The 72,089-nt window shown below is 34.4% G+C and overlaps 4 protein-coding genes, 1 non-coding gene and 1 pseudogene across 58 annotated transcripts in view; 1 reads left to right on the top strand and 5 right to left on the bottom strand.

Moving 5' to 3' along the window:
* Window positions 1-15,986: 15,986 nt before the first annotated feature.
* Window positions 15,987-20,083, bottom strand: LOC112733741 (nucleolin 2). Of its 50 annotated transcripts, none has more exons than XR_011870015.1 (10): window positions 19,525-20,083; window positions 18,864-18,958; window positions 18,438-18,524; window positions 18,295-18,339; window positions 18,126-18,217; window positions 17,933-18,050; window positions 17,394-17,482; window positions 17,176-17,263; window positions 16,991-17,082; window positions 15,987-16,486 (listed from the first exon to the last, which is right to left on the bottom strand). XR_011870015.1 is itself a non-coding variant. In XM_025782805.3 (9 exons), exons 3-7 carry the CDS (start codon window positions 18,485-18,487, stop codon window positions 17,227-17,229), a joined length of 339 nt encoding a protein of 112 aa, XP_025638590.1. In that variant the 5' UTR covers window positions 18,488-18,524; window positions 18,864-18,958; window positions 19,533-20,049; the 3' UTR covers window positions 15,987-16,486; window positions 16,991-17,082; window positions 17,176-17,226. The 50 variants fall into 50 exon arrangements, 33 of the variants coding, with proteins under 33 accessions (XP_025638590.1, XP_072068728.1, XP_072068729.1 ...); XR_011870009.1 differs by having other exon boundaries at window positions 18,864-19,015; window positions 19,517-20,049; XR_011870007.1 differs by having other exon boundaries at window positions 18,864-19,028; window positions 19,533-20,049.
* A 12,177-nt stretch (window positions 20,084-32,260) lies between these two features.
* Window positions 32,261-36,582, bottom strand: LOC112733738 (sugar carrier protein C-like). The gene is made up of 4 exons (XM_025782787.3): window positions 36,124-36,582; window positions 35,410-36,039; window positions 33,549-35,303; window positions 32,261-32,872 (listed from the first exon to the last, which is right to left on the bottom strand). Exons 1-3 carry the CDS (start codon window positions 36,580-36,582, stop codon window positions 34,842-34,844), a joined length of 1,551 nt encoding a protein of 516 aa, XP_025638572.1. The 3' UTR covers window positions 32,261-32,872; window positions 33,549-34,841.
* Window positions 36,431-40,540, bottom strand: LOC112733739 (NADH dehydrogenase [ubiquinone] iron-sulfur protein 1, mitochondrial-like; annotated as a pseudogene).
* Window positions 40,541-46,217: 5,677 nt separating this feature from the next.
* LOC112735476 (sugar carrier protein C-like) lies at window positions 46,218-47,411 on the top strand. Its single transcript, XM_025785011.2, has 2 exons — window positions 46,218-46,843; window positions 46,950-47,411. Exons 1-2 carry the CDS (start codon window positions 46,271-46,273, stop codon window positions 47,409-47,411), a joined length of 1,035 nt encoding a protein of 344 aa, XP_025640796.2. The 5' UTR covers window positions 46,218-46,270.
* Window positions 47,412-56,654: 9,243 nt separating this feature from the next.
* Window positions 56,655-56,762, bottom strand: LOC112738875 (small nucleolar RNA R71). Its single transcript, XR_003169827.1, has one exon. It is a non-coding gene; the product is annotated as a small nucleolar RNA R71 (small nucleolar RNA).
* A 14,242-nt stretch (window positions 56,763-71,004) lies between these two features.
* Window positions 71,005-72,089, bottom strand: part of LOC114925080 (nucleolin 2-like) — a 4,048-nt gene continuing 2,963 nt past the window's right edge. For 3 of the 5 annotated variants that reach the window (XM_072212621.1, XM_072212624.1, XM_072212625.1), the window contains 2 exons: window positions 72,012-72,089; window positions 71,005-71,516 (listed from right to left, as the gene is read on the bottom strand). The exon at window positions 72,012-72,089 is cut by the window's right edge. The gene's annotated coding sequence lies outside the window, so the exon portion shown is untranslated. Of the gene's footprint in view, window positions 71,612-72,011 lie in introns of all 5 variants that reach the window. The other 2 variants (XM_072212622.1, XM_072212623.1) reach the window with 2 other exon arrangements.

Genomic DNA, 72,089 nt, shown 5'->3' with positions numbered 1-72,089 from the left:
GTGATTCCAGTCTAAAAACTCCAAATTTTCAACAAAAAGAAAACCTTTCTTTTTCAAATCAGGTAAATCAGCAAGAAAAGATGGACATAGAGTGCGATACTGAATAACTCCCTCATAAAAATCGTGGTTCATGGCAGATTTGAAACGATGGGGGTTAAAGTCTGAGTGAGATGTCATGTAGTGTGATTTGTGAGCAAAAGGATCAATGTCTGGTTCTCTAACAGATTTGAAAGGGCGATGAGGGTTACCTCTTTGTGATCGAACAGGGACAGACCTTGACTTAGGTTTAGCTGTCTCAGGAACAGGTTCTTCAACAGCAGGACGCTTCCCCTTGGATGAGCCAGGTTTCGAAGAGCTTGGTTTGGAGGGCGTCGTCTTAGGTGGTGGCGTCGGCTTGGCAGGAGCAGGGTACCTTGGAGTGGTTTTGGTTCGCGCCATGGGAACAGAGCGAGGAGGAGAGGTAGGAGGAGAAGGAGATGGAGTAAAGGTCCGGTCTTGGGAGCGAGTGGAAGGTTTTGAGGGAAGTTTGTAAACTTTTTCACGAGGAGGCCTTTTAGCAATGGTTTTCTTCCTCATTTGGTTAGTTTCAGTCTTTTGAGGGAAGAGAAGCAGTAAAGTGAGTGGGAAGAAACCGAAGAGTGTGAGGAGAAGTTATGGAGGGAAGAGAGGGAGTGTTGGTAACCGTACCCAAAAGTGGATTTCCAAAACCATGTAACTGCATCACCATTTGAAAAGACTTGAAAAGACATGACCTCATAAAAGAAAGATTTGATTTGATTTTAAAAAAACAAGGAAATTTTTAATTTTAAATTTTTGAAATCCTTAAAATTAAAATAAATCAAACTGAAAATCTTTTTGGACAAAAATATTAAAAGAACCCTTAAACAAAATTAAACACACAGGCCAAAAAAAATTTTAGCAAAGAATTGTAACATTTATATTTGGGCCTTGAGGTGATATGGATTTAATGAAACACATTTGGACCATTCTTGATCTGAATTTTGAAATTGGCCCAGATTGAGTTTCACTTGAAACAAGCCCAAAACACGCTGACTTGAGGGAAACGTTCATCACCTGTCCAGAATTGTCTCATGCCTGTTTATGAGACAAAAGGCTCCAGCAAATACATCAGCATTTTTCAAACAAAGAATCATAACTTAGAATTCCTAGACTATCCCTAAGCATGCAGAATCTATCCTCAGCTAATGGTTTTGTAAAAATATCTGCTAATTGCTCCTCTGATTTAACAAATTGAATGCAAATATCCCCCTTTTGGACATGTTCTCTTATTGAGTGAAATTTTACTTCAATATGCTTAGTTCTAGAGTGCAAAACTGGATTTTTAGAAATATTAATGGCACTCATATTATCACACATCAAGGGAATATTTTCAGCATTTAATTTGTAATCAGTAAGCTGTGTTTTTAACCATAAAAGCTGAGAACAACAAGAAGAAGCAGCTATATACTCAGGCTCTGCAGTGGAAAGGGCCACTGTTGGTTGCTTCTTACTTGACCATACATTTAAGGACTTCCCAAGGAAGCAACATAAACCAGAAGTGCTCCTTCTATCAACTCTATCACCAGCAAAATCTGCATCACAATAACCAACTGCAGAAAAATCATCAATCTTAGGATACCATAGACCAAAATTGGATGTGCCATGAACATATCTAATGATCCTTTTAACTGCAGAAAGATGTGACTCTTTAGGTTTGGATTGGAACCTAGAACACAATCCAACACTTTGCACAATATCGGGTCTAGAGGAAGTTAAGTACATAAGAGAACCAATCATTCCTCTATACCTAGTCTCATCAACATCTTTCTCAGTTTCTCCCTTATCTAATTTAGAACTAGGATGCATGGGAGTTCCCATGGGTTTGGCATTTTCCATACCAAATTTCTTAACTAATTCCTTGGCATACTTTTCTTGGTGGATGAAATACCTTTTTCAGTTTGTTTAATTTGCAGCCCAAGGAAGAAATTAAGTTCACCCATCATACTCATGTCAAATTCACTTGTCATGAGTTTTCCAAATTCAGAACAAAGGGATTCATTGGCTGATCCAAAAATAATGTCATCAACATATATTTGGACTAGAATAAAAGAATCATTAGAGTTCTTGATAAATAGAGTTGTGTCAGTGGTGTCTCTTTGAAAATTATTTTTCAAAAGAAAAGAGCTAAGTCTCTCATACCAAGCTCTAGGAGCTTGTCTTAAACCATAGAGAGCTTTAGATAATTTGAAAACATGATCAAAATGCTCTTTATTTTCAAAACCAGGAGGCTGCTCCACATACATTTCTCTATCTATCACTCCATTCAAAAATGCACATTTCACATCCATTTGATATAATTTAAAACCACAATGTGCAGCATAAGCTAAGAGAAGTCTTATGGCTTCCATTCGGGCAACAGGGGCAAAGGATTCATCAAAGTCTATTCCTTCTTCTTGGTCATATCCTTGTGCCACTAGCCTTGCCTTGTTTCTTGCAATGCTACCATCTTCTCCTAACTTGTTCCGAAATATCCACTTGGTGCCGGTCACTTTAATTTCTTTCCACTTGGTCTTGGAACCAAAGTCCACACTTGGTTCTTTTCAAACTCAAGAAGCTCATCCTCCATAGCTTTAACCCAAGAGGGGTCACTAAGGGTCTCTTTGACGTTTTGTGGCTCTATTTGTGAAAGAAGGGCAATATTAGATCCTTCATTTGCCTTTCTAGTGGAAGACCGAGTTTGCACTCCATGAGAGACATCTCCAATGACAAATTCCTCAGGATAATTCTTCAAGAATCTCCATTCATGAGGTCTGGTGGATTTGGAGGCAGATTCAGATACCAAGGGATTCTGGGTGCTGCTGGCTTCAGGATTTCCTTCAGATTCATGAGACAAAATGGAATTGTCTCTTGAATTTTCAGCAGTTGCAGTTTCTGGTTCAGTTTGACCAAAATTTCCTTTTTCATTATTTTGAGTGGTTTCATCTTCTTTTTGAGCTTGATTTCCTGCATCACAATCTTCCAAAATGCTTTGTACCAAGTTAGTATCACAGAATGTAACATGTATGGACTCTTCAATAATTCTAGCATCTTGATGATAAACCCTATATGCTTTACTAGTTGTGGAATATCCTACAAACAAACATTCATAAGCCTTTGGATCAAATTTTCCTAAATTTTCTTTGTTATTTAAAACAAAACATTTGCATCCAAAGATGTGCAAGTAATCTAAGTTTGGTGGGTATCCTTTCCAAAGTTCATAAGGGGTTTTCTTCAAAAGTTTTCTTATGATTGTTCTATTCAAAATGTGGCAAGCCGTGTTAACCGCTTCAGCCCAAAGGAATTTTGGAACATTACTTTCACAAAGCATAGCTCTTTTCATCTCTTATATGCTTCTATTTCTTCTTTCCACAACACCATTTTGTTGTGGTGTTCTTGGACAAGAGAAGTTGTGAGATATTACAAATTCCTCACAAAAGGATTCAAACAAATTATTTTCAAATTCAGTTCTATGATCGCTTCTTATAGAAGAGATTTTCAAATCCTTTTCATTTTGAATTTTCTTGCAAAAAGGTTCAAAGGCCGAAAAGGCTTCATTTTTGTGTGCAAGAAATAAAACCCAACCAAACCTAGTATAGTCATCCACAATCACTAAACCATAATGTTTACCACCTAGGCTTTGAGTTCTTGTTGGACCAAATAAATCAATGTGTAGCAACTCAAGTGGTCTTTTAGTAGAGATGTCTTCCTTTGGTTTAAAAGAACTTTTTGTTTGTTTTCCCATTTGGCAAGCATCACAAGTGATGTCTTTGTCAAACTTTATCAAAGGAAGACCTCTTACTAATTCTTTCTTTACAAGTTTGTTTATTTGAAACATACTTGCATGGCCCAATCTCTTGTGCCATAACCACTTTTCAGATTCTTTAGAGTGAAGACAAGCTACATTTTGATCCTTTAGTTCATCAAGAGTAAGTCCATACATATTATTGAAACGCTTGGCAACAAACATCACTTCATTTGTCTTTTCATTAACAACACAACATTCAAGCCTTTTGAAAACAACTAAATATCCTAAATCACACAGCTGACTTATACTCAAAAGACTGTGCTTTAAACCACATACCAAAAGTACATCATCAATGAAAGTAGATTGCTCATTATCTACTTTTCCAACAGCAATGATTTTACCTTTACCATCATCTCCAAAGGTCACAAAACCTCCATCATACTTATTTAGTTTGATGAAGTAGGTTGACCTTCCAGTCATGTGCCTTGAACATCCACTATCCATGTACCACATGTCCTTTTTGTTCTTGGATGCTAGGCAAATCTGCATGATGAGTTTCAAGTAGCCTTAGGTATCCAAATTAATTTGGATCCTTTGAAGTTAATCCATCTTGGTTGCCCAAGTGCATTGAAATCACAAACAACATTGTAGACTTTGTTTCCTACAACTCTCTTTTCAATGAAGCATTGTGCATATGAGTGACCAAATTTCTTGCAATTAACACAATGATTTTCTGGTGTGTGTTGCTGAAACTGATGTGAGTTATATTGCTTGAAATGATTAAAGTTTTGAAATTTTCTGGTTTTTGGAGGAGATGCATTTCTTTTGATAAACTGATTTTTATTAAAGTTATTCCTCTTTGCAAAAGCATTTTCACTAGAATTTTTTTGAACATTTTTACCTTTCGAAAATGAGGTTTTGTTGTAAAAAGGTGGTTTCTTGAAAGCAGCCTCATTTTTCGAAATGTAACCCAAACCTGGCCGGTTTGAACTCGGACCAGTTTTTGGTGAAGGCTCAGCTTCATTTGTGTATTCTTCATCAGATTTTTCTTCACATGTTGAAACATATCCGATACCTGATTTGTTTGGTATGGATTTGGTATTTGATGAAGAGGCCACAAATTTTATAGAGGAAGTGTTAGAAACTATATCTTCCTTGGCTATGTAGCCTAAACCAGATTTTTCAAACAATGGCCTTTGACTTGCAAGTAATTTATCCAAGTTGCTAGAACCTTGAGCAAATTTTGCTAAGTCACCATTCAGCCTTTTGATTATATCATTTAATCTTTCATTTTCAGCAATTAACTCATGAGAAGGATCCACAATGTGCTTTCCTTTTAATTTTTCAAGTTCAGATTTTAGAAATCTGTTTTCTTCAATAATGTCCAAGGCACATTCAGTTTCCTTCACTTTTTCTTTTAAAAAATCATTTTCAGCTCTTAACACATCTCTTTCAGATCTACATTCATTGTATTTGTCAAACAGTTTTGATGTGTTTAAAGTGAGATCATCAATAATAGCATGCAAGTCCTCAATGGTCAAATCATAATAGTTTACCTCATCAAGATTGTTGTTTCCAGCCATGAAGCAGTCTTTGTCATCTCCTTCAGATTCTTCTTCTTCATTTGAGTCATTTTCAAGATCCTCCCAAGCTGCCATGAGTACTCTCTTTCTTTTCTTCTTGCCTTTGTCCTCCTTCTTGAGCTTTGGACAGTTTAACTTGAAATGTCCAGCCTCCTTGCAGTGATGGCACGTCACCTTGCTCAAGTCGATTTTGTGCTCCTTTGAACTTGAACCCTTATATTTGCCCTTGTTCTTCATCATCCTTCTAAATCTCCTAGCAAAAAACAAAAGTTCGTCATCTGAAATACCATCACTAGACTCACTCTCTTTCGGTTCTATTTGTGACTTGAGGGCTATTCCCTTTTTCTTTGAGTCTGTGTTTGTGTGTGTGGCTTCATAGGCAAGGAGTTTTCCTCTCAGCTCATCATAGGTTATGGGACTTATGTTGTTACTCTCGGTTAGGACAGTGGCAGTGTTTTCCCATTCTTTTGTGAGGCTTCTAAGGAGTTTTCTCACCAAGGTTTGTTCTGCATAGTTTGTACCCATAGCATCAAGGTTGTTGATTATGATTGAGAATCTCTCAAACGCTTCATCAATGCTTTCTCCATCCTTCATGCTAAACATCTCGTACTCTTTTCGCAGCATATCAATCCTTGTTTCTTTTACTTGTTTGGTGCCTTCGTGTGTAACCTGGAGTTTTTCCCAGATTTCTTTAGCTGTCTTGCATCTAGACACCTTCCGGTACTCTTCAAAGCTGATAGCACAGTGAAGAAGGTTGATTGCTTTAGCATTTAGCTCTATCTTCTTCTTGACATCTTCATTCCATTCAGCTTCTTCTTTTGGAGTCACCACTCCATCAACACTTGTTTTTGTTGGGATCTTTGGACCGCTCACAACGATCTTCCATATGTTGTAGTCAATGGATTGGATGAAGATCCTTATCCTTTCTTTCCAGTAGGAATAGTTCTTCCCGTTGAAGAAAGGTGGCCGGTTGTTTGACTAGCCTTCAGTGAGGGTGTAGGCAACTGTGGTTGTGCCCAGGTTGTTCGCCATTGGATCTTTGCTCCAAGCGGTTAAGCTTGATTCTTGAGACCTTAGCTCTGATACCAATTGAAGGTTGTGGTAGGCTTAGAGAATGGGGGTTGAATCTATGCCTTCTTTTTAAGTTGCTGTTATTACCCTTTTAAAATGAACTTTCAATTCAGGTTCTGTTTGAACTCAGCAGCGGAAATTTATGAGACAATTTATTTTTGTCTCATGAATATCAGAAAATAGAACTCAGCAGAGAAGAGAAAAGCTAACACCAGCATGTATCCTGGTTTGGTTGCCTTGTGCTATGCAACCTACATCCAGTCTCCTCCACAACTATGGAAGAATTTCACTATAGTTAACAGTATTACATACACCAATTTCACAGGATTGACCCAATCCTTTCACACTCAAGTTCTAACCTAACTTGACATTGGCTATGCTAATACCTAACTATTTCTCTTAGTGCTAACCCAACTAAGAAATGGATACCTCACAGGTACAAGATACAAGACACAGACTTACCTAAAGAAATCTGAAAATAATTCTAGGCTTTTCTCTCAAGTGTTTCACTCAGCCTTTTTCCACTCATGTCTTTTACTTGAGCTTTCTCATAATGCTTTTTCTCACAAGAAATTACAGAAAGATAAACATAGAAAAGTACATTACAATCTGTAAAACATGAAGGAGATTGACTTCATCATCAGCCTCTTTGCTATGTGCAAAACCATATTCGCAAACCTTAGATGCAGTTCTTCAGTATTGGCCGAATGCTTCTTTGAAAGAAAGCATTATCCAAGTAGAGGAACTTCCTAATAGAACACTGTTCTCACACTCTGGTTTTCTCTCCTTGGTTTCTGAGTGAACAGCAAACCTCTTTTTATCTCCTTGCATGTTGCTTGGTTCTTCTTCCAAGGTCAACACCTTGAGCCTTGAGCTTCACCAACCCACTGTCTCACTTTTTTCCATTAATCCTCATAATGGAAACTTTGCTTCTGACTTCCTCATCTTGGCTGAAAGCCATAAAACAGCAACCATAGAAATCTTCCAATGGTCAACTTGATCTGAGCCCTTAAAAACTAACTTGGTCCCCAAGTCTTGTTTAATACTGTAGATATACAGCAGAGAGAAATAGAAATTCTCTTTTCCATATAGCTCAAAATGGAGATACAGAGAGTTGAAGATGAAGAGAAGAAAGTGTGTTGCATGTATGAGAAAATGGGTTACCTTTAACCTAAGCTTGATTTGGTTTGAAATGGTTGATTAGACTTCTGAGTTTCAAGCTTGGACTTTCTCTTTCTTTCTTCTTTCATGACTAGCTTAGGAACTAAGCACTTTTCCTTGCTTCTGTGATTTGACTGAGACAGAGAAGTGTACGTTGCTTTGGTAAAAGCAAGTGAGAGGGAATGAAGGCTTCAATCTTGTATGAGAAGCTTTGTGGGATGGACACGGGCTTGGATCAGTTTTCCATTAAGCAACCCGTTTGGCCCATTGATTCCTTTGGCTTCTTTCTTTGCTTTTCCTTGGGCTTCTAATTTTTGTTTTCAGCCCACCTTCCTTGCTGTTTGCTTTACATTACATTTGGGCTATAAAATTTAATTTTGGCCTGCAACAATTTTATAAATAATTAGTAATATGCAATTAAAATTAATCAACACTAATTATTTATTTTACCCAAAAATAATGTTTGTCATCACTAATTAATTTAGTTAATTTCTTAACTCAACAAGACTTGTTATATATACAAATTTTTTTTTTTGCATATAAGTCTATACAAGTCAGTTTAAATTTAACAAAAATAACTTTTAATTTAAAAAGCGTATAAATACGTGCTTCCTCAACTTTGAATAGAGAAATAGTTTTTTCTCAACGTTTGTATTCCACGTTCTTCCTCCTACTCCTTCTCCTTCTTCTTCTTCTTTGCGTTTTCATCTTCATCGTGGTTCTTTTTATTGTTATTATTGTTGCTGCATTTTTTTCCACCTCCTCTTTCTATTAATTTTGCAACATTATATATTTTTTTCTTCTTTGTTTGATTTTTTCTCTCAAGAAGAATTATAAGAAAATGAAATAAGAAAATGAGGAAGAAGAAGCAGTAGAAGATGAGGAGGAAGAGGAAGAGTTTTGAATTATGCAAAACTTATCAGAATAAAAATACACCCAAATATCTTCGTATTATACCCAAATTTGCTGCAAATACAGAAAAATATTTCTTCTACTGCTGCATTTTCTTATTCTTCTTCTTCTTTTTCTTATTTTTTTTCTTTTAATTAAATGAATGTAAGTCCATCCTCTTCCAAGTAATTTGTAACATTATGTGTTTCTTCTTCTTCTTTGTTTAATTTTTTGTTTTTATTCTTATTAAGAGAGTAAAACAAGAAAAAACTTGAGAAAGTAAAACAAAAAAGAAAAGATGAATAATAAAAAAAACAAGAAGATGGTGATGATAATAGAAAAAAAAAAGAAATGATAGAAGATGAAGAGAAAGAAGAGGAAGAATTTTAAATTATGCATAACTTATCAGATGAACACAAGCAATCAGTCAAAACAGATGAACACTAAAGAAGAATAGCCCTTATTTATAGTTGAATTACTTAGCGAGTAAAGCTTATCCAACTGATTAATTATCTTTGTAGTTGAATTACTTTGCGGATGAAGCTTATCCAAGTGATTACATATCTATCTTCGTATATCCAGTTATCATCAAATCTTTTTTAAATCATATATTTTGATTTTTGAATTTTGAATTTTAAATAATCTATTTTCATCTTCTATTTATCTATTTATATATAATTATAATTATAATTCTTTTGTTGCTTGAGGAATTGTGATTGTGTGCACTTGTTTAATTTTGATAAACACACGTAGGATTATAAAAATAAAATAAAGTCAATCAATAAACTTTAATTTTATTAGAATATATTAGGATCAATTATTTTTTATTATAATTATTTAACATATTTAAATATTTATTATAGGATATTATATCTTTATTATTTCAATTTTTTAATATTTATAAATATTTTTTTATATTGTATTATTCTACACAACTTAAATAGACACAAACTTTTTTTTTTTTTTACTGTTTCTCTTACTTTCTAACAAATTTGATAAAAAGAGATATAAAATAAAATAGGATGTATAATGATGTTAAAACAACTTTTCTTTATCCATTAAATTTTTTTTATTCAGTTTAATTTGATTTTGAAAATAAAAAAACATTAATAAACTCAACTATATATATTCTAATTAAAAAAAGCAAATATTTTTATTTTTGGAAGACAAAAGATTGAAAATAAAAAACATTAATTATTTTAATTTAACCTCTTATTAAAAACATTAGATAATAAGATTTTGTCTTATATTTATAAAAGTAGTCAACATAAAAAATCAAATAGGCTTATCAAATTTATATACATTTGTTTATTTTATTAGAAAATTTTCGAAAAAGAATCGAATCAAACTGATATTGATTTTATTTAAAATATATAGTTGGGTTTTTATTTAAATTAAAGTCAGATAATTAAATCGAATCACAAACACCGCCAATGTAAACTGAGTTTAATTTAATAAATTTGATCTCGTAACAACAAATTTAATGGATAAAAAGAAAAATTGTTTTAAACTTATTATACATCCTACTTTATTTTATATATCTTTTTGTCAGATTAAAATTTATTGGTTGACTTTATTTTATTTTCGTAGTTATATTATATTTATTTATTTATTATATTTTCAAAATATAAATCCAACAAAAATATATAGTTAAAGTCGACTAAATATTCATATGGTCGTCAATATAAGATTGTCATAAAAAAATGTTGATTATTGTTCCGGAGTTTACCTAGAACCAGATGATTGGGCTCGAATGGAAGGCCCAAACGTTGAAAGAAGGTGGCCTCCGACTTATCCTATATCAGTGAGTCACCGTTCGAGTTGTGTGTTTGGAAAGGTGGGGGTGGTACCTGCAAGACACTCCAATGCCTAAGTCAGCAAACGGTTAAGCAGGTTTATGTGTATTGGAATCTAGATGTACCTGAGTGTGTCAGGGTATTTATAGGAGACGGGCCAATAACCACCGCTGAAGTAGTTCCACTTCTGATGGTGGATAACCGTCCATTTATTTTAGGGTTGTTGGGATCTCCCTTCTAGAAGTGGGAGAGAGATTTACGGAGGCAGTTATTCACTTAGATAAGTGTTAAGTGCCTGCTTACGTCGAACCGGACCTCTTGAAGGAGGTCGGATAAATGGTGAAGGCCAATCTGCTGGAATGAGCCTTTTAACTTGATTTGGGCCTGGCTTATGGTTTGGGTCAGGGTATGAACAGTGTCCCTATTCGAGGTCGAACTTTATGAAGTCGGATTCGAGCAATTACATGACCAAGTCGAAGTGCTGAGCAGTTTAGTAGTTTTAAGGTCTGAAGCCAAGGAGGTCGGTCGACTCAACATGATTTGGATAATGTAACATTTTCGTAACGTTACTCCATAATCATTTGCGCACTTTTTCCGTGTGGTATCACTTTATTATAGTGTAGTTGTTACTTTCCTAAGCATTGTCGTTTGGTGACCTGATATTACAAGTCGCTTTCACATTCTGTATGACTTGCTCTCTTTATACGACTTGTTTTTTACCAAGTCTTTTTTTCTAGAACTGATTTGTATAACTCATTCTTTCCGAGTTATTTAAGGCTTGTAAACTCTATATGACTGATTTTAGCACATCTTGCTTAACCAGAGAATATTTGGTGTCATAATTTCGTATAACTCGTTGAGTTCGAGTTGTTTTGCATGACTTGTTTTACTGCAAATCACCTTCCCGAAATTTATAACAAGTCATGCAAAACAACTCGAACTCAACGAGTTATACGAAATTATGACACCAAATATTCTCTGGTTAAGCAAGATGTGCTAAAATCAGTCATACAGAGTTTACAAGCCTTAAATAACTCGGAAAGAATGAGTTATACAAATCACTTCTAGAAAAAAAGACTTGGTCAAAAACAAGTCGTATAAAGAGAGCAAGTCATACAGAATGTGAAAGTGACTTGTAATATCAGGTCACCAAACGACAATGCTTAGGAAAGTAACAACTACACTACAACAAAGTGATACCACACGGAAAAAGTGCGCAAATGATTACGGAGTAACGTTACGAAAATGTTACATTATCCAAATCATGTTGAGTCGACCGACCTCCTTGGCTTCAGACCTTAAAACTACTAAACTGCTCAGCACTTCGACTTGGTCATCTAATTGCTCGAGTCCGACTTCATAAAGTTTGACCTCGAATAGGGACACTGTTCATACCCTGGCCCAAACCATAAGCCAGGCCCAAATTAAGTTAAAAGGTTCATTCCATCAAATTGGCCTTCACCATTTATCCGACCTCCTTCAAGAGGTCCGGTTCGACGTAAGCAGGCACTTAACACTTATCTAAGTGAATATCTGCCTCCGTAAATCTCTCTCCCACTTATAGAAGGGAGATCCCAACAACCCTAAGATAAATAGACGGTTATCCACCATCAGAAGTGGAACTACTTCAGCAGTGGTTATTGGCCCGTCTCCTATAAATACCCTGACACACTCAGGTACATCTAGGTTCCAATACACTTAAACCTGCTTAACCCTTTGCTGACTTAGGCATTGGAGTGTCTTGCAGGTACCACCCCCACCTTTCCAAACACACAACTCGAACGGTGACTCGCTGACGTAGGATAAGTCGGAGGCCACCTTCTTTCAACGTTTGAGCCTTCCATTCGAGTCCAATCATCTGGTTCTAGGTAAACCCCGGAACAATAATCAACATTCTTTTTTATGACAATCTTATATTGACGACCATATGAATATTTAGTCGACTTTAACTATATATTTTTGTTGGATTTATATTTTGAAAATATAATAAATAATAAATATAATATAACTACGAAAATAAAATAAAATCAACCAATAAACTTTAATTTGACAAAAAGATATATAAAATAAAGTAGGATGTATAATAAGTTTAAAACAATTTTTCTTTTTATCCATTAAATTTTTTGTTACGAGATCAAATTTATTAAATTAAACTCAGTTTACATTGGCGGTGTTTGTGATTCGATTTAATTATCTGACTTTAATTTAAATAAAAACTCAGTTATATATTTTAAATAAAATCAATATCAGTTTGATTCGATTTTTTTTTTGAAAATTTTCTAATAAAATAAACAAATGTATATAAATTTGATAAGCCTATTTGATTTTTTATGTTGACTTTTATAAATATAAGACAAAATCTTATTATCTAATGTTTTTAATAAGAGGTTAAATTAAAATAATTAATGTTTTTTATTTTCAATCTTTTGTCTTCCAAAAATAAAAATATTTACTTTTTGTAATTAGAATATATATAGTTGAGTTTATTAATGTTTTTTTATTTTCAAAATCAAATTAAACTGAATAAAAAAAATTTAATGGATAAAGAAAAGTTGTTTTAACATCATTATACATCCTATTTTATTTTATATCTCTTTTTATCAAATTTGTTAGAAAGTAAGAGAAACAGTAAAAAAAAGTTTGTGTCTATTTAAGTTGTGTAGAATAATACAATATAAAAAAATATTTATAAATATTTAAATATGTTAAATAATTATAATAAAAACTAATTGATCCTAATATATTCTAATAAAATTAAAGTTTATTGATTGACTTTATTTTATTTTTATAATCCTACGGGTGTTTATCAAAATTAAACAAGTGCACACAATCACAATTCTTCAAGCAACAAAAGAATTACAATTATAATTATATATAAATAGATAAATAGAAGATGAAAATAGATTATTTAAAATTCAAAATTCAAAAATCAAAATATATGATTTAAAAAAGATTCGATTATAACTGGATATACGAAGATAGATATGTAATCACTTGGATAAGTTTCATCCGCAAAGTAATTCAGCTACAGAGATAATTAATCAGCTGGATAAGTTTTACTCGCTAAGTAATTCAACTATAAATAAGGGCTATTCTTCTTTAGTGTTCATCTGTTTTGACTGATTGCTTGTGTTCATCTGATAAGTTATGCATAATTTAAAACTTTTCCTCTTCTTTCTCTTCATCTTCTACCATTTCTTTTTTTTTCTATTATCACCATCTTTTTTTTTTTATTATTATTCATCTTTTCTTTTTTGTTCTCAAGTTTTTTTTTGTTTTACTCTCTTAATAAGAATAAAAACAAAAAATTAAACAAAGAAGAAGAAACACATAATGTTACAAAATTACTTGGAAGAGGATGAACTTACATTTATTTAACTAAAAGAAAAAAAATAAGAAAAAGAAGAAGAAGAAAAAAATGCAGCATTAGAAGAAATATTTTTCTGTATTTGCAACAAATTTGGGTATAACGCGAAGATATTTGGGTGTATTTTTATTCTGATAAGTTTTGCATAATTCAAAACTCTTCCTCTTCCTCCTTCTCATCTTCTACTGCTTCTTCTTCATCATCTTCTTATTTCGTTTTCTTATAATTCTTCTTGAGAGAAAAAATCAAACAAAGAAAAAAAATACATAATGTTGCAAAATTAATAGAAAGAGGAGGTGAAAAAAAATGCAGCAACAATAACAATAATAAAAAGAACCACGATGAAGATAAAAACGCAAACAAGAAGAAGGAGAAGGAGTAGGAGGAAGAACGTAGAATACAAACGTTGAGAAAAAACTATTTCTCTATTCAAAGTTGAGGAAGCGCGTGTTTATACGCTTTTTAAATTAAAAGTTATTTTTGTTAAATTTAAACTGATTTGTATAGACTTATATGCAAAAAAAAAAATTGTATATATAACAAGTCTCATAATACATATGACTTATTCATACTGTGAATAATAAAGTGTTAATAATGTAACCATGAATTGATTTGAGGGCGCTTATTATATGTGACACGTAGGTTGATATAGAAAACTTAGGAAGCGTGATTTGTTAATTTAGCATATATAAAGCGCATGCAGGCATGCATCAAATCTTCCATATTGAATTTTTCTTTGACTATATATTTAATTACTTATTTAAATATAAATTTACTCGCCAAAGTATAACTATCCCTTCGAGTCTTCAACTTTTTACCATTCAACTATGAAATTTTAAGTTTTTATCCGCTTTGATATTAATTCTTCGGTAACAATAAAGAGACAAAAAAAAATCAGTCTAAATAGTTTAACTTTATTTTATTTAATATTTATTTATTATAAAATATATTAAATAAAATAAAAAATAATAAATTTTGATAATTTTTAATTAAAAATTTTTATTTTCCAAAACTTTTCGTTAACATAAACTAACATCATGCTTGTTTATTAAATGGAGGAGCGCAAATTGTAAGGTTCCACATCGGTTGGGGAGGGGAACGAAGCATGCCTTATAAGGGTGTGGATACCTCTCTCTAACATGATGCGTTTTGACGAGTGAGTGTGGGGGGTTTCGGCTATCATCCCTATCGTCAAAGGCAAAACTGTGAGGCCTTGTGTGCCAAAGCGAACAATATCGTACTAGCGGGTGGTTTGGGCTGTTACAGATGGTATCAAAGCCAGAGCCTGGATCGATGTGCCAACGAGGGCGCTGGGCTTGGTTGGGAAGGGGAACGAAGCATGCCTTATAGGTGTGGATACCTCTCCCTAGCATGACGCGTTTTGACGAGTGAGTGTGGTGCGCGGGAGGACGCTTTGGCTACCATCCCTATCACCGAAGGTAAAATCGTGAGGCCTTGTGTGCCAAAGCGAACAATATCATGCTAGCGGGTGATCTGAGCTGTTACAGATGGTATCAGAGCTAGAGACCGGATCGATGTGCCAACGAGGGCGATGGGTTCCCTTAGGGGGTGGATTGTAAGGTCCCACATTAGTTGGGAAGAGGAACGAAGCATGTCTTATAAGGGTGTGGATACCTCTCCCTAACATGACGCGTTTTGACGAGTGAGTGTGGGGAGCTTCAGCTATCATTCCTATCGTCAAAGGCAAAACCGTGAGGCCTTGTGTACCAAAGCGGACAATATCGTGTTAGCAGGTAGCCTGGGCTGTTACACAAATAATTTGGTTAGAGAATTTTTGTTAAAAATCTCTTTCATAGTTGTAGTGAAAGTTGAACTAAAAATAAAATATAGTATGTGATCAAAATTGAAATTCATTATTTGAAATTCTCTAAAATCACTACAAGAAAACATGTCTTTTGCTACGTTTTTGAAGTGTGGCGAAAAGTCAAAAAAGCGTAGCGATAACTTTTCGCCACATTTTTTGAGTTACCGGTATGCTTTTGAAAGGGTCACAACTGCAAGGGTGCCGGTTGCTTTAGCACCACGCTTTTGGTGAACTTTCACCACGCTTTATTTTTTGCCACGCTTTTAAAGATTGCCATGCTTTAAAAGCATGCCAATAGAAAGACATATGGCTACACTTTTTAAACATGCCAATGTAGAGAGATACAACTATACTTTTAAAACGTGCCAATAGCAAGACACACGGCTACGCTTTTAAAGCGTGGCAAAAAATTTGTTCAATAACCTATAGTTTTTTTTAATCTTTTTTAATCTTTGTAATAAAACCTTACAAAATTAATAGATAATTTTAAAATTTAGACAATGACCAATAATTTTAAATCCACTAATTCAACATACATAACTTGTCACAAAAAAATGTTTAATCACGTAACAGTATAACAAAATATCAAAAATCAAAGTGATAACAACTTCGCAATGTATTCCTAATACATGAATTACAACTCCAATAACTTTGCCATCCTATCTAACAATAATTTTGATCAACCTCCTCACATATGTGCACCCAATTCACCAAACTAATCATCATCCTCCACTATGTGCTAAGAGACGTACAGCATCCAGCTTCTTCAGGATTTCAATGGTATTTAGCAACAACTGAGAAGCTTTTATGGCTCTAGTAGTTTCCATAATAGCTTCTTCTTCAGGATTTTCGGGCTTCCCCATTGCTTTAGCTTTCTTGATGATGTTTTATGGCTCTAGTAGTTTCCACAGTAGCTTCTTCTTCAGGATTTTTGGGCTTTCCCATTGCTTCAGCTTTATTAATGACCTCATTATCATAGGTGTATGCCTCAGCATCAACCACCATAACCTGTTAAATACTAGCAGTGATAACCAAAAATTAACATGGTATTTGAATGCACTGCTCTTCATCATCATCAATAGAAAGTAGATAGAGCATGTCCTCATTCTCAAGCTATAAATAATAAAAATTAATAATAAATAAATGGATAAAGAAATTAAACTTTTAGTTAATTATCATATCAAAGCCAACGCCACACTCTGTCAAATTAATAATAAACACTATCAAAATTAATAATAAACACTCTGTCTTCAACAGAGAGGTAATAACCACCAGCAAGTTCAGTTTCATTGAGTTCTAGAGCTTTCTTCATGCTAGAAAAATCCTTGAAGTTGATGTAGGCAAAACTGTAAATTACACCTGGTGTCAATTTGCTAAACTCAAAGCAACACGTAACACAATCATTTTGAGCATCCAACTTGAGAAACAAAAAGGATACACAAAAAATGAAATAGCAAATCTTTCACAATAAAAATAAACAAAAAAGAAAAAGGATTTGAAGAAGAAACAAACCATTTAGGACCTCCAGACTCGAAATCTTTTAGGACTGACACCCTCGAGATCTCCCTGCAGGAACCAAAATGCTCATTTAGGCTAGCTCTTATCTGCAACCACAATTTTGGCAGTATTCAAATATGAATTGCAAAAAGAAACACATGCAAGAGAAGCAGCAGCAGACATGATAGAAATAAAATTACCTCTTCTCCAAGAGATTTATCAAAACCCCTTATGAATATAGTTTGACCAGTTTAACGCTGATCACTTTTCTGGAAGGAATTGCTGAAACTGAAACAAGTATTACAAATGATAAAGAGAAGGAAATAAGTGGAAGCAAGGCATGAAAGGGAGCGGAAAAAAAGGTGATAGAAGTAGATATGAGGCATAGGAGAGAGAGAGGAGAAGATATAATAATTACCTGCCACCAAGGATATATGAACCTCTTTCACGAGCTAAATCAAGCCTAACAGGATGATTCAACAACTCATGCTCATTCAATTCAAGAGCCTACAAGTATGAAAACCAAAAGGATTATTAATACACAACCCCAATAAATCAACAAATACATAATTTAAACATCTTTTCAAAGTAAAAAGGGATGGAGGGTAACCAAAAAATAGATTGCAGTGATGCATATCAAACAACACTATGGAGGAGAAAACAAATCAATAAAGCAATAGCAATTAGTTAACAGCATAGAAATAGCAAGGCAGTTGTTGGAAAAAAATTAGCTTCAAAATGAATGATATTACAACAATTAAATTAACTTCATATAAAAAAAACATGATAATTAGTTAACGCAGCCAATAACTTCCAACAACACAAGTACTCAAAAAGAAATTATTTAATTTTAACACTTAATATATTTGACTGGTTTTAGAAAAGTAGCTAGGAAAAGCTATGCAACCACCACAGATAACTTATTATTCTGTAGATATTTGAGGAGCAATAGCTTACACTTTGTGCTGCCTCTGGAATAGCAAACTCAACATGTCTAAAGCGTTTAAACCTCCCAGTATCGTCAACTGAAAAAGGAACATCAACTACTTCTCCACAATCTTTGAAAAACTCCTCACTGAACAACAGTAACATGACATCATAAGAAAAAAATACACTATAAACAAGGAAATATAAGATATACAATACATACAAGTCAGATCGTTGCAAACTAAATGACAGGTTTCAAACAAATAGTATCTTTGATCCACCTGTTGCAACACTAGGTGTAGAAGGGGTTTTAGACTGCAAAGCAAAGATATATTACCATCAAAGATATTAGAACATTTAAAAAGAATAAAAAAATGAGACCAGTAACATACAACTTTCTTTGCTGAGTCAGCATCAACCATCTCGACATCCTTAGCCTGTTTCACACGAGGAAAATACATTTAGTGCACAATCACAAGACAAAGCAAAACAAGCCTTCAAACAGCGATATTAAAATACAAAGCGAGATGCTTACACTTTTCTGAGGAGTTTTAGAAGGTTTTTCTTCTTCCTCATCACTGTCATCTGAACTATAACTGCCTTCTTTTGAAACTTTTACAGTCTACAGTGAATAGCAAAAGAAATTGAACACAACAAAATAATAAACAATGGTTCACATAGTATAAAATATTTAAAAAAAATAGTACATAATTCAGATATTTAAATTGAGAAATTCAAGTTGAATATAATGGAAGAGAGAACAATAGCAATTAACACTACATAATACAAGTAGGAAACTAAGGCCCAGAAATAAATGACACGAGCAATCAGATGGAGATTACAAAAGAAAAAGATAAATACTGGAAATTCTAATCTAACCAAAAACTTATAAACTAAAAAAAATCCTTGAAAATAATAAAATTATTAGTCATGCTTATTTAATTGAAATGAAACATTATACCAGGAACAAGGGCAGATAAAGCAATGAACCGTTGGCTGAGCTTCTCTCTACGCTTCCTCTCAGCAATTGCCACCAGGGAATAGAACCCCTACGAGCTGCGGTAACTCAATTCAATCACTTCTCCATCTAACTCAATTTGATCCTCCCAATTCCTAATTTATCAACCTTAATAAGAAGACAGCAACCTAGTTCATTTTTTAACAATAAAAATCAATTTAACAAACACATTCAACATAACACAGCCATAACCAACTCATGCACTTTTAAAACATTCGTATATTAAAAACTGTAATTTTTAAAATAAATCCCACTGATTTCATTAGAAGTTTAAACCTACTTGCTACTTAAAAGAACAGTGACGTTATCCAACAACAAAAAATTGCTCAGCGATATGTTCAGTAACAATTCAACTTAGCAGCAACAAATTCAGCTCATTGATCATTTTTAACAACAAATTTAAGTAGAATAGCTTTCAGTAACAAAAACTTAAATTCAAATTCTCGGAATATGATTTACAGTAAAACAAAATCAATTGAATCATTATTTCAGCAACAATCTCAACTTTCAACAACAAATTCAAGATATACTGATGACTTATAATAATGAAACTGAAAAAGAAATAACAGGGCTGAAGGAAGCTGAAACTCCCCTACCCACGGACCAACTCACGACAAAGGAAGCGTTGACAGCCTAAGCAAGAAGACGAGCTTGCGATGGTGACAGAGAGCGACAGAGCTTGCGACGAGCTTAAGTCTGAAACAGTCGCGAGAGAAGCGTGAAACCAGAGAGAGAGAGGTCGACGGCGAGACCAGCCGTGAGAGAGGTGAGCCACAGTGAGCTTGAGGGAGAGAGTGTCGAGAGAAGAGAGAAGAAACTCAAAGGAGGGTTACGGGTGCCAGAAGAGGGATTGCCGACAGAAGCATCACGCGCGCCGGCGACGTTCTTCGCGGAGTGCACAATGAAGAGAGGTTAGGGTTCTTCGATATGATGCTCTTCATCGCGATCAGGGGGTTCTTCGTGAGGCACAATGAAAAGTGGGATGGGGTGAGGCATAATGAAGACAAGGTTAGGGTTAGGAGCAATCATCACCTCGTGCGTGGAGGGCTTAGGGTTCTTTAATCTGAATGAGCTAAGGCAATTCAAAGAAGGGGAAAGCTAAAGTTTGGAAGAGTAGATGGTGTATTGCAATTGTAACTTAGTAATTTCGAAGGGAGTTCTCTAAAATTTTTTTTCTTTGGGGAACCTTTTGGCCACGCTTTTGAAGCGTGCCAAAAGAGTTGGAGGAAACGGCCACGCTTTTAAAATGACCCTATAACAAAAATTGTCGCCACGCTTTAAAAGCGTGCCTGTTTTTCTCTATGGCTACGTTTTTTGAGCGTAGCAAAAAAGCGTGGCCAAATCTCGAATCAATTGCCACTCTCATAAAAGCGTGCCATTGACCCTTTTCGCTACGCTTTTAAAGCGTAGCAAGAAAAAATGTGGCCAAATCTCTATTCAGTCGCTACCCTCATAAAAGCGTGGCCATTGACTACTTTTGGCCACGCTTTAAAAGCGTGGCCATTGACTACTTTTGGCCACGCTTTTAAAGCGTGGCCATAGACCTTTTTTCTTGTAGTGAATGTATCATAATATATAAAAATTAGTATCATGATCCCTTCTTTTTTCTACTATTATAAACTTTCTTTGGTCTCGAAAAAACACTTTTATTTTAACAAAGACAAAATTTTAGCAGAAGACAGAATTCATGATCTTATTTTTCAGTTGGTCAAAGATTATTATCATGCTCAATCTAAATATTCCCGAAGCATCCGTCCATCAAACTCAACTCGGATAGTTCATTTTCCAACGATAGAAGAATGGCTTGTGGAGGTATTCTGCGAGATTCTGATGGGAAAATTATTACTTGCTTCAGTGTTAATCTAGGTTTGTGCACTGTAACTCTCACAGAACTTTGGGACATTCTTCTAAGGTTATATTTGTTATTGTGCTTGAGCTACCTCAATGTAGTGATTCTCAGCCAGTGCTCAAAACTCAAAAGCCAATTTTCAGCCCAAGTAGCAAGCCGTTGTTTCTGCTTCATTCTTCTACGCTTAAGTTGGTTGAGATTCTCATATCAGCTGCCACAATAACTCCATCATTACTCCTAATAACCAATGTTCTGAAAATCGGTTCGAACCGATCAAACTGAATACCATTAACAAACACGATTCGGATAGAAAGTAAAACCGTCAAATTCAAAAACCGAAACTAGACTGTCGAACCGGCCGAAAACCGGTCGGTCAAACTGAAACGCAACCTAGCCGGTTTTTGAAATTTTTTCAAACGCAGCGTTTTGACTTGGCTCCAAAAAAGGAACCCTAGTCTTTCCCCTAGACACCCACAGCACAAACCCACTCTCGAGCCTCCCTTCCATCCCTCCACTCTCACCTCTCGCTCTCAGTTCCCACGTCTCCAGTCTCCACCTCAAGCTTCCGGCGCAACATCCGTTCAGCCATCGCCGTTGTTGCAAGGTCCGTGGAAGTCACTCACCGTCGCAAGTTCCTTTCAGCCAGCTTTCCTGTCAGCCGTTGAAATCGCAGCCACCGCCAGTGCCAGTTGCTTTCGCGAGTGTCTTCCCGTCGGCGCCAGCTCTATTCAACCCTTCCACCCCAGCCACTGTCTCTGTCGCCGCCAGCTCTGCATTCTTCTCTGTCTTCCACTAACCCTAGGTATAAGTCTAATTTGTTGTAATAATAATTGTTGAAGTATGATTAATTGTTGGTTCTAACTTCTAAACCTTGCTGTTATTATTTGAAGTATGATTAATTATTGGTTCTACATTCATCACTTCATTCAGCAACACCATTCGTATACAGACCGGGTCAACACCCATTTAAAGAATTATTAAATGATTAATTGTTGAAGCTGATTGCTTTAAGTATGATTAATTGTTGAAGCTAATTGCTTGAAGGCTGAAGCATGATTAATTGTTGAAAATTTTTTTACTTGAAACATGATTAAATGATTAATTGTTAAAGCATGATTAATTGTTTGGATGTTGTTTGTTGAGATTATTGGGTAGTGGATTGCTATGATATTGTAATTGGATTGTACTATTATTGCTCTGTTTGAGTCTGTTCTGAATCTGATTAGTGATTTTTTGAATGTGAAATCAATCAAAGAAATTGATTTTGTGTTGTTGTCAAAATTATTGCTAAAAATGGATTTTTTACTCTGCTGCTGCTGTTTTTAAATTTATAAGTATGTTATTTTTGAATTTTTGTTGATAAATTTGTTGGTTTCAGACTTTAGGATGATTATTTGTTGCTATGTTTTAATTTTAAACCAAATTGATGCTTTCAAAAAATTAACAAACAACAGATGTCCCATGCTATTGATTTAGAGCAAGGAAATCATGAAGATGATGCTGTTGTTGGAGGTCTTGGGATTGATGATGATGATGGTAGTGTATTTTTCTGATGCAGAAGACGGTAGTTCAAGCCACTCTCATTACTAATGTCTTTTACTCCATTTTTTAATTGCAAAATTTAGTTTTTGATACTTTTTAATGCTAAATTTGATTGATTCTGTAGATATTTAGACACCTTTTTGTTTATGATTCATGGAATTGAGAACTGGATTATTTGATACTGCTCTTTATGTATGCTTGTTCTATGTCTTGGTGCTGAGTCTCACAAATATTCTCAATTACTTACAGCAATGATTTTAGGGATGGCAACACCACCCGAACCCGCGGGTACCCACCCTGCCCCTACCCGCTCGGGGCGGGTTTTTGGGCGGGCGGGGCGGGACGGGGCCGGATTTAGGTACTACCTGTCCCGGTATATATATAATATATAATTTTAATATATAATATGTATAATATATATAAAATAATTAGTAAAATGATTGATAATATTGTATTATATTTAAAATTTTACTTTAATTTATGTTATGTATGTGATGATAGTTATATACATTTTGAAATTTAATTTTATTTATTAGATTTTAATAATTATAGGGGCGGGTAGGGGCGGGGCGGATACCTGCGGGGACGGATTAGGGTTCAACCATTTACTACCCGCAGGTAGAAGCGGGACGGGTTTATGCAGATTATTGTAAAGTGGAGCGGGATCGGGTAGAGCAAAAACCTGCCCCATTGCCACCCCTAAATGATTTCCTTCTTGAATGGGATTTTATTTTTTCAAAAGAAATCATAAAGGATTAAGGTTGTGGATTTTTTTAATTGAGTGATGAGTGTAAAATTAAAGATGATAATGACAAAAGTACTTGAAAATATATATTTTAAAAGTATTTTAAAAAATCTTTTAAATTTGTAAATTGATAAAATCGTATAGTTTTTGTTTGTTTATTTATATTTTATTTATTATTTTATTATAAAACAATTTTTTCAGTTCAACTACGGTTAAATTAGTTAAATTTATAAACCAATAAATCAGTAACTAGAGCAGTTCGATGACCGATTCAGTTTCAAAACCTTGCTAATAACCATTCCTGCTCCTCAACTTACATCTTCTTTTCTTTCTTCTTTAATTTTTCTGTCCTCCTTTTCTTTGGTAATAATATGCTACGCTTAGAGGCTACATTGCATCACTATGATAGTATAGGATTTGATTTCTTCAAAAGTTAGAAGTGTTTTTATTATTTTTATTTGGGCCTTTAGCCCATGATATCATTTTTCTTTTTTACAATTCTCATTAATCTTTTAGTTTCTCTCGTTCTAACTCAAAAAATTAGGACAAAAAAAGTTATTTTTTTATAATAGAATTTTTATTTTTCAACTAATTAACTATTTTTCTAATTGATTTTCTAGCGAAACCTATTAATCATTGTAGTTATTATTTTTATCTTTTTATAAGATTTTAAAAGCAAAAAAATATTAAAAATTAAAAATATAAATCAAATAAACTTTATATTGTTAATTTAAAATATTTTTTAATATATGAAAGTGTATAAAATTTATAAAAATTACCGGATAATTTACTAGTTCAAACATACGAACAATCCCAAAATGCAAAGTTTATACAATTTGATATATTAAGTTTTCGATTAAAAACATAGAATTTATTTATTTTTATTTTTATTTTTTTATTTTTTCTTTTAAGATCTTATACAAAAAATAAAAATGATAATTATAATAATTAATAAAATAGTATGCCTATTATCTACTATTTTTAATTAATCAATTAAATAGCATAACTATCATCGACTATTTTTAATTAATTATTGCAATTAGTATATATTCACTATTTATTTATTACTCATTTAAAATTATATATATAAAAAATCAATGATCAATTGAATTTGCATTGATAATATCATTTTTTATATGATTTTTTTGTATTATATTTTATATAAATTTGTTAAAAAAAGTGAAAAAATATTGTTATCTCTTATAAATAAATAAATTATTATTTTTTCCTTCTCAAACCAAACTTCACTTAATTTGCTGCAACTCAAAGCTATTTTAGCCGCTTGATATTTTCTGTTTGTAGCAGTTTTTTCTTCATTTTTTTTTATTATAAACCGCTATACGTATAAGAGCGATTTCTGTTCGACTGAAATGGTATATAATTAGCCAATGCGTGATTTACATAATTTAAAAAAATGCACGCATATAAAGAATGTCAATTATTATATTTACGTAATTTATCTTGAAAGTTTATTTAAATACATAAATTACCCTTGATAAACTATTTCATTCATTATTATTTAACAAAACAAGTAGAAAAAAATTAATGTTACTAATTTGCTATTATTTGCCATTCTTTTCTCCAAACATGAATATTTTGAGGGAGCATAGTGTAATTTGTAACAAGTACTTGCCAACTAATTAACCAGCACCTATACTTCAGAATTAGGAGAAAGTATGGAACCAACTACAATTAAGTTCCTATAAAATTAATAATTAAAAGTTATTAAATAATTTAATAAATTTAATAAAATTATTATCTAATAATTTTTAATTATTAATTTTACATAAAATTATTTATATCTGAATTTTTAATTTATAAGAATAAATTGATTTGAATGAAATCCAAATCATAAATTAATTGTATAATTTTTATTTTCTAAGATAAGTGTCTTAATTTTAATATATTTGAATCATAAAATAATTTGAATTTATAATTTTTAAATTTAAAATTATTATAAAAAGCAAAAACTTTTTAAATATATGGGTATTTTAAATATTTAAAATTTAATTGATAATATACAATTATTTATCCTTTTTTAAAGTAAATTACATAAATAAATAAAGTAGAATTTAAAATTACTCAATTATAATATTTGGATAATGATTATATTTTTTGAACTTGATAAAGAAATAAAAGATAAACAAAAAGATAAAGATTCAAACAAAATAAAAAAAGATAAATTAAAATTTAAATAAAAACAAAAAGGATATATTGAAATTGAGTACAAAGAGAATTATTTTATTCTCTACCCAATTTCTTGACACAACAAGAAAGGATTCCTCAACCTAACTTGTCAACGCCATAACTCCTCAATCTTCTATCCAATTCCTTCATGCAACAAGAGAGACTCTTTAACCTCAATTGTTTGCACAATGGTTTCATTACGAAACAAAAAAAAAAATTTAAACCTCTAAATCATTCTATACTACGACTACCTTTGTTTATGAGATATTTATAATCTCTTATTATGTTAAAATATAAAAAAACTCTAAACTCACAATTATAAAGCCCAATCTAGTAATTAAATAATCAAAATAAAAATACATCAAATTAAATTAAAATATTCTAAAAATATAAATTAATATCTTTTAAATAATACTTAAATTCTTCATATTACGAATATTTAAAACATATATTAAAACTTATTTTAATTATATAAATTATTATAGAATATAAATATTTTAAAATTTATACATAAACTATTACAAATTATCGTAATTTATACTTATATTAAATTGTAAATAAATTGTTAGAGACTAAAAGAGTTTTTACATAAAATAAATAGCAAAATAAAAAACTACGTGTAAGGGAGTCGGGGATTCACATCCATGTAGCTTTGGAAACTGAACCATGGGCATAGATGATGATTTTTTTTTTTTTTGATTAATAGATGATGTTATTTTCAACAACATAATACTATAAGTAATAGAAATAATAACCTTATTTTCTTCCTTCAATTTCTCATGATAATAATTAACATTCTTTTTTATGACAATCTTATATTGACGACCATATGAATATGTAGTCGACTTTAACTATATATTTTTGTTTGATTTATATTTTGAAAATATAATAAATAAATAAATATAATCTAATTATAAAAATAAAATAAAGTCAACCAATAAATTTTAATTTGAGAAAAAGAAATATAAAATAAAGTAAGATGTATAATAAGTTTAAAATAATTTTTCTTTTTATTCATTAAATTTTTTGTTACGAGATCAAATTTATTAAATTAAACTCAGTTTACATTGGGCAGTGTTTGTGATTCAATTTAATTATCTGACTTTAATTTGAATAAAAACTCAACTATATATTTTGAATAAAATTAATATCAGTTTTATTCGATTTTTTTTTAATTTTCTAATAAAATAAACAAATGTATATAAACTTGATAAGCCTATTTGATTTTTTATGTTGACTTTTATAAATATAAGACAAAATCTTATTATCTAATGTTTTTTATAAGAGGTGAAATTAAAATAATTAATTTTTTTTATTTTCAATCTTTTGTCTTCCAAAAATAAAAATATTTAATTTTTGTAATTAGAATATATATAGTTGAGTTTATTAATGTTTTTTATTTTTATAATCAAATTAAACTGAATAAAAAAAATTAATGGATAAGAAAAATTGTTTTAACATCATTGTACATCATACTTTATTTTATATCTCTTTTTATCAAATTTGTTAGAAAATAAGAAAAAATAGTAAAAAAAAGGTTTGTATCTATTTAAATTGTGTAGAATGATACAATATAAAAAAGTATTTATAAGTATTAAGAAAATCGAAATAATAAAAATATAATATCCTATAATAAATATTCAAATATGCTAAATAATTCTAATAAAAACTAATTCATCCTAATATATTCTAACAAAATTAAAGTTTATTGATTGATTTTATTTTATTTTCATAATTAGATTATATTTATTTATTATATTTTTAAAATATAAATCCAACAAAAATATATAGTTAAAGTCAACTAAATATTCATATGCCCATCTATATAAGATTGTAATAAAAAAGGAGATTGATAATTATCATAAAAAATTGAAGGAAGAAAATAAGGTTATTATGACTATTACTATGTAGTGTTATGTTGTTGGAAATAATCATCAGTTATGCTTATAGTTCAGTTTCCAAAGCTACACGGAATGAAATAATAGATATGAATAAATTGAGATGTTTAGGTAGTGTTTAGAAGAGAGACAGAAATTGAAAGATTAAGATTTAGAAATTGAAACTGAGAGACAGAGATTGAAATAAGTCTCAGTGTTGTATTTGGTATAATGTAGGAGATAGATATTGAAATAAGAATGAAGTTCTAATTTAATTTATAAAAAAAATAAAGTTAAAATTAATTAATTGAAATGAGGATATTTTAAGTAAAAAATTTTATTAAAGTTTTAGTCTATATCTTAAAAAATTTTAGTATTCTGAGTCTCTACTTTTTAAGATACTCAAATACTAAAATTTTAGAAACAAAAACTGAAATTTTAGTATCAGTTTCTAATTTTTTATACCTCAAAACAAAAGCGGTTTACATCAAATAAGTTTAGAATAAAAATGTACCTATTATTCAAAAGTTGTAATCGAGTAATTTTTAGTTCTATTTTATTTATTTATGTAATTTGTCTAATTTTTTAATTTCTTTAATTAATAAAATATAATTACTAACATTTTCTAAATAATAATAATTTAACAACTTCAAAATAAGTAAATAACATAAAAAAATATGAAATAATAATAATAATAATCCTACGTACGGGTGTTTATCCAAATTAAACAAGTGCGCACAATCACAATTCTTCAAGGAACAAAAGAATTATAATTATAATTATATATAAATAGATAAATAGAAGATGAAAATAGATAATTCAAAATTCAAAAATCAAATCAAAATATATGATTTAAAAAAGATTTGATGATAACCGAATAATCGAAGATAGATATTTAATCAGTTGGATAAGCTTTATCTGCTAAGTAATTCAACTATAAAATAAGAGCTATTCTTCTTTAATGTTTACCTATTTTGATTGATTGCTTGTGTTAGCTAATACAATAATAGCAGGTGGTTTCATAAAGAAGGGGTCTTCTGAAAAAAAAATTAATGATATAAATCTCTATGGGGTATAAAAATTTTAAAATGTATACCTAAACTATCACAAATTATCGCAATTTATACTTATATTAAATTATAAATAAATCGCTAGAGAGTAGAGACTAAAAGAGTTTACATAAAATAAATAGAAAAATATAAAATGTACGTGGAAAGGATCCGAGTCGCGGATTCAAATCCATTATGTAGCTTTGGAAACTGAACCATAGACATAGATGATGATTATTTTTAAAACGGAAAAAGTGAACCAAGTGAGTTTATGAGTCAGTTCTAATTAACTCTATTCATTAATAATTTGATAAATTGATTGTGAGCTGATGAATCAAATTTAAACTTAAAATTGAACTCATAAATTAAATGAATCAAATTTAAATTTAAATTAGTTCAGCTCATTATTAATTCATAAACTGATTCCATTATATATATATATATATATATATATATATGTTAATACATATATTTTTTATATATATATAATTTATATTTTTAATATTATATATATACATATAAAATAATAGTATATAATTTTGGTGAAAACTCATGTGCAGTCGACTTCACGTGAAGTTGATATTTGAGAGCCGTCAGATGATTTGACTGATTTGACTAAATTTTCATCTAACAGCTCTCAGATATAAACTTCACGTGAAGTCGACTTCACCTGAGTTTTCACCATATAATTGTATATATATTAGTGTTCTTATTTAAAATTTTATAATTATTTTTTATATAATTTTGATGTATGATATAAATAAAAAATTTATAATTAATAGATATACAATAATAAATTATATTTTTTAGTATAAATTATAATTTATTAATATAAAATTATAGATTATGTTCATGATTTAAGTTAGTTCGTGAGATCGAACCGGTTCATGAATTTTAGATGAGTCAAGTTTAAACTTAAAAAATAAACTCAATTGTTAATGAGCCAAGCTCAATTTTCATAAATCGAACCTGAATTTGGTCTGACTCGATCCAACTCAATTCACTTTCGGCCTTATTTCCAACAGCATAATACTACAAGTAATAGTAATAATAACCTTGTTTTCTTCCTTCAATTTCTCATGATAATAATCAACATTCTTTTTTATGACAATCTTATGTTGACGACCATACGAATATTATTTAGTCGACTTTAACTATATATATTTGTTGGATTTATATTTTGAAAATATAATAAATAAATATAATCTAATTACAAAAATAAAATAAAGTCAACAATAAACTTTAATTTGAGAAAAAGAGGTATAAAATAAAATAGGATATATAATAATGTTAAAACAATTTTTCCTTTTATTCATTAAACTTTTGGCGAATTCTATTCAACCCTCTTTAAAATAATATGTAAGTTATCCTTCATGAGGTGTCATATTTTAATTGGTCATTATCTTAACCATAGTTAAGTTATTTTGTAATTTATTATTTAAGATGGGTAATGATATCATTTCTTAAAATATCAAAACTCCACAGTCCTGTTAATCGAAGCACCTTTCCACTCCTCCATTTTTTCTTCATCACGTAGCTACGGTCATTTCAAGCATTGCCATAAGAAGCTCCGACGTGGTCGCGATCTACTGTCCTCTCACGCAATCTCTCTTTCCTTCCGTGCATCATCTCCCTTAACGACGTCGTTAAATTCCCATCGGCCATAACTTCGCCGTCCTTTCAGCATCGACGTCATAGCTATCTGTCCTCTCACTCACTCTTCATGCCGTGGATCACTCTTTACCAACACAATTAATAGTTAGTTAATTAGTTTGGTTATTAAATTTTTTTTATTAAAAAATATCTTTATTTAATTATATGATGGAACATATGATATGTAAAATATAATATAATAAAATAAATCTACTCAAACTACTTAAATGTATAATTAAAATCATAAACATACAAATATAATAATAAAATTTATACTCTAAATAAGTAAACCTATTTTTATCATACATAAATTATTTAAAAAATGAATATATTATTAAAATTAATAACACAAATTTAAAATGAGAAAATCCAATTTTTTTATCGTATTTTTTATAGTATTTTTATTTTTTTAATGTTTAATTTATTAGTACTTTATTATTTAATTAATAATTAAACAAATTATTTTGATGAGAAATTATTTTTTGTATTATTTTAGAAAAGAGACCAATATAACAATCTAAAAAATAATTTAAAAATGATATTTTAAATAAAAAATATTTAATATCAAATTTTTTAAATATAAAAATAAATTATATAAATATTTAAGAGATAAATATAAAATATATATCTAAAATAAATAAAACACACAAAATGGGAGTACTATTGAGAATAGAGAATTATTTTTGTTTGTTTTATTTATTTTAGGCATATTTATTTCTTAAATATCTATCCAATTTATTTTTTTATTTAAAAATTTTAATATTAACTATTTTTTATTTAAAATATCATTTTTACATTATTTTTTAAACTGTTATATTGGTCTCTTCTTTAAGATAATACAAAAATAATTTCTCATAAAAATAATTGGTTTAATCATTAATTAAATAATAAAGTACGAATAAATTAAAAATTAAAAGAATAAAAATTCTATAAAAAAAGACTTATAAAAAGTTGGATTTTATCCTTTTAAATTTGTGTTATTAATTTTAACAATTTATTTATTTTTTAAAATAATTTATGTATGATAAAAGATATATTTGCTTGTTTAGAGTACGGATTTTATTATTATATTTATATATTCCTGATTTTAATTATACTTTAAGTACTCTGAATAAATTTATTTTATTATATTATATTTTACATATGAATATATGTTCTATCGTGTAATTAAATAAAGATATATTTTTTAATGAAAAAATTTAATAATTAGACTAACTATTACTTATGTTGGTAAGGAGTGATCTACGGCAGAAGAGGCATCGAGTGAGGACAGGAGATAGCAACAAGTTGACGTTGGCTATATTGAGAAGGACGACAACATTACTAATTATGGAAATTCAACGACGTCGTCGTTTAAGAGATGATGCATTGAAAAGAGAGATTGTGTGAGAAGATAGTAGATGACGAACTTCGGCGTTTTTTGTTATGACGGATATGGCGATGCTTAGAAGGATCGAAGCTACGTGATGAAGAAAGAATGGAAGAGTGAAAAAGTGTTTCAATTAACGGTAGTGAGGTTTTGATATTTTAAGAAATTATATCATTACTCATCTAATAATAAATTATAAAATAACCCAACTATGGTTAAGATAATGACCAATTAGAATGTAACACATCATGAAGGATAACTTACACGTTATTTTAAAGAGGGTTCAGTAGAATTCACCAATATATATATATATATATATATATATATATATATATATAAAGAAAGATGACCTAACGATGATTTTATATGGTAAAGCAATTACTTAAAGTGAAGAGGAACTAAGATTTGAACAATCCAATTTTAAATTATAACGAAATCTTATTATAAATTGTCCCCTCAATGTCACAATGTAATGATATGTCAATATAAAACTAGACACCATTTAATTGTATTGAAGCAACGAGTTAGGAAAATGATAAATTAAACAAGAGACTACTTAATACCTTAGGCTAAACATAAAGCCTTCACTAAAAAACAAGCATAAGCATGGCAATACGATTACTACAGACTATACAGTCTACAACAGTTAATGCTGGAAGGACCATATGTTTAGTTGGTTTTTCAATTTTGAAAATGACATTTAGAATGTCTTCCTTATTGTATACAGAACCAGAAATATCGGTACAATCTTGCCATAATGCCATATATGATGAGTGTCCATTGCTCCAAATGATGGAAGTATGGAACTGTATTAGGGATATTATAGGTAGAAACGATGTTTTAAACTTTAAACACATGTAGATGGTTTAAGCACAGATATGAACTAGAGTACTAGACCTATGACTTGATTTTTCGCAAATGTGAAATCTTGAATTTGAGCACTTTTAAGTCTTAATAAAAAATAAATTTATTTAAAATGAAAGTAACGTGATTAAGAATAATTTACTTAGATAAAATTAAAAAAAATATGCATGTATTGTACATTTATAATCTTAACACACAAAAAACATATCATGGATCTGCAATCCACCCAACAAAAAGTAGAATGTCATAAAACCACAAACAGCAACTTAGCCAGAATGTCATAAAGTTTGAAGTAACCTCATGCATAGTCATATGATAATCAAAAAGTAGAAGCCACCAAAGACAAAAATTCAGATGATAAAGAATCTCTTTACATAAGAAATAGAGCAACTTCCTTGATTATTACATAACCGGAGGCCTTTAGAAGAAGGGAGCTCTGGCAGGGGTTACCTTTCTCTTATTTACCCGCTTGCTGGTTCCAGCTTTCTCCCTTTGATCATCTTTAAGCGAAATGAAGGGAGGAACTGAATGAACAGATTTCTTTAAAACAGCTTGGACCTGAGATTTCAGATTACTCATTGAATGCAACGAGTCATCACAGTCTTCACCAAAGGTCCAAGGTTCTTATCTACCACAGATCTCTTCATTTCAGTGAACCGACCACGATTAGAACCAAAAGCCATTGACTGATCCTGAAGATCACATTCCCCACCTTGATCACAAATTGGGCAATCTAGTGGATGGTTCATCAATAAAAACTCCATCACTCCTTCTCTAGCTTTCTTTGCAACAGGTGTGTCGGTCTTAATTTTCATTCCTACAGATCAATATCTCATTAGCTTAAATCTTTAACAAGAATCAGATCAATAAAAGGTTAAAAACCCCATCCAAACAAAATCCAAGCATTGTATTCATTTAGTGTGTTCGGCTTAATGCGAATGATAACTTATAATTTCTCTATTATAGAAACACAATACAGGGAAATCAGTGTGCAAAGAGAGAAAGGGAGAACTAGTGAGAAATCTGCAAAATTAACAATTGACACGGATAATTACTAAACACAGAAACAACGGTTTGAAAGTTTGTTCTTTTTAAAAAAAATATAAAATAAAAAAAAGCACCAAAGATAACTGGATTAAAGCTAAATGATATTTCATTACCATCCTCTACAAATTACATCATGTCAACAAGGCAACAACGTAACCCGATCAAACTTCATAATATGTTCAAGGAAGCACAAATTTGGACATAAACTGTTAATAACAAAGTTTTGTACATGCCAGTGGAAATCAATTAAAGAAAAAAGAAATCATCATAATGTGCCGAATCCCTCTAATCATGAACATGATCAAATTCCAACATGTCATAACCGTATCCGGCAATCACAATACAAGAGGGACACCAAAATGAAATCCTATGCATATAATCAACAAAAGGACGAACTACAACAGCTAATCGTTCAAAAAGAAAAAGAAGAAGAATAAGAAGCCGACCAGGAAGAGCAGGCATGGCGCAAGAAGCAACAGGCTTGGGAGACTTCCCGACCTCGACAAGACACATGCGGCAGTTACCGACAATGGAGAGGCGGCTGTGGTAACAGAAGCGGGGAATGTCGACTCCGGCAACCTCGCAGGCCTGAAGGACAGTCATGCCCTTGGGGATTTTCACCGGGTACCCATCCACGAACACCTCGATGGCGTCCTCCGGGTTAGGGAAGTGTACCCTAGCGCCGGCAACGGGGAACCGGGGCGGAAGATCCGGGGGACGGGCCTGGGCCTGGGCAGCTCGGGCTTTTGGAGCTCGGGCTTGGAGACAATGGTGCGGATGAAGATGTTCCTAGGGTTTTGAGAATTGAGTAGCCTTGAGGTGGGTCTCATGGCCTTTGAAGATAACAAGCCCAGCCCCATTTTTCTTCCGATTCCTTCTTCTTCTTCTTCTTCTTCTTCCTCTCTCTCTCTCTCTCTCTATCTATGAGATTGTGTTACGGCGATCCCGTGGGATTTGAGGGGTGCTGTCGGATCGTTGCAGGAATCTGAATCTCCGATTGATCTTTGGGTCTATTGATTTGAGTGGGGAGAGTGTTGGTGTGTGTGGAGTTGAAGGGGAAGAAGAGAAATTATGGTGGGTTGCTCCGGTTTATTATTCGGGTTGATACGGTCTGTATACGAATGGTGTTGGTGAATGAAATGATGAATGTAGAATGTTGTTCAAATGGGCCTCTCAATTTCATGCTGCTTACGCTTATAGTTTCCTCTCCACATTTTTTGGGAGCATTGCCCATTCGTTCAGTCACCGACCTATGCTTGTGATTGTGAGCAGTGAGTGACTACGCCAGTGTTTTTTTTTGGATGTGGCCCAATGGCAGCTAGGCTGATCTGCCCAAAGACCCGAAACCGCCCTACCCGGACAATAAACCGGATCTCACTCAAGCTTCTCTCCAGGCACTAGGAGGAGGTCTTCACTCTTCATCAATGCGAATTCAATTGATCATTGATTTTTTTATATAATTTTAAATGAGTAATAAATAAATAGTGAATATATACTAATTGCAATAATTAATTGAAAATGATAGATGATAATTATACTATTTAATTGATTAATTAAAAATAATAGATAATAGACATACTATTTAGCCAATTAATTATAGTTCGAATGGCATAATCTCCACATACTCAATTAACAGGTTCGAGTCTCCTATCTTTAATAAAAAAAAAAAAAGACATACTATTTAATTAATCATTATTTTCATTTTTTTGTATAAGATCTTAAAGAATATTTATGCAATCCTAAACTTGAGAATCTGGAGCAGCAATTTTGTTCTTTTGAGCAGAGGACTTGACGAATTTGTTCCAATATGGATGATTCTCCCACACAAGAGAAATTTCTTCAATGGGAACACCCTTTGTCTCTGGCAAGAGCTTGTAGATAAAGATACTCATAACAATCACAAAGAATGCAAAGAAGATGAAGAGCCCGAACTTCATATGGCACAACATCGCAGTGAAAACTTGGGCAATGGCAAAGGTGAAGATCATATTAACTGAAACGTTGACGCTCTGAGCCGCCGATCGAACTTCAAGCGGGAATATTTCACTGGGTACCAACCATCCTAGTGGACCCCACGACCATGCAAATCCCGCCACGTAGATACATATGAATACCACAACAGTTAAGGCAAACCACTTGGGAAGAACTCCAGGGTTTCCATCTGTTCCAAATTTGCTACCTATTGCAGCTGCGATCACAAGCTATACATACACACATACACAACAAATTAAACTTATATATATACCAACAATAATATTAATAATGAAATTTTTATTTTAGTTGATGAATCACATGTAACTAATATACCTGACAGATAAACATTTGAGCACCACCTTCGAGAAAAAGCTTTCGTCTGCCAACCTTGTCAACGGTAAAGATGGAAACAAGGGTGGCAAGGGCGTTACAACCTCCGGTAATCATGGCAGACATAAGGGAAGCAGTTCCACCAAAGCCAATAGTTTTGAACAAAACAGGAGCATAGAATGTGATGACATTCATGCCAGTGAGTTGTTGGAAGAAGGGAATGGCTATGGCCATGGTGAGGTGAGGCCTGTACTCACTTTTGAGCAAAGAAGACCAAGGATGCTTGACCTGTTTGGAGGCTTCACTGGCAGCAACAAGATCCTTAAACTCCTCGTCAACATCATTGGTTCCACGAATCTTGATTAGTTCCTCCTTGGCCTTCTCAGCTTGTCCACGCTCGATCAACGAGTTTGGTGAGTCAGGAAGAAACATTGCACCGATGATGATCATTATTGCAGGGACTCCTGCCAAACCTAAGCTATAGCGCCACCCTTCGCCGTTCTCCATCTTGGCAAAAAGGTAGTTCAGAATATTGGCAACAAAAATGCCAATGGTGATTGCCAATTGAAACAACATGTTAAGTGCTCCTCTGTATTTGTATGGAGCAACCTCGGATACGTAGATCGGCACAGACTATCAACGAATAAAAACATGTAATGATTATTATGAATTAGCAAGAAACATCATACAGATAATTATTATTATTATTAGTAGTACCTGATTGGCGCATCCGATTCCAAAACCTAGCAACATGCGGCCAACAATAAGCATCCAAACTTGCTGGGCGAAGCCGTTCAAAGCTGCACCGGCGAGAAAGAGAACACCGCCAGAGATCATGGTGAGGCGCCTACCGAAGGCTCGAGTGACCTTGGATGCAAAGATTGAGGCCACAAGAGCAGCCAAATAGAGAGAGGAAGTGAAGAGTGTGAGCACTTGGCTATCAAATTTACAATATTGGTTATCAGTGGGCTTAATGTTGTGCTCCTTTGCGTACACATCAGGGAAGAATTTCTTCAAAAAAGGATCCATGGAGGTGACTCCACCTGAAATGCCTAAGTCATATCCAAAGATAAGACCTCCAAATGCAGCGGTGACACATGTTATGAAGACTCTGAAAGTGAGTTTTCCGGGATAGTTCTTTTCGGAAGACCCCTTCTCTATGAAACCACCTGCCATTATCGTATTAGCCAACACAAGCAATCAGTTAAAACAGATGAACACTAAACAAGAATAGCTCTTATTTATAGTTGAATTACTTAGCGGATGAAGTTTATCTAACCGATTAATTATCTTTGTAGCTGAATTACTTTGCGGATGAAGCTTATCCAAGTGTTTAAAAATTTAAATTTAAATATCTATCTTCGGTTATTCAGTTAGCATCAAATCTTTTTCAAAATCATATATTTTGATTTTTGAATTTTAAATAATCTATTTTCATCTCTTATTTATCTTTTTATATATAAGGTGAAAACTCAGGTACAGTGGATCTGAGTTTTCATCTATATATAATTATAATTATAATTCTTTTGTTGTTTGAGGAAGTGTGATTGTGCGCACCTGTTTAAAAAAAATTTGTAATATATGTAGCTGGTTCTCTCTCATCTTGGCGCAGTAGGTTTGGGGCTACAATCTTGATTCGAGCACGAACAGCACCAACTGAATCATAGGGCAAATCGATTCCAGACACCTCAGACAGAGCCCGAATTATCTTCCAATCATCCCTGGAGTCACCACTGTTGGAACTGCAGGCAGAGTTTGTTGAGTGCATCCTTCAGTATTTTCATAGGTTCCTTCCTTCTCACTGAATGCTGCAGCTGGCAAAATGATGTTGGCACGATAAACACTCTTGTCACCATGGTGACCTTGATAAACAACAAAAGAATCAGCTGGGATCTTGTCCAAGTTTATATCATCGGCACCCATCAAATATACAAATTTTGCAGACTCGAGACTTTTTTCAGATTGAGGCACAAGTCCAAGGTCAAGTGCAGCAGCCTGGGCAGCATGAAGAAGTAATACATTAAGGCCGTTCCAATCAGGTCTGACAACCTTCCTTTGTTTTGCAATGGTTTCAATAGCTGCAAAAATTGCATCCTGGTCCTTTCTCTCGAAGATTCCAGCACCAACAATGATAACAGGGTTTTTGGCATTTGATATAGTCTTGGAGAATGGGTGGTGGCCCTCAGCAATTTCAAGTAGTGTTTGGGGGCCAGACGGCCAGTACCAAGATGTTGGTGGTCATAGTTGAAATCAGTAGCAGGACCGATGTACCCAACCTTGGCTTGAGTTGCTCTGACAGTCGTGCGTATTCTGGCATTAACCATAGCAGCTTCCACCCTTGGCTGCAAATTTGATATTAAACACACAAGATAGTATTAGATAACCAAATACAAAAAAATAATGCACCCAAGAAAGCACAATGTGTAAATAGTAGATGAACTCAGCAAAAATATAGAATACTTCACAAAAATTCTTTGTTGTTGATAGTCTTGTATTCTCTAAACCTACCCATGCCTATAAACCCCAAAATAACAGTTATAGAATCAAGTGCATGGACACGGTAACTACTAAAAAGAAATGGAATTTGAATAAAACAAGAACCATTTGATCATCAGCATAGTTAGAAAGACGTACATAAGGAATATTTAGAAATGACTCACTAAAATCAGAGACTAGTGATATACCTGGGTACCAACCAACAGAAAGACATCTGCATTCTCAAGACCAGCAATGCTAGTATTCATAATATATCCCGATCTCAAATCTGCACTAGTATTTTCACCAATGCCTTCACACCACACATTATTTGATCCCATCTTATTTACAAAATCTTTTAGTGCAATCATGGACTCAGCATCGGAAAGTTTGCCAGCTATTCCAACAATTTCTTCTGGTTCAACTTTGTGGGCAACCTCAGCTACCACAGCAAGGGCATCGGCCCAGCTGACAGACTTAAAACGTCCATCAGGACCACGAATCATAGGTTCATTTAACCTCTGCCTCTTCAAACCATCATAACAAAAGCGGGTCTTGTCTGAAATCCATTCTTCATTTATGTCCTGCAAAGGGAATGCAGAATAAACTATATCGGCAAACTATAAATATAAAAATGAACCTTCTAGACAGAAGAAAAAAGGTGCTACAGTAACAATGACAAAGAAGCATGGAACTATGAAAAAATACGTTGAACAACAAAAATTTTGCAGGCCAAAGTTTGTGGGGTCCAATATAAGGCATGCAGGGAGTCTAGGTAAAGCACCTTAATCTCCCATCCCCTCCCCTTCCTCCCCCCCCCCCCCCCACAGGATCCTGTTGAGTGAAAAACTAATGGGGGAATGCAACCCCACCAAAAATACGTTAACATGTTAAAACCTTACAGTCCCTCCAATATCTCACCCACAAGAGGATCAAGTGCTCCTTAAACATCTGCAGACTAACAACAGCTTAGTGTATCAACAGAGTGATGATTTTTGTTTACAGAAACAAATAAATTTAAGTGCCACAAAAATAATTGGAGCCTTAGCAACCACAAGAAAGAACCACAAACAGTTAAGTAAAATATTTTCATCAGATCAAACCTCATTTAGACGAGGGAGAATACGCATGACTTCAGGTCCTCTGCTGTCAATTCGAATATTGGATCCAACGGCATCAGTAACATCAATGCTTTCTGTTCCCTTCAATTCCTAATTTCGGGCTTTAAAAGCAAAAGGTTTCGACGTGAGTGCTCCAACAGGACAGATATCTATCACGTTTCCAGAAAGTTCACTTGTCATAAGTTTCTCAACATATGTCCCAGTCTCCTCTCCACTGCCACGACCTAACATGCCAAGATCCTGAATCCCAGCAACCTCTGTTGCAAACCTAACACACCTGTTTTGGGGGGGGGGGGGGGGGAAGGAATTTCACAAGAGCCTTTTAGCAAACCACATAACATTGCTTTACACAACATTTAGCATTCAAGCGAGTAAGTGAAAACATAAAATGGAAGGTAATTTTTACTTCATGTAAATTAGTTTAAGACAACTTAAAAGAAGCCAAAGCCAGCCCAAACAGGAACAAAATGAAAATCAGATTAACATATCTCCAAGGAAGGCAATTTTCACTCCATGTAAATTAGTTTAATACATAATCTTTTTCAAAATCTTCCATAATGTGGTATCGACCACTGACTCATTTTAGAATAAGGGGATGCTTAATTCTTTTTAAAGATTATTCCACAAATAAACATGATATAAACCATTAAAGTGGAAGTTACTTATCTAGAACAATATAATCATAGCTTGTATAACATAATGCATTCCTGACTTCCACTACACAGAACCTTTATTTATTTATTTTGATACAAAAAGAAATAGCACCTTTATATCCAAAATTCACACAATTAGATTTGCAAAATATTTACCTTGTACATTGAATGCAATGAGTCATCACGGTCTTCACCAAAGGTCCAAGGTTCTTATCTACCACAGATCTCTTCATTTCAGTGAACCGACCACGATCAGAACCAAAAGCCATTGACTGATCCTGAAGATCACATTCCCCACCTTGATCACAAATTGGGCAATCTAGTGGATGGTTCATCAATAAAAACTCCATCACTCCTTCTCTAGCTTTCTTTGCAACAGGAGTGTCGGTCTTAATTTTCATTCCTACAGATCAATATCTCATTCCTAAAGAAATCATCATAATGTGCCGAATCCCTCTAATCATGAACATGATCAAATTCCAACATGTCATAACCGTATCCGGCAATCACAATACAAGAGGGACACCAAAATGAAATCCTATGCATATAATCAACAAAAGGACGAACTACAACAGCTAATCGTTCAAAAAGAAAAAGAAGAAGAATAAGAAGCCGACCAGGAAGAGCAGGCATGGCGCAAGAAGCAACAGGCTTGGGAGACTTCCCGACCTCGACAAGACACATGCGGCAGTTACCGACAATGGAGAGGCGGCTGTGGTAACAGAAGCGGGGAATGTCGACGCCGGCAACCTCACAGGCCTGAAGGACAGTCATGCCCTTGGGGATTTTCACCGGGTACCCATCCACGAACACCTCGATGGCGTCCTCCGGGTTAGGGAAGTGTACCCTAGCGCCGGCAACGGGGGTCCTTGAAATTTGATAAAATTTTTAAAAATATTCCTAAGTTTTATTTTGTTTCAATTTTATCCCAAAATTTTTCGATTTGCATCAAATATATCCCTAACGGCTAATTTTTCAAAAAAAATTAAGACAAATTCAACAACAATTTCATAAGAACAACCCTCAACACAAATAAATCAAGCATAATTTTCATACATTATTATTAGATTGGTCTTAAATTTTTTGAAAATTTAGCCGTCGAGAATATATTTGATGCAAATCGAAAACTTTTGGGACAAAATTGAAATAAAATAAAACTTAGAAGTATTTTTGAAACTTTTGCCAAACTTCAAGAACAAAAAATATACTTTACCCAATTTATAATTTTTAATATAAAAGGTAAAACATATAAAATAAGTATACAAAGATCGCGTATATAATATATCGTTCCATGTTATATTATGAATCTCAAATATTTATAGTAATTATCTTTTATGATTTTTTTCCTGGTGTACAGTTTTTTATGATTTTGTCTAAAGCTAGGAGGAGATAGAGGTTTTTTTTTTTTTTTTGATAAAAAAGGAGACAGAGTTATTAGCAGTTGCCCACTTGCCCTAATACAAAACGTCTCAAATTCAAACTCGTCCACAAACTCTACTATTTCTTTGGCCTTGCAGGCTTCACTATTTACTTAAGCCAAAATTTTGAATTCAGCTACATGCTTTTTTTCAGTCTACATCTACGTGGTTATAAACCGAGCCTTTTTTTTATATATACATGAACCGAGTTAAAGGCCCACGAAGAAGAAATAATAAATTTCAAACTAAACAGGATAACAAGTCCAAAAAAAAAAAGAGTAACTAAACGGGATAAAATATTTGTTTAATTCGTTCATATCTATTAAGAAGGAAACTATTTCTTTAGGAGGAATATGTTTGTTTATTGATTTTTTAGGCTTTTAAGTAGTTCTTGATGATCTCTGTAAAAAACAATAGAATAGTTCTTAACAAATACTCAAGCCCATCGTGGGTTGTTGAGTTGGGTCCCGCCCAGTGATTGCTTCCACCGTTTTTTTTAGTGCAATCCAAATTTCAAAGGAAAAAAAATCTATATATGTACAAAACAAAAATCATTATATATGGAAAAAAATTGAACTAAAAATAATTTTATAAAATCTGAATATTTAACCTTTATTCATTTATTAAAAAAAAAATTATTTTCTCCTCTAGGGAGCTCTTTTTCTCTCAATGGGAGAGTCTTCTAAGAACTTCGGATTTTTCTCCAAAAAGGGAGTTATTTTCAACCTTGTTTCAATTGCCAAATCTATATTCTCACATAATCCTCGCTCAACTTGAACCTTCAAAACCACTGGGAAACCTGAAATACACAACTCTTCTTTAGCAACTTACAACATGAACAATATCGAAGAAAAAGTCATCAAACTCAACAAGCCTGGAGAACTGGGATATAAGAAAGAATGCTTAAATGTGGTAGGTAAGTTAATAAGTGACAAGGAGATAAATTTCAAAACATGTAAGAATGCTTTGCTGGGAATGTGGAAAAACCCTCAAGGTGTTGCAATTACAGACATTGGATGGAAGAAGATGTTATTCAGCTTCAAAGACAGGAAAAAAGGGCTGCAGATTATTCGGAATGGACCATGGAATGTCAAAAGAAACATGGTCAATCTCATATTATGGAGGGGGGCGAATCAGTTTTTGAAGTTGACCATGACTTCATGAAATTTTGGATTCAAGTGCGTGGCATTCCACATGACTTCATGGATAAAGAGACAGATATTCTTATCGGCGAAATGTTAGGAGTCTTGTCCAAGCTGAAGATCCAAAAGTAGATGGAGTCCTTAGGAGACCATATCTAAGAATCAGGGTTAGCATCAATATCACCAAGGCTCTACCTACAAGATTCTGGTTAGATAGAGAGAAGTTGCCACAATTGTGGGTCTTTTTCAAGTATGAGAGGCTGCTGGACAGCTATTGTTTCAATTGTGGTATATTAGGGCATGAGAAGAAAACATGCAAAAATTCAACAGTCATGGCATGCTAGGATCAAACAAAGAAGAAATACTCACCGGGACTGGGAGTAAGCCAGTGACGACCAGGTCCAACCATGGGAGGAGGCATCTCAAAACAACAAGGATGGAGAGAGGAATGGGAGGAGCAGGCACGTGAGCAACTAAACCCTGATAGAGAGAGTGGTGAAGAACAAAGCTCTAAGGAGAGTAGGATTAGGGATGAGCGAGTACTGTAGCAGAAAATCTGGGAGAAAAGTGTCTGGGAAAACCAAATGAGGAGAGAAGAAGAGATGGCAGATGCAGAAGAGCAGGTAGAAGAAGTACTGAAAATCCCTGATTTTTAGGAAGAGAGGGATACGCAGCGTAACCTAGGAGCAGCCTATAAACTCAGCAATCTCATTAAGGAGATAAGAGAGAGGAACAACGAGTGGGCCAATAACAAAAAGGCCCAGAAGGGAGAAAGGAGGTATGAGGTGCAGAAATCAGGTGAAAACGGACAAATAAGGGATATTGGGCCCAACATAAAGGCTTTACATCAGCAAGCATGGAATGTTGAAGGAAATGGGCTGAATAATTATATAACTGAAGAAGAAGAAGTGAACAGCTATAAAATGGAAGATTGGAAGTTGGGCCCGGAAAAAAAAAGAAAAAGAAACCATAGGCTAGGAATTAAAAAGACTTATGTTGGCAAGAACGAGGGACAAACAAGCGTGTGAAGCCAGAACAGAGGGAAAGGAAAATCAAGAACTGCTGAAGGGTGGAACGGAGGAGAATGCTTTAAGAAAGCTATCCAAGGAAGCTCAGAATGGAGAACATGAATTTGTGGGTCAGCATGTCAAGCCAGGTGAGAAAGTCTACTATGTAGAGTTAGCAAGCGATGAAGATGAAGATAAAGGAACGGAAGTACAGACAGATTGGGAAACGCGACTAGCTAAGAAGTTGGAATTGAAGCTAAACTTGAAAAGAAAACGAGAAAACAAACAGGTTCCACTGCTAATATACAGGGAATGGAAGGAGGAGCAAGAGGACAGGGAACCCAAGAAGTTAGAACTCCGGGGCTTGTCCGGTGGACTATGTTTGTTATGAACATCTAATACTAATATCGATGTTTACGAGTGGTGTGATAACTATATTAAAGCTAGTATTAACATTAATAATGTTCTGAAATGGCAGGGCGTTTTTGTGTATGGTAACCCAGTTTTCCAAAAGCGAAGGAAACTATGGCAGGAGCTTACGGTAAGTAATAGGAGCAGGGAAGAACCTCAAGCTTATTTGGGGGACTTTAACAATATTCTAAGTCAAGACAAAAAGGTAGGCATTCATCCACAACTAATAATTTATTTAGATACATTTAGAAGGTTTGTAGATGATAATGGTTTAATGGATATTGACCTTAAAAGAAGTAGGTACACATGGTACAACAATCCAAAAAACAACTTTATCACTAGGGAAAGACTAGATAGGGTGTTAGTAAATTGGAAATGGCTGCATATATACCAGAATGTTATCCTAAAAGCTGCTCCGACAATAAGTTTGGACCATTGTGCCTTAATTTTGGAAACACAACCACGAGATCGGATAAAAAAAGAATTCAGGTTTGAGGCCTTTTGGACAGAGCATGAGGAGTGCAAAGAGGTAATTAGGAGGAGTTGACAGCAGGATGATGGAAAAGAAACTGTTGCAATCAATTTACTAAAAAGAGAAGCAGATGCAAAAGGGAGTTAACGGAGTGGAGCAGAAGAAAGTTTAAAAGAGTAAATAAAGAAATAGAAAAAAAGGAAAGTGGGTTACATCAAATACAAGAGGGCGATATGACGGATAGAGATCAAAGAAGAGAGAGAACTGAAGAACCATATATCAAATCTTTGGAAACAAGAAGAAAAATATTGAGGGCAAAGATCAAGGTTGAAATGGTTAAAATGGGGCGACAAAAACACAGCCTTCTTTCATGCAACAACCATACAGAGAATAACAAGGAATAGAATTGACAAATTGAAAGATGAGGCAGGACATTGGATACAAGGAGAAGTAGACATAATGAGGTTAGTAGAAACACATTTTACTAAGCTGTTTACTTCTGAAGGGGATAGGAACCTGGAATAGTGCATAAGAGATATACCAACGAGGGTCACTAGAGAGATGAATGATGAGCTAATGGCAAAGATCAAAGACGAGGAAATTAAGGACGCAGTCTTTAGTATGGGAAGCTTAAAAGCTTCGAGGCCAGATGGTTTAAACAGACTATTCTTCTAACAGCATTGGGATATTCTGATTAAAGAAGTGTGTGGTGTGGTGAGACAGATTTTTGAAGACGGTAGCTTACTAGAGGACTTAGGAGAAACAATTGTTGTTTTGATTCCCAAAGTGAGTCAACCGGAAAGCCTGAATCACCTCAGACCCATCAACTGTTGTAATTTCATATATAAGATTGTAACAAGGGTCTTGGTTGGAAGGTTAAGGAAAGTGCTAGATGTCATCATATCTCCAGTTCAGAGCGCTTTTATAAAAGGAAGACTCATACAGGATAATATAGTAGTAGTACAGGAAGTGTTTCACAAATTAAATAGAAAAGGAAATCATGGAAGTAATGACATAGCCATCAAATTGGATATGAATAGGGCATACGATAAATTGGAACGGAATTTTCTGCAAAGGATCATGGAAAAGTTCGATTTTAGTAAAGAATGGGTGAAGTTGATGATAAGCTGCGTGAAAAATTCTACTTATAGATTTATAATTAATGGAAAATTGTCAACCAAGATCTACCCTCAAAGAGGTCTCAGACAAGGAGATCCTCTATCGCCCTATCTCTTTATCTTGGCAGCAGAAAGTTTTACTGTTCTCATGGAAAAGGCGTTGAGGGATAATCTTATTTCAGGAATAAGGTTAGCTCCAACTGCACCGGTCATAACTCATCTATTATTCGCTGATGATTGTATTATTTTTGCAGGTACGCAAAAAGACGAGATTTATCAACTAATTCAGATCATAAAAAAATATACGGAGGCATCAGGACAAATAATTAATACTGAGAAATTCGGACTGATTTTTGGAACTCAGGTATCTATCCAGAGGAGGGTAAACATTGAAGAGATCACCGGAATGGCGTCGTGGGAAGATTCTGGAAGATACCTAGGGTTACCAGCGAGATGAGGAAGATCCAAGAACAAGGCGCTAGAGTGGATACAAGAGAAGATTCTAGACAAAATGCAAGGATGGAAAGAGAAACTATTAAATCAAGCTGGAAAGGAGGTTTTGATATGACTTAGGCATTTCAGGTGGAGTCACCTCCATGGATCCTTTTCTGAAGAAATTCTTCCCTGATGTGTACGCAAAGGAGCACAACATTAAGCCCACTGATAACCAATATTGTAAATTTGATAGCCAAGTGCTCACACTCTTCACTTCCTCTCTCTATTTGGCTGCTCTTGTGGACTCAATCTTTGCATCCAAGGTAACTCGAGCCTTCGGTAGGCACCTCACCATGATCTCCGCCAGTGTTCTCTTTCTCGCCGGTGCAGCTTTGAACGGCTTCGCCCAGCAAGTTTTGATGCTTATTGTTTGGCTGCATGTTGCTAGGTTTTGGAATCGGAAGTGCCAATCAGGTACTACTACTAATAATAATTATCTGTGTGATGTTTCTTCCTAATTCATAATAATCATTACATGTTTTTATTCGTTGATAGTCTGTGCCGATCTACGTGTCCGAGGTTGCTCCATACAAATACAGAGGAGCACTTAACATGTTGTTTCAATTGGCAATCACCATTGGCATTTTTGTTGCCAATATTCTGAACTACCTTTTTGCCAAGATGGAGAACGGCGAAGGGTGGCACTATAGCTTAGGTTTGGCAAGGGTCCCTGCAATAATGATCATCATCGGTGCAATGTTTCTTCCTGACTCACCAAACTCGTTGATCGAGCGTGGACAAGCTGAGAAGGCCAAGGAGGAACTAATCAAGATTCGTGGAACCAATGATGTTGACGAGGAGTTTAAGGATCTTGTTGCTGCCAGTGAAGCCTCCAAACAGGTCAAGCATCCTTGGTCTTCTTTGCTCAAAAGTGAGTACAGGCCTCACCTCACCATGGCCATAGCCATTCCCTTCTTCCAACAACTCACTGGCATGAATGTCATCACATTCTATGCTCCTGTTTTGTTCAAAACTATTGGCTTTGGTGGAACTGCTTCCCTTATGTCTGCCATGATTACCGGAGATTGTAACGCCCTTGCCACCCTTGTTTCCATCTTTACCGTTGACAAGGTTGGCAGACGAAAGCTTTTTCTCGAAGGTGGTGCTCAAATGTTTATCTGTCAGGTATATTAGTTACATGTGATTCATCAACTAAAATAAAATTTTCATTATTAATATTATTGTTGGTATATATATAAGTTTAATTTGTTGTGTATGTGTGTATGTATAGCTTGTGATCGCAGCTGCAATAGGTAGCAAATTTGGAACAGATGGAAACCCTGGAGTTCTTCCCAAGTGGTTTGCCTTAACTGTTGTGGTATTCATATGTATTTACATGGCGGGATTTGCATGGTCGTGGGGTCCACTAGGATGGTTGGTACCCAGTGAAATATTCCCGCTTGAAGTTCGATCGGCGGCTCAGAGCGTCAACGTTTCAGTTAATATGATCTTCACCTTTGCCATTGCCCAAGTTTTCACTGCGATGTTGTGCCATATGAAGTTCGGGCTCTTCATCTTCTTTGCATTCTTTGTGATTGTTATGAGTATCTTTATCTACAAGTTCTTGCCAGAAACAAAGAGTGTTCCCATTGAAGAAATTTCTCTTGTGTGGGAGAATCATCCATATTATAACGAATTCGTCAAGTCCTCTGCTCAAAAGAAAAAAATTGCTGCTCCATATTCTCAAGTTTAGGATTCCATAAATTAGGGGTGCACATGGGCCGGGTGAAGCCGAGTTTGATGTGACCCAGACCCAACCCGAAATATACACCGGGTCTATTTATTAGACCCGAACCCGACCCTAGACTCGATGAAACCAATACACTTTCGGGCCACAATTATACCGGGTGAAAACCGGGTGAAAACCGGGCCGTTAACATTAAATTACGTTGATACCTTCTTGTAAGCTAGCATGTAAAAATATCCAAATTTCTAAGACTCCAACCATTATTTAACATGGTAAAATTCACTTAGAAAAATATAACAAGAACCAACCCTTCTTTAAAATTAAAGCATAACCACAATCAATACTAAAGCAAAACCACAATCAATACTAATATTGTCTAATAATACCAAATTTTTAAATCAATACAAATAACACAATATTATGCATTAGTCTAAAGTCTTATGAATTCTAAACATAAAACATTAACTTTTAGTCTTATAATGACTAATAACAAAAAATATTAAGGTTTACAATACTTAAATTCCACACAAGAATAGTCATGATCCATCACTAATAACACAAAATATTAATTGTGTATGATGACCGGGCCACCGGGCCGACTTCGGGTGACCCGAGCTATGGCCCGGACCCGACCCGAAATAATGACCGGATCTATTTTTGAGACCCTTACCCGGCCCTAAACCCGATGAAATCACACCAAATTAGCCCCTAAAGTGTTCGGGACCGGGCCGGGCCTTCAGGCCGGACCGGGTCTGTGCACCCCTACCATAAATATTCTTTAAGATCTTATACAAAAAAATAAAAATAATAATTAATTAAATAGTATGTCTTTTTTTTTTTACCAAAGATAGGAGACTCGAACCTGTTAATTAAGTATGTGGAGATTATGCCATTCGAACTATAACTCATTGGCTAAATAGTATGTCCATTATCTATTATTTTTAATTAATCAATTAAATAGTATAACTATCATCTACTATTTTCAATTAATTATTACAATTAGTATATATTCACTATTTATTTATTACTCATATAAAATTATATAAAAAAATCAATGATCAATTGAATTCGCATTGATAATATTATTTTTTAGATAACTTTTTTATTATATTTTATATAAATTTGTTAAAAAAAAGTGACGTTGTCAAAATAAAAATATGATTATCTCTTATAAATAAATTATTTTTTTTTTCCTTCTCAAACCAAACTTTACTTAGAGTCTGGTTGTTTTTTTTTTTTTTACAATCATGGAATATTCCTAATAATATTTAACTGATAATATGCAGTTATTTATCTTTTTCTAAGGCAAAATGCATAAATAAATAAAGTAGAATTTAAATTACTCAATTACAACATTCGGATAATGATTATATTTTTTGAACTGATAAAGAAATAAAAGATAAACAAAAAGATAAAGATTCAAACGGAATAAAAAAAGATAAATTGAAATTAAAATAGAAACAAAAAGGATATGTTGAAATTGAATACAAAGAAAATTATTCTACTCTCTACCCAATTTCTTGACGCAACAAGAAAGGGACTCTTGAGCCTAACTTGTCAACGCCTTAGTTTGGAAATTGAATCGAATGACTTCTCAATCTTCTATGCAACAATAAAGACTTCTCAACTTCAATTGTCCACACCATGGTTTTATTACGAAACCAAAAGAAAATTTTAAACCTCTAAATCATTCTATACTACGACTACCCTCGTTTATGAGATATTTATAACCTCTTATTAGGTTAAAATATAGAAAAGCTCTAAACTCACAAACATAAACCCCAATCTAATAATTAAATATACAAAATCAAAATACATCAAATTAAATTAAAACATTCTAAAAATATAAACTAATATCTTTTAAATAACACTTGAACTCTTCATATTACGAACATTTAAAACATGTATCAAAACTTGTTTTAATTATATAAATTATTATAGAGTATAGAAATTTTAAAATTTATACATAAACTATTACAAATTATCGCAATTTATACTTATATTAAATTGTAAATAGACCGCTAGAGACTAAAAGAGTTTTTACATAAAATAAATAGCAAAATAAAAAACTACATGGAAGGGAATCGCAGATTCACATCCATTAAGTTAAATCATATCCTGACCCAAATCATAAACCAGGCCCAAATTAAGTTAAAAGGCTCAATCCATCAAATTGGCCTTCACCACTTATCCGACCTTCTTCAAGAGGTCGGGTTCGACGTAAGCAGGCACTTAACACTTATCTAAGTGAATAACTACCTCCATTAATCTCTCTCCCACTTCCAGAAGGGAGATCCCAGAAACCCTAAGATAAAGAGACGGTTATCCACCATCAGAAGTGGAACTACTTCAGCGTGGTTATTGGCTCGTCTCCTATAAATACCCTGACACACTCTGGTACATCTAGGTTCCAATACACTTACACCTGCTTAACCCTTTGCTGACTTAGGCATTGGAGTGTCTTGCAGGTACCACCTCCCACCTTTCCAAACACACAACTCAGACGGCGGCTCGCTGACGTAGGATAACTCGGAGGCCACCTTCCTTCAACGTTTGGGCCTTCCATTCGAGCCCAATCATTCGGTTTTAGGTAAGCCCCGGAACATTGGCGCCATTACCGGGAACCTGGAGCTCAACCCTTGATAATGGTGGATGATCAACATCTAGAAGGATAAATTGCGTCCAACTTCAGAAAAAAAAAATGGAGGCCTCTTGGAAAACAAGTTACAACGACGAAGCGAATCAGAGAGCCAACTCCAAAAAGAGCTTCTCAATAGAAGAGAGATTGAAGATAAACCAAGAAAACTGTAATCCGAGCCAAGGGAAAAAGAAAGTTAGGATGACAAAGACTTAGTCTTCATTGAAGGGGACGATCTTTTCTTTAAAGAGGTCATACGCGCAAAGGTCCCAAGAAATTTCCAACATCCCAACGTAGATTCCTGTGGTAGATCTACTGATCAACATAACCATCTGAGCAATTGCAAAGAAGTCTCCAGATCAAAAAATACTGTACAAAATCCGACATCTTTTCGAGCTCACAGAGAAAAGGTCGACCTCTTTCAAAGGTTAAACTCTACAATGAGGTCAAAAATCTCCAAGCTTACAAAGGAAATTTTGACCTCTTTTAGAGCTCATACAGAAAAGCCCGACCTCTTTTAAAGGTCAAACTCTACACTGAGATCAAAAACCTCCAGGCTGATAAAGAAAAATATGACCTCTTTTTGGCTTTTATGAAAAAAAATCTGACCTCTTTCATGATCAACTCTACAAAGAGGTCGAAAACCTCGAAGCTTACGTGAAAGAAAAATCCGACCTCTTCTAGGAATCCAAGCTTATGAAGAAAATCTGACCTCTTCTGAGGATTCAAGTCTACAAATAAAAATCCAATCTCTTTAAAAGCTCACAATGAAAAATCTAACCTCTTTTAAAGGTCAGACTTTACAACAAGGTCGGATAAGCTTAGAGCTTACAAAGAAATTCTGACCGCTTTCTCGAGGTATGACTTCAAGAGCCAAATCCCAAGCATAAATGGCTATAAGGAGGTCATACGAAGAATTTTTCAACTGGCGACCTTGTCCTGATCCAAAATGACATCGAGCCAAAATCGGACGAAGAAAAGCCAACACCAAAATGAAGAGATCCCAACAAAGTCACTTAAGACTTGGAAAAGAACTACTACAACATATCCGACTTACTCGAAAATGATCTACCTAGATTGTACCATGTCTACAACAAAAGAAATACTACAGCTAGAAAGCGCACCTTACTCCCTAATGCACACTTTTTCTGACTTTAAGTGACGAAATCCAAAGTGGTGTAAGAAGTTATAAATGTAAATCGTGGTCCGACCTCATTAAGCCACTTGTACTAAAACAAGATGGCAAGGGGCAAACCTAAAATGAATCGCAAAAATAACTTGAGGACAGCGTGATCATAATCAAACATCAACACGAAGATAATGTAACCCGACCTCACAATAATTTGTTTAAAACAAATTGAAAAAGGATGGTGGTTTGTAAGAATGCCTCCTCAATCCAAGAGATAAGTATCCGACCTTACTATATCGACACAACAAGTATAAAACAAGTTACCTAACCTCCCAGAAAGAGAGTCCAAAATAACTTGTAAAAATCACATAGCAACAAATAGTAAGATTCAAGAATGACATGACTAATTGCTTGAGCCTGACTTCATAAAGTTCGACCTCGAGCAGGGGCACAATTCATGCACTGGCTTATTATGAGAGCCAAGTCCAAAATTATTAAAAATCCAATCAACAATCTACAAAGATTAAGAGACCAGATCTACTTTGGCAGTTATGCTCGACTTAATATACCCGACTTGTATCCAGAGTTCAAAACTTACTCTCGACCTTATCCGTCTGATTTGGTGTGTAGAATCTTAACTACACCTACAAATATTCCAAACAAAGTGCACCTTCGCCGTAGAAGCAAGGAAATTTTTGGGGTTCATGCTCACCAAAAGGGGGCATCGAAGCTAACTCGACCTGCTTAAAAGGAAGCTCGACTTCACATGGACTGAGGAATTTGAACAAGTCTTTCAAGAATTCATACAATTCTTGTCTCACCCTTCAATTCTTACCCAACCTGAAATGGGAGAATAACTCGTTCTATATTTAGCTATGGCTGACAAAGCAGTAGCCTCTGCCTTATTCAGAGAAGATGATGATGGGGAAAAGCTTGCCTACTTCACCAATAAGGTACTACAAAGAGCTTAGCTCATCTATTAGAAATTGAGAAAGTTGCATATGCTTTGGTCCTGGTATCCTAGAGATTGTGGTCCCACTTTCAAGCTCAAACGATCAAAACCCGAATCAATCAGTCCATGAAGCATATCCTTCAAAAAAATGGATAGTGCAGGGCAGATGCTACAGTGAGATATGGAGCTATTCGAGTTCAATTTGAAGCACGAAGCTCGGGCAGTGATCAAGTCACATTACTTGGCCGACTTCCTTACGGAAAGAACAAAAAGGGAGCTCCATGATGAGCGGATAATTTATACGCTTTTTGACATTGTTTTTAGTATATTTTTAGTAGGATCTAGTTACTTTTAGGGATGTTTTCATTAGTTTTTATGTTAAATTCACATTTCTGGACTTTACTATGAGTCTGTGTATTTTTCTGTGATTTCAGGTATTTTCTGGCTGAAATTGAGGGACTTGAGCAGAAATCAGATTCAGAGGTTGAAGAAGGACTGCTGATGTTGTTGGATTCTGACCTCCCTGCACTCAAAGTGGATTTTCTGGAGCTACAAAACTCGAAATGGCGCGCTCCCAATTGCGTTGGAAAGTAGACATCCAGGGCTTTCCAGAAATGTATAATAGTTCATACTTTGGCCAAGAATAGATGACGTAAACTGGCGTTCAACGCCAGCTTTCTACCCAAATCTGGCGTCCAGCGCCAGAAAAGGAGCCAAAACCAGAGTTGAACGCCCAAACTGGCACAAAAGCTGGCGTTCAACTCCAAGAAGGACCTCTACACGTGCAGCACTCAAGCTCAGCCCAAACACACACCAAGTGGGCCCCAGAAGTGGATTTATGCATCAATTACTTACTCATGTAAACCCTAGTAGCTAGTTTATTATAAATAGGACCTCTTACTATTGTAGTAGACATCTTTGGTCTCAGTTTTAATCCATTGTTCATCTTAGGAGACTATTGATCATGTTTTAAGGGGCTGGCCATCTCGGCCATGCCTAGACCTATCACTTATATATTTTCAACGGTAGAGTTTCTACACTCCATAGATTAAGGTGTGGAGCTCTGCTGTTCCTCAAAGATTAATGCAAAGTACTACTATTTTCTATTCAATTCTTCTTATTTTGCTTCTAAGATATCCATTCACACCCAAGAACGTGATGAAGGTGATGATTATGTGTGACGCTCATCATCCTTCTCCCTTATGAACACGTGCCTGACAAATACTTCCGTTCTACATGAAATAAGCTAGAATGAATATCTCTTAGATCTCCCAACCAGAATCTTCGTGGCGTAAGCTAGAATGATGGCGGCATTCAAGAGAATCCGGAAGGTCTAAACCTTGTCTGTGGTATTCCGAGTAGGATTCAATGATTGAATGACTGTGACGAGCTCCTAACTCGCGATTGCAGGGCTTTAGTGACAGACGCAAAAGGATAGTAAATCCTATTCCAGCATGATCGAGAACCGACAGATGAATAGCCGTGCCGTGACAGGGTGCGTGAGCATATTATTCACTGAGAGGATAAGATGAAGCCGTTGGCAAGGGTGATGCCTCCAGACGATTAGCCGTGCCGTGACAGGGCATTGGATCATTTTCCCGAGAGATGACCGAAAGTAGCCATTGACAGTGGTGATGTATCACATAAAGCCAGCCATGGAAAGGAGTAAGACTGATTGGATGAAGATAGCAGGAAAGCAGAGGTTCAGAGGAACGAAAGCATCTCCATTCGCTTATCTGAAATTCCTACCAATGAATTACATAAGTATCTCTATCCCTATTTTATTATATAATATTCGAAAACACCATTATCACTTTATATCTGCCTGACTGAGATTTACAAGGTGACCATAGCTTGCTTCATACCAACAATCTCCGTGGGATTCGACCCTTACTCACGTAAGGTATTACTTGGACGACCCAGTGCACTTGCTGGTTAGTTGTATCGAAGTTGTGAACCATGGTATTGGCACCATGTTCTTGGCGCCATTGCCAGGGAAAGAAAGAGCCATGAATTTTACATAATTAAAGTGTAATCACGATTACGCGTACCAAGTTGCTCATGTTGCCAGGGATTGTTCGAGCCTGGACATCACAATTTCGTGCACCAAGTTTTTGGCGCCGTTGCCGGGGATTGTTCGAGTTTGGACAACTGACGGTTCATCTTGTTGCTCAGATTAGGTAATTTTCTTTTTGTTTTCTTTTCAAAAATTTTTCAAAAAAAAAATATTTCTAAAATATTCTCATCTGTTTTCGAAAATAATATAAAAATGTTTTCAAAAATTTTATTCAAAATTTTTAAGAATGAATTCTAGTGTTTCATGAAGCACGTTGAAGCCTGGCTGGCTATAAAGCCATGTCCTATTCCTTTGGGGATGAGTATGTCAGGCATGTCATATCTGAATTACATGCTGAAGCTTGGCTGGCCATTGGCCATGTCTAGTGTTTTGGACCGGAGCTTTCATTGAAAGCTTGGCTGGCTAGTGAGCCATGTCTAATTCCTGGACTGAAGCTTTAGACTAAGAATGCAAGATTCCTGGAATTCATATTAAAAATTTTGGAATCCTTATTTTTCTCTTTCAATTAATTTTTCGAAAAATCCAAAAAAATTAGAAAATCATAAAAAAATCAAAAACAATTTTTGTGCTTCTTGATTGAGTCATGAGTCATGTCATAAGTTTGGTGTCAATTGCATGTGCATCTTGCATTTTTCGAAAATTTCATGCATTCATAGTGTTCTTCATGATCTTCAAGTTGTTCTTGGTAAGTCTTCTTGTTTGATCTTGATGATTTTTTGTTTTGTGTCTTTTCATGTTTATCATATGCATTCTTGAATTCTTAATGCGTAAGCATTAAAGAATTCTAAGTTTGGTGTCTTGCATGTTTTCTTTGCATTAAAAATTTTTCAAAATTATGTCTATGATGTTCATCTTGACATTCATAGTGTTCTTGGTGTTCATCTTGACATTCATAGCATTCTTGCACGCATTCATTGTTTTGATCTAAAAATTTCATGCATTGCATCTTTTTAGTGTTTTTCTCTTGCATCATAAAAATTCAAAAATAAAAAAAAAAATATATCCCTTTTTCTCTCATCAAATTCGAAAATTTGAATTGACTTTTTCAAAAATTTTTAAAATCAAGTTGTTTCTTATAAGTCAAATCAAATTTTCAATTTGAAAATCTTATCTTTTTCAAAATCTTTTTTAAAAATCAAATCTTTTTCAAAATTTTTGGTTATTTTCGAAAATTCCAAAAATATTTTTCAAAAATCTTTTTCTTATTTTTTATCACAAATTTTCGAAAATAACAATAACAATTAATGTTTTGATTCAAAAATTTGAAGTTTGTTACTTGCTTGTTAAGAAAGATTCAAACTTTAAGTTCTAGAATCATATCTTGTGATTTCTTATGAATCAAGTCATTAATTGAGATTTTAAAAATCAAATCTTTTTCAAAATTAGTTTCTAAAATATCTTCTTATCTTATCTTTTTCAAAAATATCTTTTCAAAATATCTTTTCTAACTTCCTAACTTCTTATCTTTTCAAAATTTGTTTCAACTAACTAACTAACTTTTTGTTTGTTTCTTAACTTTTTCAAAACTACCTAACTAACTCTCTCTCTCTCTCTCTCTTTCGAAAATATCTTCCCCCTTTTTCAAAATTTCTTTTTAATTTATTAATTATTTTAATTTTTAATTTTTAAATCTTAATTTTCGAAAATAACTAACATTTTTCAAAAACTATTTTCAAAAATCACTAACTCTTTTTCAAAAATATTTTCGAAAATTCTCCCTCTCCCATCTCATTCTATTTATTCATTCATATCCTAACATCTCATCTCACATCTCTGCCATCCTCACAGTTGTGTTTCTTCCATTATATTACATTCTTTATCTCCTCCTCTTCTTCTACTCACACAGGGATCCCTATACTGTGGTATAAAGGATCTCTATTATTATTATTATTATTTTTCTGTGCCTTCTTCTTTGTCATATGAGCAGGAGCAAGGATAAGAACATTCTTGTGGAAGCAGATCCAGAACCTGAAAGGACTCTGAAGAGAAAATTAAGAGAAGCTAAACTACAACAATCCAGAAATAACCTTTCAGAAATTTTTGAACAGGAAGAGGAGATGGCAGCCGAAAATAATAATAATGTAAGGAAGATGCTTGGTGACTTTACTGCACCTAATTCCAATTTACATGGAAGAAGCATCTCCATTCCTGCCATTGGAGCAAACAACTTTGAGCTGAAACCTCAATTAGTTTCTCTAATGCAGCAGAACTGCAAGTTTCATGGACTTCCATCTGAAGATCCTTTTCAGTTCTTAACTGAATTCTTGCAGATATGTGATACTGTTAAGACTAATGGAGTAGATCCTGAAGTCTACAGGCTCATGCTTTTCCCTTTTGCTGTAAGAGACAGAGCTAGATTATGGTTGGATTCTCAACCCAAAGACAACCTGAACTCTTGGGATAAGCTGGTCACGGCTTTCTTAGCCAAGTACTTTCCTCCTCAAAAGCTGAGCAAGCTTAGAGCTGATGTTCAAACCTTCAGACAGAAAGAAGGTGAATCCCTCTATGAAGCTTGGGAAAGATACAAACAGTTGACCAAAAAGTGTCCTTCTGACATGCTTTCAGAATGGACCATCCTGGATATATTCTATGATGGTTTATCTGAGCTATTAAAGATGTCACTGGACACTTCTGCAGGTGGATCCATTCACCTAAAGAAAACGCCTGCAGAAGCTCAAGAACTCATTGACATGGTTGCTAATAACCAGTTCATGTACACTTTTGAAAGGAATCCTGTGAGTAATGGGACGCCTATGAAGAAGGGAGTTCTTGAAGTTGATACTCTGAATGCCATATTGGCTCAGAATAAAATATTGACTCAGCAAGTCAATATGATCTCTCAGAGTCTGCATGGAATGCAAGCTGCATCCAACAGTACTCAAGAGGCTTCTCATGAAGAAGAAGCTTATGATCCTGAGAACCCTGCAATAGCAGAGGTGAATTACTTAGGTGAACCTTATGGAAACACCTATAACCCATCATGGAGAAATCATCCAAATTTCTCATGGAAGGATCAAAAGCCTCAACAAGGCTTTAATAATGGTGGAAGAAACAGGTTTAACACTAATAAACCTTTTCCATCATCCACTCAGCAACAGACAGAGAACTCTGAACAAAATGCTTCTAATTTAGCAAACTTAGTCTCTGATCTATCCAAGGCCACTGTAAGTTTCATGAATGAAACAAGGTCTTCCATTAGAAATCTGGAAGCAGAAGTGGGCCAGCTGAGTAAAAGGATCATTGAAATCCCTCCTAGTACTCTCCCAAGCAATGCAGAAGAGAATCCAAAAGGAGAGTGCAAGGCCATTGACATAAGCACCATGGCCGAACCTGTAAGGGAAGAAGAGGACGTGAATCCCAAGGAGGAAGACCTCCCGGGACGTCCAGTGATCAATAAGGAGCTTCCCCCTGAGGAACCAAAGGACTCTGAGGCTTATCTAGAGACCATAGAGATTCCATTGAACCTCCTTATGCCCTTCATGAGCTCTGATGAGTATTCCTCTTCTGAAGAGAATGAGGATGTTACTGAAGAGCAAACTGCCAAGTTTCTTGGTGCAATCATGAAGCTGAACGCCAAATTATTTGGCATTGATACTTGGGAAGTTGAACCTCCCTTGTTCATCAATGAACTAAGTGATCTGGATCAACTGACATTGCCTCAGAAGAGACAGGATCCTGGAAAGTTCATAATACCCTGTACCATAGGCACCATGATCTTTAAGGCTCTGTGTGACCTTGGTTCAGGGATAAACCTCATGCCCCTCTCTGTAATAGAGAAACTGGGAATCTATGGGGTGCAAGCTGCTAAAATCTCACTAGAGATGGCAGACAGCTCAAGAAAACAGGCATATGGACAAGTAGAGGACGTGTTAGTAAAGGTTGAAGGCCTTTACATCCCTGCTGACTTCATAGTCCTGGATACTGGAAAGGAAGAGGATGAATCCATCATCCTAGGAAGACCTTTCCTGGCCACAGCAAAAGCTGTGATTGATGTTGACAGAGGTGAAATAGTCCTTCAATGGAATGAGGACTCCCTTGTGTTTAAAACTTAAGGATCTCCCTCTGCAACCATGGAGAGGAAGCAGAAAAAGCTTCTCTCAAAGCAGAGTCAACCAGAGCCCCCACAGTCAAACTCTAAGTTTGGTGTTGGAGAGTCTCAACAAAGCTCTGCACATCTGTGAGGCTCCATGAGAGCCCACTGTCAAGCTATTGACATTAAAGAATTGCTTGTTGGGAGGCAACCCAATTTTTATTTATCTAACTATATTTTTCTTAGTTATATGTCTTTGTAGGTTCATGATCATGTGGAGTCACAAAATAAATATAAAAATTGAAAACGGAATCAAAAATAGCAGAAGAAAAATCACACCCTGGAGGAACATCTGTCTGGCGTTCAGCGCCAGAACAGAGCATGGTTCTGGCGCTGAACGCCCAAAATGGGCAGCTTCTTGGCGCTAAACGCCAGAACAGGCATGGTTCTGGCGTTCAACGCCAGAAATGGCACACAAATGGGCGCTGAACGCCCAAAATGGCCACCAACCTGGCGCTGAACGCCCAGAGTTGGGTACAAAGGCATTTTTACATGCCTAATGGGTGCAGGGATGTAAATCCTTGAACACCTCAGGATCTGTGGACCCCACAGAATCCACTCAGGATCTGTGGACCCCACAGGATCCACTCAGGATCTGTAGACCCCACAGGATCCCCACCTACCTCCACTCACTTCTTCTCACCACTCTCTTTCACACAACCCCATAAACACTCCTCCCCAAAAAACCCTTCACCAATCACCTCAAACTCTCTTCCCCATCACCTCTTCACCACTCACATCCATCCACTCTTCCCCATAAACCTACCTCATAAACCCCACCTACCTTCAAAATTCAAAACCAATTTCCCACCCAAACCCACCCATATGGCCGAAACCTTCCCCCCTCCCTTCCCTATATAAAGCCCTCCATTCTTCATCAAATTCACACAACACACCCCTCTACACCCTTCTTGGCCGAAACACTTCCCACCCCCTCTCCTCTATTTCTTCTTCTTCTTCATCTATTCTTTTGTTTATTGCTCGAGGGCGAGCAATATTCTAAGTTTGGTGTGGTAAAAGCATAGCTTTTTTGTTTTTCCATTACCATTGATGGTATCTAAGACCGGAGAATCCTCTAGAAGAGGGAAAGGAAAGACAAAAGCTTCCACATCCGAGTCATGGGAGATGGAAAGGTTCATCTCCAAAGCCCATCAAGACCACTTCTATGATGTTGTGGCCAAGAAGAAGGTGATCCCTGAGGTCCCTTTCAAACTCAAAAGAAATGAGTATCCGGAGATCCGACATGAAATTCAAAGAAGAGGTTGGGAAGTTCTAACAAATCCCATCCAACAAGTCGGCATCCTAATGGTTCAAGAATTCTATGCCAATGCATGGATCACCAAGAACCATAATCAAAGTAAGAACCCGGATCCAAAGAACTATGTTACAATGGTTCGGGGGAAATACTTAGATTTTAGTCCGGAAAATGTGAGGTTGGCGTTCAACTTGCCAAACATGGAAGAGAACGCACGCCCCTACACAAGGAGAGTCAACTTTGATCAAAGGTTGGACCAAGTCCTTATGGACATATGTGTAGAAGGAGCTCAATGGAAGATTGACTCCAAAGGCAAGCCGGTTCAACTAAGAAGATTGGACCTCAAGCCTGTAGCTAGAGGATGGTTGGAGTTCATTCAATGATCAATCATTCCCACTAGCAACCGGTCTGAAGTTACTATAGACCGGGCCATCATGATCCATAGCATCATGATTGGAGAAGAGGTGGAAGTTCATGAGATTATACCTCAAGAACTCTACAAGGTGGCTGACAAGTCCTCCACTATGGCAAGGTTAGCCTTTCCTCACCTCATCTGCCACCTATGCAATTCGGCTGGGATTGACATAGAGGGAGATATCCTCATCAAGGAGGACAAGCCCATCACTAAGAAAAAGATGGAGCAAGCAAGAGAGCCCAGTCATGGAGCTCAAGAGGTGCAAGAAGCTCATTTCCATGAGATCCCGGAGATGCCTCAAATGCACTTTCCTCCACAAAATTATTGGGAGCAAATCAACACCTCCCTAGGAGAATTGAGTTCCAATATGGGACAACTAAGGGTGGAACATCAAGAGCACTCCATCATGCTTCATGAAATAAGAGAAGATCAAAAAGCAATGAGGGAGGAGCAACAAAGACAAGGAAGAGACATAGAAGAGCTCAAGGACATCATTGGTTCCTCAAGGAGGAAACGCCACCATCACTAAGGTGGATTCATTCCTTGTTCTTATTTCTTCTATTTTTGTTTTCTATGTTATGTGCTTATCTATGTTTGTGTCTTCATTACATGATCATTAGTAGTTAGTAACTTTGTCTTAAAGTTATAAATGTCCTATGAATCCATCACCTCTCTTAAATGAAAAATGTTTTAATTCAAAAGAACAAGAAGTACATGAGTTTCGAATTTATCTTTGAACTTAGCTTAATTATATTGATGTGGTGACAATGCTTCTTGTTTTCTGAATGTATGCTTGAACATTGCATATGTCTTTTGAAGTTGTTGTTTAAGAATGTTAAATATGTTGGCTCTTGAAAGAATGATGACTAGGAGACATGTTATTTGATAATCTGAAAAATCATAAAAATGATTCTTGAAGCAAGAAAAAGCAGCAAAGAACAAAGCTTGCAGAAAAAAAAAATTAGCGAAAAAAAATAGAAAGAAAAAGAAAAAGCAAACAGAAAAAGCCAAAAGCTCTTAAAACCAAGAGGCAAGAGCAAAAAGCCAATAACCCTTAAAACCAAAAGGCAAGGGTAAATAAAAAGGATCCCAAGGCTTTGAGCATCAGTGGATAGGAGGGCCTAAAAGGAATAAAATCCTAGTCTAAGCGGCTAAACCAAGCTGTCCTTAACCATATGCTTGTGGCGTGTAGGTGTCAAGTGAAAACTTGAGACTGAGCGGTTAAAGTCAATGTCCAAAGCAAAAAAAGAGTGTGCTTAAGAACCCTGGACACCTCTAATTGGGGACTTTAGCAAAGCTGAGTCACAATCTGAAAAGGTTCACCCAATTATGTGTCTGTGGCATTTATGTATCCGGTGGTAATACTGGAAAACAAAGTGCTTAGGGCCACGGCCAAGACTCGTAAAGAAGCTGTGTTCAAGAATCATCATACTGAACTAGGAGAATCAATAACACTATTCGAAATCTGAAGTTCCTATAGATGCCAATCATTCTGAACCTCAATGGATAAAGTGAGATGCCAAAACTATTCAAGAGGCAAAAAGCTATAAGTCCCGCTCATATGATTGAAGCTTTGTTTCATTGATAGTTTGGAATTTATAGTATATTCTCTTCTTTTTATCCTATTTGATTTTCAGTTGCTTGGGGACAAGAAACAATTTAAGTTTGGTGTTGTAATGAGCGGATAATTTATACGCTTTTTGACATTGTTTTTAGTATATTTTTAGTAGGATCTAGTTACTTTTAGGGATGTTTTCATTAGTTTTTATGTTAAATTCATATTTCTGGACTTTACTATGAGTCTGTGTGTTTTTCTGTGATTTCAGGTATTTTCTGGCTGAAATTGAGGGACTTGAGCAGAAATCAGATTCAGAGGTTGAAGAAGGACTGCTGATGCTGTTGGATTCTGACCTCCCTGCACTCAAAGTGGATTTTCTGGAGCTACAGAACTCTAAATGGCGCGCTCCCAATTGCGTTGGAAAGTAGACATCCAGGGCTTTCCAGCAATGTATAATAGTTCATACTTTGGCCAAGAATAGACGACGTAAACTGGTGTTCAACGCCAGCTTTCTACCCAAATCTGGCGTCCAGCGCCAGAAAAGGAGCCAAAACCAGAGTTGAACGCCCAAACTGGCACAAAAGCTGGCGTTCAACTCCAAGAAGGACCTCTACACGTGCAGCACTCAAGCTCAGCCCAAACACACACCAAGTAGGCCCCGGAAGTGGATTTATGCATCAATTACTTACTCATGTAAACCCTAGTAGCTAGTTTATTATAAATAGGACCTCTTACTATTGTAGTAGACATCTTTGGTCTCAGTTTTAATCCATTGTTCATCTTAGGAGACTATTGATCACATTTTAAGGGGCTGGCCATCTCGGCCATGCCTAGACCTATCACTTATGTATTTTCAACGGTAGAGTTTCTACACTCCATAGATTAAGGTGTGGAGCTCTGCTGTTCCTCAAAGATTAATGCAAAGTACTACTGTTTTCTATTCAATTCTTCTTATTTCGCTTCTAAGATATCCATTCGTACCCAAGAACGTGATGAAGGTGATGATTATGTGTGACGCTCATCATCCTTCTCCCTTATGAACGCGTGCCTGACAAACACTTCCGTTCTACATGAAATAAGCTAGAATGAATATCTCTTAGATCTCCCAACCAGAATCTTCGTGGCGTAAGCTAGAATGATGGCAGCATTCAAGAGAATCCGGAAGGTCTAAACCTTGTCTGTGGTATTCCGAGTAGGATTCAATGATTGAATGACTGTGACGAGCTCCTAACTCGCGATTGCAGGGCTTTAGTGACAGACGCAAAAGGATAGTAAATCCTATTCCAGCATGATCGAGAACCGACAGATGAATAGCCGTGCCGTGACAGGGTGCGTGAGCATATTATTCACTGAGAGGATAAGATGAAGCCATTGGCAAGGGTGATGCCTCCAGACGATTAGCCATGTCGTGACAGGGCATTGGATCATTTTCCCGAGAGATGACCGAAAGTAGCCATTGACAGTGGTGATGTATCACATAAAGCCAGCCATGGAAAGGAGTAAGACTGATTGGATGAAGATAGCAGGAAAGCAGAGGTTCAGAGGAACGAAAGCATCTCCATTCGCTTATCTGAAATTCCTACCAATGAATTACATAAGTATCTCTATCCCTATTTTATTATATAATATTCGAAAACACCATTATCACTTTATATCTGCCTGACTGAGATTTACAAGGTGACCATAGCTTGCTTCATACCAACAATCTCCGTGGGATTCGACCCTTACTCACGTAAGGTATTACTTGGACGACCCAGTGCACTTGCTGGTTAGTTGTATCGAAGTTGTGAACCATGGTATTGGCACCATGTTCTTGGCGCCATTGCCAGGGAAAGAAAGAGCCATGAATTTTACATAATTAAAGTGTAATCACGATTACGCGTACCAAGTTGCTCACGTTGCTAGGGATTGTTCGAGCCTGGACATCACAATTTCGTGCACCACTCCACGACTAAGAGATAAATCATCAAACAAAGCTGATAGTAGGACAGGGATCATCCTAAAAAATGAAGAAGGAAAGATCAGACATATAAGCCAAGAGCATAATGTTCAAGTTGATACCCTCTCCAAGCTAGCCAGTACAAAACCTGGGATAATAATAAAATCCCGATTCAAGAAACACTACAGTTACCTTCAATATCAAAAGAAGTCAACAAGATGAACATCCTCACAATCTAGGGATAGATGACTCCAAGCATTGAATATATCAAATTCAAAATCCTTCCTTAAGAGTAAAGGAAGGTAAGAAAATTAATGAAAGAAGCTCAGCATTACATTTTAGTCTGTAATATTTTCTATAAAAGAGGGATCTCAATACCTCTATCAAAGTGCGTCCCGACTTCGAATACAAGAGGTTCTAGATGAAACCCAAAGTGAAATCTATGGAATTCATCTAAGGGCAGGTCACTAGCAAAAAGGTGTTATGAGCTGGCTTCTACTAACTGACTTTTCAGAACTCATACAAATGTTATAAGCATATGAAATTGACTCAAACTACTACTGAAGAATCTCCTTTTGACATGCATATGGCACAAAAGTCATGATTCCCATTAACATAAATAAAGAAAAATAAAGGGCAACATTCTACAATGAGGTTGGTAACATTCAAGCTCAAAAAGAAGAGCTCGACCTCCTTTCAAAAACTTGAGAGCAAACTCGGATAAGAAAAGAGATTTTGAGACAAAGGATGACTACAAGATTCGCCACAAATAACCTTATCCTAATAAGAAATAATATCGGGTTACAAAGGTTGGGCGAAGGAAAACTAACAACAAACTGGATATGACCCTACAAGATTACTGAAATCTTAGAAAAGGGTTACCACAAAGTGTCTGACTTCAAAGGTGACGAACTACCCAGGTTGCGACACACCTCCAACACAAGGAGATAATACAATTCCTTATGGAAATTGACAATTAAAACACACCAATTGAAGCTCGATAAACTGCAAAAATCACAGGTCGATCCTATAGAAATCGCCTGGATGAAGCGACGAGGAACCAATTGGTGGAAAGAAGTTACACCTCGAAACAGCTCGGGCCAAACGAGTTGAAAAAGTTGTGTTTAGAACAAGTCACAAAAGTAACTTAACTAAATATGCCCCTCGAGGCATAAATACGATTTAACAACTCGACCCACACGAGTAACAAATGAATCGTACAAAATTTCAAACCCACGATATCATCTCTACAAGTTCCAAAAACAAACGACCTAGTCGTATAAAATGGAACAATTTCACAAAAACAAGTTGTCCAAAGAAAACTTGTTCTAGCATTCACAACAACATAAGGACAACTCGGAATAAACGAGTTGTGCCAATCAACCATATTTTTAACGAAATTGTGTTAAGCACAAGTCGTGTCTATCTGAAAGCAAAGCTTTAAAAGTGATTTGTATAAAAACAAATCATTAAAGTAAAGCATTAAAAAGTGATTTGTATCAAAATAAATCACTAAAGTAAAATCAAAACAAAAGTCCTTCAACCAAACGACTCGAACAAAAACGAGTTGGAAAAGAAAAAAAAAAGATTGTAAACGTTTTTTGAACAAAATCGAAACGTAAAAACTATCCTCTAAAACAACTCAGGTAAAACGAGTTGTATCATACACAAGAATAACAACCTTGTAAAAAATTAGAAAGGGGAGGGAATAAGCATATAATTCCTTCACCTATGGCGCCAATTTATGCTCGACAAAGCGCAAAAATCACGAGCCGACCTTTTTAATGGTCACTCGGATAAAGCGACGAGGTTCAAATTGGTGTCCAATGGTTATAATACGGCTTGATGATTTAAAACAACTCAAGCTCATGAGTTGAACAAAATCGAGTAAAAAATAACCATATGATTGAAGCAATTTGTATTAAAACAAATCACGCAAAACAACTTGATATATAACGAGTTGTGCATAAAAAAGTGACTTGTATAAAAAAACAAGTCACCTATAAACAAATCGAATCAAACGAGTTGAACAAGTCATTGAAAGGTTTCATTTGATAATCCTATCCACTTAATTGCTCAAGTCGGGCTCTACAAAGCTAGACCTCCAGCAGGGGCATAAGGGATAAAGCAATAAAAGTCTGATGGCCATAAAGATGATCTGATACTTTAATAAACAAGTTGTACTTAAAGCAAGTTGTGAAGTCCTAGAAATAGCTCGAATTTAAATGAGTTGTATGAAATTAGATCAAGAAATAGCAATGTTTTAATTAAACAATTTGAAATGAAACAAATCGTAAAATCTTAAAACAACTCGTATCGAACGAGCTAGACGAGGTTATACTCAAAAATAATTATGAGTTTTGAAATAAACGATTTGTATCAAAATAAGTTGTAAGAAATCAGAACTATAAGTTTCAAAAATTATTTGTATTAAAACAAGTCATGCAGCTGCTCGAACTAAAACGAGTTGCCTGAAATCCGACCGAGAAAAATTTATGTCTCAAAATAAACGATTTGAACCAAAAACAAAGTCGTGCAACAAATCTACAATCTTCAAAACAGCTCGGTATAAAACGAGTTGTATAAAATCAGAATAAGTTTCGGGAAGGTGATTTGTAGTAAAACAAGTCATGCAAAACAACTCGAACTCAACGAGTTATATGAAATTATGACACCAAATATTCTCTGGTTAAGCAAGATGTGCTAAAATCAGTCATACAGAGTTTACAAGCCTTAAATAACTTGGAAAGAATGAGTTATATAAATCAGTTCTAGAAAAAAAGACTTGGTAAAAAACAAGTCGTATAAAAAGAGCAAGTCATACAGAATGTGAAAGCGACTTGTAATATCAGGTCACCAAACAACAATGCTTAGGAAAGTAACAACTACACTACAACAAAGTGATACCACATAGAAAAAGTGCGCAAATGATTACGAAGTAACGTTACGAAAATGTTACATTATCCAAATCATGTTGAGTCGACCGACCTCCTTGACTTCAGACCTTAAAACTACTAAACTGCTCAGCACTTCAACTTGGTCATCTAATTGCTCGAGTCCAACTTCATAAAGTTTGACCTCGAATAGGGACACTGTTCATACCCTGGTCTAAACCATAAGCCAGGCCCAAATCAAGTTAAAAGGTTCATTCCATCAAATTGGCCTTCACCATTTATCCGACCTCCTTCAAAAGGTCCGGTTCGACGTAAGCAGGCACTTAACACTTATCTAAGTGAATAACTGCCTCCGTAAATCTCTCTCCTACTTCTAGAAAGGAGATCCCAACAACCCTAAGATAAATGGACGGTTATCCATCATCAGAAGTAGAACTACTTCAGCAGTGGTTATTGGCCCGTCTCCTATAAATACCCTGACACACTCAGGTACATCTAGGTTCCAATACACTTAACCTGCTTAACCCTTTGCTGACTTAGGCATTGGAGTGTCTTGCAGGTACCACCCCCACCTTTCCAAACACACAACTCGAATGGCGACTCACTGACGTAGGATAAGTCGGAAGCCACCTTCTTTCAACGTTTGGGCCTTCAATTCGAGTCCAATCATCTGGTTCTAGGTAAACCTCGGAACAATAATCAACATTCTTTTTTATGACAATCTTATATTGACGACCATATAAATATTTAGTCGACTTTAACTTTATATTTTTTTTGGATTTATATTTTGAAAATATAATAAATAAATAAATATAATATAACTACAAAAATAAAATAAAGTCAACCAATAAACTTTAATCTGACAAAAAGATATATAAAATAAAGTAGGATGTATAATAAGTTTAAAATAATTTTTCTTTTTATCCATTAAATTTTTTGTTACGAGATCAAATTTATTAAATTAAACTTAGTTTACAATGGCGGTGTTTGTGATTCGATTTAATTATCTGACTTTAATTTAAATAAAAACTCAACTATATATTTTAAATAAAATCAATATCAGTTTGATTCGATTTTTTTTTTTGAAAATTTCTAATAAAATAAACAAATGTATATAAATTTGATAAGCCTATTTGATTTTTTATGTTGACTTTTATAAATATAAGACAAAATCTTATTATCTAATGTTTTTAATAAGAGATTAAATTAAAATAATTAATGTTTTTTATTTTCAATCTTTTGTCTTTCAAAAATAAAAATATTTACTTTTTGTAATTAGAATATATATAGTTGAGTTTATTAATGTTTTTTTATTTTCAAAATCAAATTAAACTGAATAAAAAAAATTTAATGGATAAAGAAAAGTTGTTTTAACATCATTATACATCTTATTTTATTTTATATCTCTTTTTATCAAATTTGTTAGAAAGTTAGAGAAACAGTTAAAAAAAGTTTGTGTCTATTTAAATTGTGTAGAATAATACAATATAAAAAAATATTTATAAATATTAAAAAAATTAAAATAATAAAGATATAATATCCTATAATAAATATTTAAATATGTTAAATAATTATAATAAAAACTAATTGATCCTAATATATTCTAATAAAATTAAAGTTTATTGATTGACTTTATTTTATTTTTATAATCCTACGGGTGTTTATCAAAATTAAACAAGTGCACACAATCACAATTCCTCAAGCAACAAAAGAATTATAATTATAATTATATATAAATAGATAAATAGAAGATGAAAATAGATTATTTAAAATTCAAAATTCAAAAATCAAAATATATGATTTAAAAAAGATTCGATTATAACTGGATATACGAAGATAGATATGTAATCACTTAGATAAGCTTCATCCGCAAAGTAATTCAGCTATAGAGATAATTAATCAGTTGGATAAGTTTTACTCGCTAAGTAATTCAACTATAAATAAGGGCTATTCTTCTTTAGTGTTCATCTGTTTTGACTGATTGCTTGTGTTCATCTGATAAGTTATGCATAATTTAAAACTCTTCCTCTTCTTTCTCTTCATCTTCTACCATTTTTTTTTCTATTATCATCACCATCTTCTTCTTTTTTTATTATTCATATTTTTTTTTGTTTTACTTTCTCAAATTTTTTCTTATTTTACTCTCTTAATAAGAATAAAAACAAAAAATTAAACAAAGAAGAAGAAGAAACACATAATGTTATAAAATTACTTGGAAGAGGATGAACTTACATTCATTTAACTAAAAAAAAAAAATAAGAAAAAGAAGAAGAAGAAAAAAATGCAGCATTAGAAGAAACATTTTTCTGTATTTGCAGCAAATTTGGGTATAACACGAAGATATTTGGGTGTATTTTTATTCTGATAAGTTTTGCATAATTCAAAACCCTTCCTCTTCCTCCTTCTCATCTTCTACTGCTTCTTCTTCCTCATCTTCTTATTTCGTTTTCTTATAATTCTTCTTGAGAGAAAAAATCAAACAAAGAAGAAAAAAAATACATAATGTTGCAAAATTAATAGAAAGAGGAGGTGGAAAAAAAATGCAGCAACAATAACAATAATAAAAAGAACCACGATGAAGATGAAAACGCAAACAAGAAGAAGGAGAAGGAGTAGGAGGAAGAACGTGGAATACAAACGTTGAGAAAAAACTATTTTTCTATTCAAAGTTGAAGAAGCGCGTGTTTATACGTTTTTTAAATTAAAAGTTATTTTTGTTAAATTTAAACTGACTTATATAGACTTATATGCAAAAAAAAAAAAAATTGTATATATAAGAAGTCTCATAATACATATGGCTTATTCATACTGTGAATAATAAAGTGTTAATAATGTAAGCATGAATTGATTTGAGGGCGCTTATTATATGTGACACGTAGGTTGATATAGAAAACTTAGGAAGCGTGATTTGTTAATTTAGCATATATAAAGCGCATGCACGCATGCATCAAATCTTCCATATTGAATTTTTCTTTGACTATATATTTAATTACTTATTTAAATATAAATTTACTCGCCAAAGTATAACTATCCCTTCAAGTCTTCAACTTTCTACCATTCAACTATGAAATTTTAAGTTTTTATCCGCTTTCATATTAATTCTTCGGTAACAATAAAAAGACAAAAAAATCAGTCTAAATAGTTTAACTTTATTTTATTTAATATTTATTTATTATAAAATATATTAAATAAAATAAATGATAATTTTTAATTAAAAATTTTTATTTTCCAAAACTTTTCATTAACATAAACTAACTTCATGCTTGTTTATTAAATGGAGGAGCGCAAATTGTAAGGTTCCACATCGGTTGGGGAGGGGAACGAATCATACCTTATAAGGGTGTAGATACCTCTCTCTAACATGACGCGTTTTGACGAGTGAGTGTGGGGGGTTTCGGCTATCATCCCTATCGTCAAAGGCAAAACTGTGAGGCCTTGTGTGCCAAAGCAAACAATATCGTACTAGCGGGTGGTTTGGGCTGTTACAGATGGTATCAAAGCCGGAGCCCGGATCGATGTGCCAGCAAGGGCGCTGGGCTTGGTTGGGAAGGGAACGAAGCATGTCTTATAAGGGTGTGGAAACATCTCCCTAGCATGACGCGTTTTGACGAGTGAGTGTGGGGGGCGCTTTGGCTATCATCCCTATCGCCGAAGGTAAAATCGTGAGGCCTTGTGTGCCAAAGCGAATAATATCATGCTAGCGGGTGGTCTGGGCTGTTACAGATGGTATCAGAGCCAGAGACCGGATTGATGTGCCAGCAAGGGTGCTGGGTTCCCTTAGGGGGGTGGATTGTAAGGTCCCACATTGGTTGGAAAGGGGAACGAAGCATGTCTTATAAGGGTGTGGATACCTCTCCCTAACATGACACGTTTTGACGAGTGAGTGTGGGGGCTTCAGCTATCATTCCTATCGTCAAAGACAAAACCGTGAGGCCTTGTGTGCCAAAGCGGACAATATCGTGTTAGCAGGTAGCCTGGGCTGTTACACAAATAATTTGGTTAGAGAATTTTTGTTAAAAATCTCTTTCATAGTTGTAGTGAAAGTTGAACTAAAAATAAAATATAGTATGTGATCAAAATTGAAATTCATTATTTGAAATTCTCTAAAATCACTACAAGAAAACATGTCTTTTGCTACGTTTTTGAAGCGTGGCGAAAAGTCAAAAAAAGCGTAACGATAGCTTTTCGCCACGTTTTTTGAGTTACCGGTATGCTTTTGAAAGGGTCACAACTGCAAGGGTGCCGGTTGCTTTAGCACCACGCTTTTGGTGACCTATCACCACGCTTTATTTTTTGCCACGCTTTTAAAGATCGTCATGCTTTAAAAGCGTGGTCATATGTGCCAAATATGGTTACACTTTTAAAGCGTGCCAATAGCAAGATATGGCTACGCTTTTAAAGCGCGCCAATAAAAAGACATATGGCTACACTTTTTAAGCATGGCAATGGAGAGAGATACAACTATACTTTTAAAACGTGCCAATAGCAAGACATAAGCATGGCAATTGATGACTATTGTACAATATGACTACGCTTTTAAAGCGTGGCAAAAAGTTTGTTCCATAACCTATAGTTTTTTTTAATCTTTTTTAATATTTGTAATAAAACCTTACAAAATTAATAGATAGTTTTAAAATTTAGATAATGACTAATAATTTTAAATCCACTAATTCAACATACATAACTTGTCACAAAAAAAAATGTTTAATCACATAACAGTATAACAAAATATCAAAAATCAAAGTGATAACAACTACACAATGTATTCCTAATACATGAATTACAACTCCAATAACTTTGCCATCCTATCTAACAATAATTTTGATCAACCTCCTCACATATGTGCACCCAATTCACCAAACTAATCATCATCCTCCACTATGTGCTAAGAGACGTACAGCATCCAGCTTCTTCAGGATTTCAATGGTATTTAGCAACAACTGAAAAGCTTTTATGGCTCTAGTAGTTTCCATAGTAGCTTCTTCTTCAGGATTTTTGGGCTTCCCCATTGCTTCAGCTTTCTTGATGATGTTTTATGGCTCTAGTAGTTTTCACAATAGCTTCTTCTTCAGGATTTTTGGGCTTCCCCATTGCTTCAGCTTTCTTAATGACCTCATTATCATAGGTGTATGCCTCAGCATCAACCACCATAACCTGTTAAATACTAGCAGCGATAACCAAAAATCAACATGGTATTTGAATGCACTGCTCTTCATCATCATCAATAGAAAGTAGATAGAGCATGTCCTCATTCTCAAGCTATAAATAATAAAAATTAATAATAAATAAATGGATAAAGAAATTAAACTTTTAGTTAATTATCATATCAAAGCCAACGCCACACTCTGTCAAATTAATAATAAACACTATCAAAATTAATAATAAACACTCTGTCTTCAACAGAGAGGTAATAACCACCAGCAAGTTCAGTTTCATTGAGTTCCAGAGCTTTCTTCATGCTAGAAAAATCCTTGAAGTCGATGTAGGCAAAACTGTAAATTACACCTGGTGTCAATTTGCTAAACTCAAAGCAACACGTAACACAATCATTTTGAGCATCCAACTTGAGAAACAAAAAGGATACACAAAAAATGAAATAGCAAATCTTTCACAATAAAAATAAACGAAAAAGAAAAAAGGATTTGAAGAAGAAACAAACCATTTAGGACCTCCAGACTCGAAATCTTTTAGGACTGACACCCTCGAGATCTCCCTGCAGGAACCAAAATGCTCATTT

The sequence above is a fragment of the Arachis hypogaea genome, chromosome 13 (assembly GCF_003086295.3).
Source record: "Arachis hypogaea cultivar Tifrunner chromosome 13, arahy.Tifrunner.gnm2.J5K5, whole genome shotgun sequence".
NCBI lineage: Eukaryota > Viridiplantae > Streptophyta > Magnoliopsida > Fabales > Fabaceae > Arachis > Arachis hypogaea.
The sequence above is the reverse complement of the archived record's forward strand: the minus strand, read 5'-3'. Positions and strand labels throughout refer to the sequence as shown.

Bases quoted from the DNA above. Each gene is read 5' to 3' on its own strand.
- LOC112733741 (XM_025782796.3), bottom strand. From the start codon at position 18,487: ATGACAGTGATGAGGAAGAAGAAAAACCTTCTAAAACTCCTCAGAAAA. The intron at 18,340-18,437 runs GTAAGCATCTCG...CGTGTGAAACAG, and splicing joins CTAAAACTCCTCAGAAAAGT to GCTAAGGATGTCGAGATGGT. The intron at 17,264-17,393 runs GTAATTATTATA...TACTTGTTTCAG, and splicing joins TCATATATCCTTGGTGGCAG to TTTCAGCAATTCCTTCCAGA.
- LOC112733738 (XM_025782787.3), bottom strand. From the start codon at position 36,582: ATGGCAGGTGGTTTCATAGAGAAGGGGTCTTCCGAAAAGAACTATCCC. The intron at 36,040-36,123 runs GTACTACTAATA...ATTCGTTGATAG, and splicing joins GAATCGGATGCGCCAATCAG to TCTGTGCCGATCTACGTATC. The intron at 35,304-35,409 runs GTATATTAGTTA...GTGTATGTATAG, and splicing joins CTCAAATGTTTATCTGTCAG to CTTGTGATCGCAGCTGCAAT.
- LOC112735476 (XM_025785011.2), top strand. From the start codon at position 46,271: ATGTTGTTTCAATTGGCAATCACCATTGGCATTTTTGTTGCCAATATT. The intron at 46,844-46,949 runs GTATATTAGTTA...GTGTATGTATAG, and splicing joins CTCAAATGTTTATCTGTCAG to CTTGTGATCGCAGCTGCAAT.